Consider the following 71,816-nt stretch of genomic DNA (forward strand, 5'->3'; position numbering starts at 1 on the left):
TGTCTTTCTTTATTCTTTGTTTCTCCCCGTACGCTGTTTTCACGTCGCTGTCAGGAGGAGCTAGGGTACCATGCAAGAGCAGAGAACCCTCCAGAACAGTGAAGCTCTCTTCTAGCTCCTGTTACAGGTCTGCTGGGGTCAGCGGGGAGGGCTCTGCTCACCGCAGACACCTGGGGACTGGGCTGATGGGGCGCCACTTCCTAGGGGGTCAGCAGGTCCTCCTGCTTCTCAGTCATGGGGACAGGGAAGAATGGACAGGGAGAAATGAGCTCTGACCCTTAGATGCTACCTCCTGGAAGGTTCATTCCCCACCTCCATTCATGTTTCTTGGCCAAGGCAGGTCTCACGGGCACCCCGACATGCAGGCGATGGGGACGTGCGGTTCTCCTGCAGGGGGGCCCAGAAAGACAACTGGGTCTCAGCGAACCCCGGCCTTGTCCTCCACACACTGCACCCACAGATTTGGATGCTTCTCACCTGACACCCTGGTCCGACCAGTTTTCTGTCTCTTTTATATTCCTGGAAATAGTCATTTGACTGATGTTCCTACTATCCTCCCACTTTTGAAGTTTGAATGGTTCCATTCTTTCTTACTCTCGTAAATAACACTGCCGTGGATTTCTTCATTCTTCAATCTTCCTCTAAATGTCTATTTTGTTAAAAGAGATTCCTGTAAGATGTTGGGTAAAATAGCATGAAGTTTTAAGAATTGAAAATGGCTAATGTTTAGGGAGTGAATAATCCTCGAGTTCTGTTTGCTTGGCCTTCATGTGACCCCAGATCTGGAAGCTTCTCCAGCTCTGCGGGCTCCCACCCTGGCCCCACCACCATTGTGCTTGCTCCCTGCCTCTGCTCTGACCCTGTTCCCATCACTCTCTCCTCAGCAGCCAGGTGACCCCGTGAGACTCAGGGCAGAGTCATCCCTGTCCCGCTCCACGCCCAGACCCCTACGTCACTTGGCACAGTCCCCCCAGGGATCCTGAGGTCTCCTGCTCCCACCCCCCTGTCCATTCCCCACCCATCCCAAGCCGCACTCCTCTGCAGCCCCTCGGGCTCCTTCCTAGGCCTGGAGCCCTGTGCACGGTCAGCCTCGAGGCTCGCCTTTGCCCTTCCCTCCAGCGGCAGCCTCCTCTCCACGTCTGCCCCGCTCCCTGCAGGGATCTAAAGGTCTTTGCCCCAGTGTCATCTGCTCTGACTGGCCTTAGAGCCAAGGACAGACTGGCTCCACCCACCTCAGCAGGCTCAGCACCTGCCACCTTTCCCCCATTCAAGGTGGTCCAGTCACACGGCCTTTCTTCTGCCACCTGGACCTCTGAGCCTTTGCACATGTTGTTCCCTCTGCCTGGGGCATCCTCCAGGCCAGCTGACCCAACTGACTCTGCATAGAAGTGTCACTTCCTCTGGGAAGCTCCCTCCACAAGGTGGGGCCCCGTGGCCCTCATCACGTTGCAGCTGATGACAGTTATTGCGTTCACGTCAGCCTGTCTTATGACTGGAAACCCCGCAGGGTGCCTTAGTCATTGCACACCCCGGGATCTAGCTCTGGGCTTGGTACACGGCGGCTGCTTCACCATCCTGGGGACCCAGCCTGTCCAGGGCCCTGGGAGGGAGGAGGAGCCTGTGGGCCAAGGACGGGAAGGACAAGGGCCGGGGACATGGGCCCGCGTGTGCTGAGGGATGCGAACTGGGCTCCCTGCTCTGCTCACAGCTGCCTGGACCATCAGGATGGAGCCAGAAGGCCCAGCCCTCCGCGGACGAGGCCCGGCGAGCCCTGGGTAGTGGGCAGTGGTGAGTATTCAGGTCACAAGCCCTCCTTGCGGGCCCTGTGCCACGGGAGCCAGTGGGGCTGGTGCATGAGGAAGCGAACAGAGCTCATCTCTTAGTTAAAATAGAATTTGGTTAAATGACTTGCTCACATCATTTCCCTGTAATCACCCTCGGGCTCTGCAACTGCCTTTCTTCTCCGTTTTTCCTTCCCTTCATGATGGTTTATTGCTTTTCTTATTCTTCTCTTGGTTTAACTCTAAGACAGGAGGGAGCTGAGCTGACTGGGGAGCCCCTTTTGCAGGATCCGAAGAAACTATTTTGCAAATTGCAGGGACTGATTAGAAATGAGAATGGCAGTTCCATCAATTACAGCAGGAGGAGGAGAGAGGGGTGGTCTCGGGGCGGGGGGGGGGGGGACGGGGCGGGGCAGTGACGGGGGCAGGTGGGCAGGGGAGGTAGCACCGCCCACCCCGGGGCCTTACTGAGCCCCTGCAGGCTCCACCCAGAACCTCTGCGCATGAAGACAGGGGTGCAGACACGCACAGCGCACACACGGACAGACAGACGCACACAACACCCGTCATGAGCACCTGTGACTCACACACAAACATCCCCCCGTGCACACACAGGCCCACAGGCACACACTCATCCCACATGCACACACGCCACCCAATCCAGCCCATCCCCCTTCTTGGATTCCTCTCAAGTCACCTGTTTTGTTTGTGCCCCCCCCCCCCGCCATGACTCTGTGTGACCTCCGTCAGCTCCCCCCCGGATCCCTGCAGCGCCCCCTCGTCTGCACTATTACCCTTCCTCAGTCACGGATTCGGGTCTGTTGAGCCCCTTCGATGTGGCAGGTGCTGTCTGGGCACGTGCGAGGCGGCAGCGCCTGATGGAACCCACGGTCGCCACAGCCTGCTGTTCTCCCATCCTTGTTTCCCTTGGAGGGTAACCCTGCACCAAGAGGGCCTGGAACGGAGCAGATATTTAACTTATTCTGAAGGAAGGAAGGGAGGGAGGAGGGCAGGAAGGAAGGAGGGAATGGGTTCTGCACTGATACCAGAAATAGGCTCTGAGCTTCATTGTTGAAGGGTTCCTGTTCGGGGGCTTGGAGCACTTGCTAACTCCTGCACACTCGCATCCCCGTGGAGCCAGCGAGTACTTGAGCCGCCAGGGAATAACTGCTTCCTGCTACGGAGGGAGAAGCTGGGGCCCGATGCAGGCAGCAGAAAGCCCAGTGGCTTAAACTATCAAGCTGGAGGTAGACTGGGTCTCAGGCAAGGCTTGATCCAGCATCTCAGCTGTGCGACCAAGGACCCATGCTTTTCCATCCCTTGGCTGTGCCTCCCAGAGTTACCAACTTCACCTTCAGTCTGGCTTCTCATGTGGTTGCAGCATCAACGTGGGCCACGTGCTTCCTCTTTTCCATTTACTGGAAGACATTGGCTCTCCCCGTCCTGGAGGTAGAGGTGGGGTCAGGCCTGGAGTGGATGGTAGAGGGACACACATGGCGTCCCCTCTTCCCAGGGTACAGAAACTACCTGGCCCAGATGAGAAGCAGAGGTTGGTCTAGAACTGGGGTCTGAGGAGGAGGGCAAGCTGTGAGGCTGTTTGAGGGAGAAGGGAGTGTGTGTGTGTGTGTGTGTGTGTGTGTGTGTGTGTGATTTCCTCCTGCCCCCCGCCCCCCCCCCCATGCCTCTGCCTCAACTAATACTCCTTCTTTGGAGTGTTGGTTGTGACAGTCGACAGGACTGGAGACTGGGACACGCAAATCCAGGCTGGAGCTACTGCCTTCACCCTCTCTGGAGCTGACAATGGATTCTGCTCCCAGTGTAGGCGAGATCCTCACCCAGAGCCCCCTCTCCCCCCTCACCCCCCCACCACTAACAGCCCCTGTGACAGGCACAGACGCTGCCTCCTGGCTCCTCATCGGACGGGACAAGATATGTCCCCCAGGTCCCCGCAGCTCCGTGCTCTGGGCAACCGCACTTGCTGGAGACTCAGGGGCCGTCAGAGCTGAGTGCATGGGGAAACTGAGGCCTGCTTTCTCTCCCTAGAGCTGGGCTCCAGATCCTTGTTCTCAGACCTGGTTTTTCTGCGGCATCACACAGAGTCTCCCTCCCGTGAACTCCCCGAGTTAAAGCTGGAGGCCCACCCCCCACCCCCACCACCCCGCACCCCCTGTCTCCCCAATCCTCTTCCTGGCTTCCCTCACCCTCAGACGCGGAGGCCAGCCAGACTCTCCAGCCTCGTCCCCCCACCCTCACCTCCTCTCTCTCCGCCCCTCAGCCCTCAGTCACACTGAGCTCTGGAAAGTTAATAGTCATAATACATGGCGTTTATTGAGAATGTAGAATGTTCCAGGTGCTGAGCTGAGTAGTTTACATGCATTGTCTCTTTCATCTCTGCAACATATTTGTGATGTTTTCTATGTGCCACATGCTGTGCCAGATGCTTAGGAGATAATCATGAACAGAAACTCACTTCTTGGCCTCCTGGAAATTCCGGTTTCACCAGAGAAAACAGACATCAGCCAAAGAACAAAGAAAGAAAATCACAAAAGATTCCAGCTCCCGGTTCCAGGCCTTTGGAGAAGATTCTAAACTGAGCTGTAATGTGGTCTATAATCCCATTAAAAATATCATTAATTTATTCTTCCTTCATTCGTTGGGCACTCGCTGTTCCCTCCCATGGCCAAGGGCTGGAGCCAGAAAGCAAAGGAGGGGCTATTGAGCACCTGTCGCCTGCCAAACACTGTTGTCTCATTTTGTCCCCACAACGATGCCGCAGTGTAGACATTACTTTCCCTACTTTGCAGGCGAGGAAGCTGGGGCTCGTGGCTCAGGGCTGAGGTCACACAGCACCTGCTCTGGGTCTCTAGACCATCCAGTGAGGGTCAGACAGTCCACAGCATCTTTTCCCCATCTCTGTCTCCCCAGGAAGGGGCTCCCATTCTGCACAGAGCCTGTCCTATTATCATTATGATGACAGTGATAGCCCCGCCGGCAGCAGAAACAGTCACGGTCACCCTTCCTTGCAGAGCCCACCATGCGACTGTCGATGTGCAAAGCACGTTGCTTATATGATGTCATCTCATCCACATGACGAGCGGGCAAGGCAGGTAGCGGCCCCATTCACACACACGGTAGCGGCCTGGTGGGAATGAGGGACGAGCCCCAGGGCACTGGGGAGTCAGGGGCAGAACTGGAACCCAGAGCTGCTGGGGTCCTTGACCGAAAGGATGTGTCATTCATTCAAAGAGAGGAGGGAAGTCTATTCCTGACACAAGAGAAGAGAAGCCAAGGAGCAGCGGGAAGAAGGAAACATGCATCAAGAGAAATCGCCACGAGCGACCAGGAGCCCCAGAGAGAGGGGTATCAGGGCAGATGCCTGGGGTCCCATGGGGACTCCAGCTCCTGGTGCCAGGCCTGCGTCAGGCCCAGGTCCTCCCCAAGTTCCCAGAGATGCCCTTGGAGCCTGGTACTCTCCCCTCCCCATTTTTTTTGCCTAAATGACTCTGAGTGCTTTTCTGTTATTTGCAAAGAACCCCGACTCAGATGGCAAGGAAACCTGCTTATTAAAAAAAAAAGTGCTTAAAAAAGGGGAACAATTCCAACAATGAGTGTCTCTTGCTTAGAGAGCCTCATCAAATAAGAGGAATGAGGTTTTTGCAAACCTATATGGAAATTAAACCCACAATCTGGACACACACTTGTTTGACAAGTGATAATTAACTGCTGACAATATAATTTCAGTTTGGCTGCAGACGTGTTTTTCATTAAAAAGTAATCAAAGAGGTACTTGCATCTGGGAGTCCAGCCTCCAGTGGCAGGAGCTCGGCTCCTCTGCTGGCTTTCAGGGCTGGCACTGAGTGCCCACTGTCCTTGGCCAAGTGGGCATGGACCCCAAATGTGCCTGGAGCTGGCCGGCAGGGGCGAGGTGCCGACCCCAGCTTTGGGGATGGAGGGGGTGCTCTCTTCCCTCCAGCCTCTCCTATCCAGGTCCTGCAGGGGTCATAGCCCATCCCCTGTTATACAGAAGGGGAAACAGGCAGAGACACGTGGGCATCACCTGTTTCGGGTCACAGCTGGTGAAGAGCCAGCTGGAGATCTGAACTCTGGCTGGTCCGACTTCTAAATCTGTGCCACTCACCCCACCTTCCTCCTTTTCCTCAAATCAACTCAATGCTGCGCCTGTTTCTCATCTGTAAAAGGGGGTAATAATGGTACCCACCTCGTGAGCTTATTGTGAGCCTTAACTAAGTTCATACACAGAACAGTGTTTGGTACATAGAAATCCTTTAGTAGATATTAGCTATGAGACGCATTCACTAATTCACTAATCAGTGATGTCATTGTGCCACCTTCACCCTCATGCCTCCTTCCCGTGAGACCCACCAGCTCTACCCCTGCAATCATCTGAGTCCTGTCCGGGCTCTGTCCAGACCTCCCACATCCATTTGACAGGAGCCTCATTAGCAGCAGGTGCAGAACGAGGGTTTGCTGCCCGACTCCTCTGAGCACCAACGTCTCAGCTCCCGGGGACAGTTGTCACAGAGGCTCCACTTGCCTCCCCCAAGCTCAGTTTGAGCTGTGGGGTTGTTTTTATCTGCATTTTTATCCCCTAAATCTTCCCAGACGTCCATGGAATTTACAACCCGCACCCCCTTGTTCCTAAGAGCAAGAGCAACACAGAACCACTCGCTGCCCCTGGAACATTCTCTAACCTTTACTATCTCTAGCCTTTGCACATGCTGTATTCTCTGCCTGAAAAGGCTTTCCCTCCACTCACTTCCTGATTAGTGAAATCTGATCTTTGGAGACCTGATGACTCAAACATCATCTTCTTGATCACATCGTAAGCCTGAGTCTGTTCGACCTGACTCTGAACACGGAGAAGGGGCTGTTTATGTAGTATTAAGCCCCTACTATGTGCTTGACTTAGTACATCTAGATATGTGTCATGCCAGTTAATCCTAACCCTGTAAGGTGATCTACAGTATCCCCCTTTTTACGGATGAAGAAACCTAGGCTCAGAGAGGAGAAATGACTTGCTCCAAGTTACGTATCCAGTAACTGCCAGAGCCTGGGCTATTGACACAGCTCTAAGCTGTGTCTTTTTTTATCTTTAGCTTATATGAATCCATTCAGTTTCTCCTGTAAAGGCAGCAAGATGTCATGCCCCCTAAATTTACATTCATACTTGTCCCTGACCTAGACTTCAGATACAGAAGTACCCACTTCCACCCACACGAGCCCAGGCATGTGCAGGCAAAGGAACAAAACCTCAAGCACATCCACATGGGCATTTGCACTTTCCCAAAGATGTTAGTGAGCACACCCACTGTACTCCAAAACTGTCCGTGCCCCCAGTCCCGTGTGCTGCGCCCTGACCCATCCATCCAACTCCCTCCTGAACACCTGGCCCCGGATGACCCACGGATCCTCAGGCACAGGGTGGGTAGGGCAGAGGACAGACCCGACATGGGGATTGGGTTCTGACTTCTGCTCTGGAAAACCTTCCCTCTATGAACTCTAGAAACATTTGATCAAATATAGCCAAAGGGGAAGGGCCATCCCCTGGAGGTGAAGAGGGACTGGCAGCCAGCTGGCAAGTGTGTGGATGGGTGCGGCAGCTGCCATATTGCGGGTGGTGGTGGTAGACAGTCACCGGCTGAAGGATTAGGCTTTATGCCCTCCAGGGACAGAAAATGATGTTTGGAATGCAGGAAGCTGCATACAGCTGAGACCTTCAAAGGGCTGAACCTTAAAGATAGAGTATTCAAGGGCGCCTGGGGGGCTCGGTTGGTTGGGCGGCTGCCTTTGGCTCGGGTCGTGGTCCTGGAGTCCTGGGATCGAGTCCTCAGTCAGGCTCCCTGCTCGGCGGGGAGTCTGCTTCTCCCTCTGACCCTCCCCCCTCTTGTGCTCTCTCTGTCTCTCTCTCATTCTCTCTCTCAAATAAATAAATAAAATCTTTTAAAAAATAGAGTATACAAGAAAAACAATTCATTTCTAAGAAATAGGATACAGAAGGGAACTATGTCAGTTTCCACTTGGACTCTGAGAGAATTGACAACCTCTTTGGGTGATAGTGGCTACAAGCCTGTGCTGTGCTTGGGTTTGTGGCTTTAATTTATACTGTAGGCACTGTTCATAAACCCCCACATGGAGCAATTAACATACAGTTGGTCCCAGGCTGGTGATACTTCTGGGGCACCTGGCAGCAGCCCATGCAGAGTAGTTCAGGAGGGGCACACCTTTCCCTCCGGCTGCTCAGAATTCCCACGGATAAAGCCTCGCCGAAGATGAGCTAAAAACTCAAGTTATAAACAAATAAGAAAACAATTTACCATCTGTGAGAGTTAGTAACCATGTAGGCCAGGACAATAAAAACCCAAAGAACTTCAAATAATAGAGCAATTCTGATAGGAACTATAATATAAATGTATTTAGAGTGATTAAAAATACAAAAAAAAAGTTACAAAAGCACAAGAATAAGACACTATTCAAAAGGGAGCACCTGGGTGGCTCAGTTGGTTAAGCATCTGCCTTTGGCTCAGGTCATGATCCCAGGGTCCTGGGATGGAGTCCTGTGTTGGGCTCCCTGCTCAGTGGGGAGCCTGCTTCTCTCTGCTCCTCTCCACTGCTTGTGCGTGCTCTCTCTCTCTCTCTCAAATAAATAAATAAAATCTTAAAAAAAAAACCACAGTTGAAAAGAACAACTGACTAGAAAAAATAGAAAATCTAAAAATGAAATTGATAATCATTGCAATTTAAAAAATCCTCAAGGGTGGATTGGTTGGTGGATTAGGTAGAACCGGGGAAAGAATCAGTTATCTGGAATGTGGACAAGAGGAAATTACCCTGAATGCAGCACTGAAAGGAATGGAGAAGAAAAATATGGAGGAGAGATTCAGAGACATGCAGGAGAGAATGAGAAGTTCCATCAGACCTTTAGTAGGAGTTCCAGAACACAAGAAGAACTAGAAAAAGCAATACTCAAATCTACAAGGGCTGTGACTTGTACAGAACATACAAAAGACTCAAATTTATAGTTTCAAGAAATTGAATAGGTACAATACAAAGACATCCACAGGACTCCCTGTTTCAGCTCTGGCATGTTAAGAGCTTGGAAATTGTCACTTCCGTTCTTACAACAAGAGAAGTTGGACATACGGAAAATCAAAAACTGTTCTTGGCTCCTACAGAGAACTCCGGGTGCAAAGCAAACTGTCACCCTAAAGTTTAGAGAGACAGATGACGCCAGAGAGTTACTGCTGAGACCTGCCTGCTTGGAGCAGAAGCTGCTAGAGCCATGAAAGGTAGGAACACTTACATGATAATTCTGACAAATTGCTAGAGGCTGGATGTAGAGGTGAGAAACTCCTTCCATCATTGCATTTTCCAAGTGCCACAGTCTTCCATCAGAAGTCAGGAGAGAGAAGTCCTTTATCGGACAAAAAAACCCAAAAACAAACAAACAAACAAAAAACTGAAGGAATTTGTCACTTCTGGACCTACCCTGCAAGAAATGTTGAGATATTTTCCTGAGGCGGAAGGAAGGTGATACGGTCCAAGACTTGCAGTTACATAAAGAAAGGAAGAGCATTGGAGAAGAAATAAATGAAGGTAAACGTAAATATTTTTCTTATTCTTTTTTTTTTTTTTTTAAAGGAGATAGAAGTTTATTGAATACACAGCAAGGGAGCTCCAGGCAGGAGGAGAGACTGTTTGCCCTCTTTTTCTTCTTCTTAATCTAAAACTGTTTAAACCGTTTAAAGTAATAATAGTAACTTTGTATTGGGTGACCACAGCATAAGGATAAGTGAAATGAAGGCCCACATTGTTACAAGTGATAGAAGTAGGGTCTGGAACTGGGAATTACCCTAAGGTATCTGCACTAACGTGAAGTGAAATAGTGTTATTTGCAGGTAGACCTGGGTGAGTTGAATGTATATATAATCAACTCGAGGAAAGCCACTAAAATTTCTTTTAAAAAGAAGTATAATTGATACATTCAGAGACAAGATCAAATAGAATCACACAAAATGCTCTCTTAAAACTAGAGAAGGCAGGTAGATCTTAGAAGTTCTTGTCACAAGGAAAGAAAATTCTGTAACTCTATATGGTGATGGATGTTAACATTTATCATGGGGATCATCTTGCAAGACCTACAAATCTACTGTCTTTGCAATAATTCTGTAAATCTAAAACTGTTCTGAAATGAAAATCCTATTAAAAAATAAATGCACATCTAGACACCTCATAGTGAAAATGCAATAAATCAAAGAACAGGAGAAAGTCCAAAAATCCAATTAGGATACTCTAATTTATGACAAAGGTAATGCTGAAGTATTGTGGAAAGATAGTCTTTTAAATAAATGGAACCAGATCAATAGAATATCCATATACTAAATAGAAAAGGGATTTGACCTCTTACCTCGAACCACATACAGTCAACTGAGATGACTCATAGATTTAAATATGAAAGGTAAAACAATAAGGCTTCTAGATGACTCAATTTAGAGGAGTATCTCCAGGAACTTGGGGCAGGCAAAGATGTATTAAACAGGTGACAAAAAGTACTAACTATAATGGGAAAAATGATAAAGTACTAACTATAAAGGGAAAATCATTAAAAGTTAAGTATAAGGACAGCCACAGAGTGGAGAAACATATTTGCAGTACCTATATCCGGTGATGTGATGACATTGGCTCATTCCATCTTGTAAGAACTCATTGTTAAATATTCAAAAATTTTAGGAACTATTAGTTGTGAAACTGTCAGTAGCTTGAAATTGGCCATGGTGGGTGTTTTAACACCATGGAAATTGGCAAATGCAAAAAGGCTATCTTCCCCTTTCCCCAGAGTGCTGGTTTCCCAGCACACCATGGCAGATATTTGACAATGGGTTCATATGCAGAATAAATAAAAGTTCCTATAAAACAACAGTAAAGAGATAGACTACCCATAGAAAACTGGAAAATGACTTATTTTACAGAAGAGTTTATGCAGGGGCACCTGGGTGGCTCAGTCAGTTAATCATTTGCCTTTGGCTCAGGTCATGATCCCAGGGTCCTGGGATCAAGCCCCGCATCGGGCTCCCTGCTGGGCGGGGAGCCTGCTTCTCCCTCTCGCACTCCCCCTGCTTGTGTTCCCTCTCTCTCTGTGTCTCTCTCTGTCAAATAAATAAATAAAATCTTTTAAAAAAAGAGGTTATGCAAATGACCTATAAACACATGAGAAAGTTCACAATTATTAGTCACCAGGAAAATGTAAAACTACAATGTAATACCACGATACACTTACTAAGATGGCTAAAATGGGAATGAGAATATCAAGTCTTGGTGAAGAATGGAGCCACTGGGATTCACATTCACAGCTGGTGGGAAAATCAGCTGGTACAATGTTGGTGGAAACTTTGGTAGTCTCTACTAAAGTTCCATTTCACTTATCCTATGACGCGGCCACAGATTGTACTCCCACCCATGTAGGTCTGTTTACTAGTAGAGATATACAAGAATCTTCACAGCAACCCTCTTCACAATAGCTTCCAATTGGAAACTAAATGTCCATCACAGCAGAATGGATAAATAAAGTATAATACTGAACAACAATGAGAATGAATGAACCCAGACTACACGCAACATGGATGAATATCACACATATAATGTTGAGAGAAGAAACCAGACATAAAAGAGCACAGAGTACCTTATTCTGTTATACAAAGTTCAAAATAGACCAGAGTATTCTCTGCTGTTAGAAGTTAGGACAGTGGTTATGCCTGGTGGGGGTGCAGTGAAGGAGTTACAAGGGGGCTTCTTGGTTTGTTAGTAAGTTTTGTGTTCACTTTGTGAAAATTTATTAGACTCAATGCTTATGATTCAGACATTTTCTGCATGTATGTTATGCAGCGATACAAAGTTTGCATTAAACGAAGCAACCAGAGAAAGGCTTGATGATCTACCAAGGAGAGGTGATAAGTTTGACAACAGACTTCTCTGCAGAACAACAGAGATCAGGAAACAATGGAATAACACTTTCAGTGCCAAGGGCTGGGGCTATCAAATTCTGTAGTCAGCTAAACTATCACTTCACATTGAGGGACACCCTGGTTGAAGCAGGAGGCATTAAGACTCATCTGACCAGTTTTCTCTTAAAGCCATTTCCATGTTGACGATGGTGACGGGACTCAATTATATTTTTAAATTTCAGTCATTCCTGATAAATAACAAATCTGAAGAAATAAAAAATATCTGAAATACAAAACAAAATTTGAGGGAGAAAGAAAGGTATCTTCAGACAAAGTCTGAGGGATGTCACTCACAGGACCTTGCTGAGAGAACTGGCAAGTGACATATTTCAGGGAGGAGCCTGATATGAGGAGGAAGGAGTAAATCGCGCATACAACACTGAGTGGAGAAACAGGTCAATGTGCGTTGACCATATAACACCAGAGCAGTGACAACAATGATAGGGATGTAACTAATTGGGAGTGTAAAAGAGAGGGAGCCATCACACTAAGATGGGGGGGATGAGAATTGATGCATTCTAATATCTGATTGGAGGGAGGGGAGAGATATTGACTCACTTTAGACTGCATTGAGTGTGCTTATTAAAATGTAAAGATTAACCAATAAAGAAGATAAATAGAACGTATAATTTCCAAACCAGTAGAGAGGGAAAAAAAGAGGAATAAAAACTTGATTGATACTACAAAGAAGAAGGTAGAATCTTGACCCTGCCACTCACATCCATGTGTGACTTTGGGCAAAGGATTTAATGATGTCACCTCTCTGAGCCTCAGTTTCCCCATCTGCACAGCAGGGAGATGACATCTCCTTGCAGTCACCGCAGGGACTGGTCCTCGGTGCAGGGAGACACATGGAGGGGCTGGGGGCCGCCCCCGCCTCTTTGCAACCAGGGACCTTGGGTAAGAAATGGATTTTATGAACATTGCAGGATGAGCCTCTTCTTTTTTCTTTTCTTCTTTGGTGATAAAGCTTTCTGCAGTGGAGCTTTATTTTGTCAGAAGGATACGAGATTATCAAACTGGCTCAAGCCATCTATTGAGGAAATTTCCACAGGGACAAAGAGGCAAGAGGCATCTCTCCCAAGCCAACCTCTGCTTTATCTTTGCTCGTCACTTAGTTGATCACAGCAGCAAGCGGTTTGGGGAATGTCCACAGTGCCCCACGTTTTACCCGCGCTCTTCCGCTCATGCCCCTGAGAGAGACGCCGCCTCCCACTCCGGAAATGGGGAGTCGGAGGTTTGGGAGGTGAAGTGCAATCTGCCCATGGATGAGGCTGAGCTCAGACTCAAACCCAGGTCCGTCTGACAGTGAAGCCCCTGGTTCTTTGCTCCTTAAATTCCCAGAACCCCTACTCACTTAATTATTGAAGCATTGGCCCTAACCAGGGATTAGTGCATCATATGGAAAAGATATTTAAAAATTTTCATGTTTAATTATTGATCTTTTTCACAGGAGCTACCTCTGTCTATTTTTTTTTTCTCTTTTTATAACTTCTTCCTTTCTCTCTAAGAGTAATTTGTAATGATTAGGGACCATTTAAAGGATGCGGCAAACCAGAAGAGGACTTCTGGCCACCTGTCTGGTTGCTGGTGTCCTTGGGGCTGTCCTTGGCTGCCTTGGAAAGGTGAGCAGGGATCCCTTGACCCAGTTCCCAGTGAGCCTGCTAGGGCTGCCCCCTGTGAGGCTGGACTTGCTCCAGGAGAGCAGAGGGCGCCGAGGAGTCTGAGCCAGGATGGTCCTGCTGGGCAGAGCTGAGTGGGTGACCGGCTGGGATGGTTACTGGGTCTCTGTGCCCAACACCATCGGCTGAGACGGGAGACAGGAAGGTCCTAGAATTGGTGGAGGGTCCTACAGGCAAGATGTCCCAAGGCGATCTGTGACCACACTCCCTGGGGCTACGGATGGGCCACCTCCAAGGTTTGACCTCCCTGAGCACAGAGCAAAGGTCCTGCTCAGTAGAGCACCTGCCTGGCTGTGCAGAACCTGCTGTGGACTCTCTGCCTCAGGAAGCCATCTGCTCCTCGTGCAGAAGAGAGTCCCCACTCCTCAGCGTGGGCACCAGGGCCCTCTGTGACTGACTGGGACTCTCTCCTCTGCTTGTCTTCCTTTCCCCCCAACACACACACACACTCACACGCACTCACACTCTCACACACACACACACACACTCTTTCACATACACACACATTCTCACACACATACATGCACACTCACACACACTCTGACGTAGACACACGCACTCTCACACACATGCACATACTCTCTCACACATGCATACTCTCTTTCGCACACACTTTCACACACATGCACACTCTCCCTCACACACACGCACATTCTTTCACCCACTCTCTCCCACACTCACTGACATGCACACACTCATACGTACGCATGCACACTCTCACACTCCTCCACACACTCTCACACTCTCACTCACCCACCCACATGCACACGCTCATACATACACATGCACACACACACTCCTCCACACACACACACTCACCCACCCACATGCACACACTCATACATACACATATACACACACACACACGCTCCTCCACACACACACTCTCTCACATGCACACACTCTCTCACACATGTGCAGACACACGTTCTCACACACACGTATGCATACACACACGTGTGCACATACCCACACACCAGCTACATCCATTTACTACTTATAGTTGTCTAAACACCCCAATCTCTCACTCAGCTCCCCACTTTCTCACAAACACTCCCTTTTCCCAGAATGCCCCCCTTCCCCACCTGTCTGCCAGGTAAACTCCCATCCTCATCCTCCACGACTGAGCTCTTGTTCCCTCTGTGCTTCTGAACTCGATGTCAGCGTCCTTGAGCACCACGTGTTCACCCCATCAGGGCACCCACTGCCGGGGAGCACTTGGGGGGACAGCGGGTTGCTTGAGTGCACAGGGTAGGCACTGAACACATATTCGCTGACAGATCAAGGGTGAATGTGAGGACTCAGTCACACGTTCTTTCTGTATTAGTGACGGGGAGGGGAGCATTCACATCAGAACCCAGCCTGGGGCCTGGCACAGAAAGGACTCTCAACCAGTGTTTATCGAATTAATCAATAGATGTATACAAAGCTGCCCATGCCAGACCAGGCTTAGCTGGTAACCATCAGAATCACTGAGTAGCCCCATAAAAATGTTCCGAGTCTTCTCTAGACTGATCTTCTCCAGCCTCCTCCCCTGCCCTCCTCAAGGCCAATTCCATCAGGTGGGATTGGAGGAGGCTAACGCATCCAGAATGGAAGAAGTGGGCACAGGCCAGAGAAATGAGGCAATCAGGTGGGGTCCAACCCAGAGAAAAGGCTCATTAAGCCTGCAGGTGCGGGCCTATCGGGGCAGGATGCTCAGTCTCAGAGACAGAGAAGGCAGTCGGAGTGAGCTGGGCTATTTAGGAAAGCAGACTTCTGGAAGGAGGCAGACATTCCAGACTCCCAGGTGCAGACCCAGCACTCAGTCCGCACGGGGGACAGCAGGGATGCATCCCGTGTGCAGTCAGGGGCCAGCGTCCCTGTCCAGCTCTGCCAGACTCCCGTGGGGACTTGGCAGGTCCCAGACCCACAAGCTGACATCTGTCACTGGCGGGTCAGGGCAGTGGAGATAGGAGACGCGATATGCCCTGTGCGCGCTTCCTCAGAGCAGAGCCCCTGGGCCCCTGGTCAGAGACCTGGTGCTCACGTCCCGCACTCTCGTCCCTCAGGGTCCCTCCTTCTCAGGCCCCGGATGTTAGAGGGGGCACATGGGAGGTGGCAGCGGGGCCCAGACAGGCAGACGGCGGTGGAGGAAAGGGAATAAGTCACATTGGACGAGCGTCAGAGACGGGTGATGGTGACAGGCTCCATGAGGACCTCGGGGAGGGGCTGTCTGCTTATCAAACCTCGTTGTCCTGAAAGGGACTCAAGGCCACTTCTAAAGCCCGCATGACACAGTGGGATCCAGCCGGTCCTCCCACCACGTTTGCTGAACACCTGCTGAGTGCAGGCCCCGCGCTGGGTGCTGAGCACCCACTGAGGACAGACGGGTCCCAGCCTGGGTCTGGTGGGGGAGAAACGCGGGTCAGGAGGAGCCCCCCTTCCTGTGACAAGGATGGACCCTGCACTCGGGGGCCAGGGGACAGTGAGGAACTCTGCTAGAACAAGCCCCTGATTCTCCCATTCCCCAGGGAAGCTGGGAATTGGGGCATCCACCTGACTTTATGGGACAGGGGACTGAGCCCCGATGACTGAGTGACTTGTTTAGTGTCATATGGCAGTGGACGGGACATAGGACCCAGGCTCTGAGCTCCCAAACCTCCTCCCTGGGCCACATGGCCTCCTCACGGTCTCACCAGACCATCCCGGCGACCGCGCCAGCCCCTTTCCTCACTCCCGGGCCACTCCGCAAACTTCCCCACGCCAGTGGTAATACACCCGCCGGAGGCTGATTTGTAAGGAGACGGTGGAAGCAGTTATTTTAATAGTGATTATTAAAATCATGCTGGGGGTTTGCTACATAATGGGTAATTATCTGCAACCAAGTTGGGAAAACAATATAGTCGATTCTATTTAGCTCTTTCCACGGGACCCAGAGTTAATCCTGCGGAGCTGCCACCTGCAGCCCGAACTGTGTAATAATACTCTTACCTAATCCAAACAGAAGCCCCTTCAAACACCTTCCCGGGGAGGAGTGTGACCAGTTTGCCCAAACCTCGGCTCCAGGGGGTCCGGATGGATTTCCGCGGCGTGTGGCAGTGTCTCAGCCCACAGTCCGCCGTCCCCTGGGAGCTGGCGGGGTGGCCCTCAGCGCTCGGCCACTCCTGCACCTGTTCAGTCCCTCATTCACAGTCGGTCCTTCTGCTTTTATGTCCATCCTTTCATTCCCTCATTCACTTATTCATTCCCCTGCTCAAGCAGGCTTACGATCCATTTACCAATGGTTTCTCACACTCATTCTGTGTGAACTTAGTCCTTCCTTCCAATATTGTTCACTCATTTCTTCTTCCATTTGCTTGCACTTCGTTCATATGTTGTGTCCTCAGTGGTTCATTTGTGCATTTAGCAGCTCATTCAGTCCATCGCTTGTTTATCCGTGTATTTATTCATTCTGTGATCGGCTCATCCATTCATTTGTTTATGAAGGTATTCCTTCAGGTGGGACTTCATCCATTCACCGTTCCTTTGTTCATTCCTGGATTTGCTCATTCATTCTTTTTTTTTTTTTTTTTCATTCATCAAACATGTCCTGTGTGCTCATAACCACATCCGATGGATGTCTGGTCTGACATGACCCAGCCTTGCACATCCCTCCCGTGTTTTCTGGGCCTCCCATAGAAAATGCCCCTTGCTGTTTTCTTAGGTAAATTCTGTCTGAGTGTGACAGGGTGAGGTCCCATGCTTCGGTGACTGGGGGAGTTTTTCCAATCTTGGAGATTGAGCACACAGGGGGAGAAGCGAGTTGGGTGCAGAGGAGATAAACTCATTTTGGGGACAAGTTGCATTTGAAGGTGCTGACAGTACCCCCCCAGGAAGAGATGTCTGGCACTTAGAAGTGCAGAGATGGATGGAAAATGCCTGGGGTTGGAGCAGGAGAGCCAGGGCGACTCTCCCCTCTGTGGCCCTCTCGGAGTTGGGGGGCTGCAGTGAGCAGGACCCACCGCTCCCGTCCTTTCTGCCTCCCGCTGCACGGGGCGTAAGCAAGAAACTGTGAGGTCAGAAGCAATTGTCAATGATGTGTTCTCTTTTGAAATTGGTTTTGGGCTCCTAAGACGGTCAGGGTGAACTTCGCTGCCTGGCGGAGCTGCTTCAGACGCCACTGAGCACCTGCCGGGTGGAACACAGAGTTTGGGATGATGGGATCAGGCTCAAGTGGGTCATCGTGGGGAGGTTTGCAAGAGACAAACATCGAAGTTGAGCCTGCAGTGTTGCATGCCTCCCGTTCCTCCCCAGCCTGTGGCCCAGGGTCCCCCTTCTCTAGGCAGATACGGGTCCCTCTCTTGAGGCCCCTGCTCCCACAGCCGGAGGGATGTGGGCAGCCCAGGTGTCTGTGCTGAAACCCTGTTTCTGGGGCGGTGGGGGGTAGTGCTGTCAGGACCTAAAGGGTAGAGTAAGAAGCTCACTGCCCCAGCAGCTTTCTCCAGCCAAGTTCCAGCAGGTACGAAGCCCAGTGGATGACCCCATGGGATGAGGCTGCTTTCCTCTTTGGTCCTCCCGGGGGAGAGATGCCAGGTCTGCAAGCCCCACCACACACACTCTCGCCCTCAGCATTGGGCGTGGAGGCGTAGAGGTGCGACCAGCCGCAGGTCCGTCTTCCTCCCTGTGTTGAGAACTCAGGACTCAGGCATCTGGAGCAGGGGGAGGATGTGCGATTCAGAGCAGAGAACTGAAACGAGTTCTGGCAGGAGACTTGGATCCTCGTGGTTTTGGGCATGTCTTACCACCCCTCCGAGGCTCGGGCCCCACAGCCGCAGAATGGGATGGCAACACTCACCTCCTGCGACTACAGGATGCTTGAGCAAGACCATGGAGGTAAGGGCATTTAGCAGACTCTGCCACCTCATCCACCTGGGGTTGGCCCCGCACCGTCAGGGAGGACTGTGCTTTCCACACTTGGGTCCCACAGATCGAAGTCCCAAGTGCAGCAAGATACTATCCCTCCTGCCTCCCCTCCACTCCTTCCTCCTTTCTCTTCATTCATCTTTGATTTGTTTATAATTTTAGAACCTGGAAGGAAGGAATCTTAGAGATGAAATAATCTCTTGTTTTACGCATCAGGGAAACTGAGGCCCAGAGAGGTGGAACAGCAGGCTCCAGATCACCCTGCCAGCCTGCCACCCAGTCCCGACACGCCCCCTACCCCGAGAGCTCCAGCCCCATTTTCTTGCTCTGCTGGGCTCCACCTTCCCCCTCTCTGAGGTCACTCGGATGTTGCCTTGGCCTTCTCTCCAGATGGTTCATCATCCCAACAAACTGGATAGAGGTTTTTGAATGGCTGAATTGCTCCGGGTATTTTTTCTTTTTAAACTACACACACACACACACACACACACACACGCACGCACGCACGCACCCCCAAGCAGATTCTCTATTCTAACCTGGCTGTCAGCTTCACTCCAACAGAAATAAATGCATGCGATTGCCCGCCCGTGTGAATGGAGCATGGCTACTGCTGTAATTACATCTAGCTAAAATCCCACAGACAGAATATATTACTGGAGGGAAGGGTGCCATCTGGGAGAACTGAAGTCACCGCACACACATATCTATTTTACCTCTCAAACTTTTTTTAAACCAAGAAAGAGCAAATCATTTTTTAAAGGTTACCTTCCCCTTGAAAATATTCTGGATGTGCATCTTTAAGCACGTGTCGAATCTGTGAACGTTAGTGTTTTATCACTTATATAACCCAGCCCTGTCGTCTTTTCCACTGTTTCAAAGACCTCGGCAAGGGACTTCGCCCTCCCCATGTCACTGGTAATTTCTCTCTGCAGCCCAAGGATTTGTCCTTTGTAATCCCCTCTGAGACTCAAAACATAGTTACTGGGCCGCAGACAGAGGAGCGCAGGCGGCCGGGAGACTTTGTTGCGGATTCTCAGCACCTTCTGGCCACCACCTCTGAGGCCCTACTGTGTGCCAGGGGGTATGCCGGGCACCTAAACATGTCCCTCGTCTCTGCCCCTCACACCCCCTCTCTGATCCGAGCCACCATCACCCACAGCCCGGATTCTTCCTGCCAACCGCCTCCTCCTCGGTTCCACTCCTGTCCCCAGGGGTGTCTTCTCCACTGAGCACCATGAGAGAGCCTTGAAAAACACCAGTGTGGCTGCTTGTCTCCTGTGCTCACACCCTCCATGGCTCCCATCTTCCTGGGGGTAGAGCCAGAGTCCCCGCACAGGCCCCCTGAGCTCCCCCCACATCCCTCCCCAGCCACCGGGCCTCCTTGCTGTTCTTCCGGTGCCCCGGGCACACGGCCACCTCCCACCTCTGAGCCCGTGGTTCCTGCGGCCCGGGGTGCTCTCCCCAGGTACACGCACCCCACGGCCTTACGTCCTCGTGGTCTGTGCCCACGTGCATCCTTCCCGGTGAGGCCCTCCTGACCAGCCACGTAAAATTGTACCCCGACTCCCTGCACCCACTCCTCACGCCTCCTCCTGCCTAATTTCTCTGCCGATCACTACGCTATCTGACGTACTCTGTATATTATGAATTTACCTTGCTATCTGCCAGCTCCCCAGCTACAGTGCAAGCTCTGTGAAGGAAGGGGTGTTGGGCAATTTTGCTCACGGCTGAATCCCCAGCCCCTAGAACATTGCTTGGCACATAAATACTTATTGTGTGAATGAATGGAAGGATCTCATTTGGTGTGTGTGGAGTCAGGGACATTCAGACAATAAACAAGTTGAGAGATAAAAGTATAATTTGCAGACCGTGTGGAAGAGAGTGACACGGGGCTGCTTTGGGCTGGAGTCCAGGAAGGCCTCTTGGAGGAGGTGATGTTTGAGCTGAGATCTGGATTTTACAGACCAGGCAGCAGGCCTGGGAGGGAATGACTTGTCCAAGACCTTGACGGTGGTGAGTCATGGAGCAGGTTTGGAGGCCCCGGGGGAGGTGTGCTCAGGCTCCTGGGGAGCTCCCCTGCACACCCAGCCCGGACACAGTCCTGGGTCCTGCGGTGTCCTGTGCTGACCGGGCCCGGCCTTTGCCTCCGTGTTGGGGTCATGACTCCATGTGGTTTCTCCTTCCTCATGGGGCCAAGAGTGTCACTTGGTGAGATCAGTGGGGCCTCAGGCATCCTTTATCCCCAGGATCAGTCACGGGGCCTGGTGCACAGTGGGGCCTCTGCAGGTGGGTTTTGAATGACCCTCTGGTGAGGCAGATGAGGGTCTGTTGCAGAATGTCAGCTTCATGGACTATCGAGCTGTGGGTGCTGTGGGGGGGAAGGGGTTCATTTTATTTAAACAGGAGTTGAGACCCAGGGCAGAGTATGGATGTGCCTGGAGTCACCCTATGAGTGGGCATCAGCATTCAGTCTTGAACTCTGGTCTCCTGCTCCTGGTCCTTCCCATATCACTGCCTGAGAAAGGGAGGCTCAGGGAGCCCGGCCTCAGACACGGAAAGCCAGGTGACGGGGAGAGTTCGGGCTCCTGCCTCTCTGGGGAGCGCAGGAGGAATAAAGCGAGGCTCAGCAGATGAGGTCTCGGAACACGTCCAAATGGAAAAGTCCCTAGAGACTCGTGCCCTGGAGTCGGTGTCAGCTAGAGTCCCCTGGGGGGCAGAGGGGACTGAGTCTGCCTACGGCCAAGGTGACTTCTTACAGAGGAGGGGGACCCAGGGCCAGAGAGGGTGAGAGATCACCGGAGGTGAGACAGACAGACCCGGGAAGGGCCAAGGCACCCGCCAGCTTGCAGCCCAGCCCCGGCTGTTAAGGCAAGAGACTTTGAAAGCCCCAAACCTCAGTGCATTGTCCTGCTACCCTTCTGAGCTCCTGCCATCAGTCCCCTCCTATCCCCATGCAGCTGGTCTCTCAAAGCTGCTTGCTCTTTGGGCTTTTTTTTTTTTTTTTCTGGAAAGATTCTTAACGAGATATAGTGTGCAGAGAGAGCGGCAGTGTCCTGACGCAGTGTGGGGCACTGGTCCCCTGTGTGCTAAATCCAGAGGCGGCAGGGGATAGGAGCTGAGGTCCGGGTTCCAGCCATTGTCACGGGGCATGGTGTGGTCAGGCTGGGCAAGGGCTGGAATAGGGTTGGCTGGAGTTTAAGATGAAGGTTAGGTTACCGTCAAGAAGTCTTTGACCCCTGGCTGTGTGCCAGGCCCTGTATCATCCAGTGCAGCAATGTAACGAATTCCTCTGAATCGTTATCCCCATTTGAAGGATGAGAAAGTAGAGGCATAGTGGGGTGGCTTCCCTGGCTGGCAGCCGGGCTGGTCTAACGCCAGGCATAGCACCGTGCCTATTTCTGAGGCTCAGAAGTTAGGCTTTTGATTAGATGGATTAGGACCAGCTCAGGGGCAAAGTCAGGACCGGCCTCCTGGACTTAGGCTCTGTGTTCAGAAGGGGCGTTAGTGGGGGACAGAGGTGTGGGCTGAGTCAAGGGAAACCCTGAGCTTAAGGATAGGACCCAGGTGGCCCTCGCGTGAGGATATTTCTCACAGCATGAGTACTCCTCCAGGGATTTGCCCCACGAAGAAAACATTCTGAAGGCTGATGCCTTATCTTTAAAAGCCCTGTGAACTTTGCATGGTCGTATTTACTTTAGTACACTGTTGCCATCGGAATCTTTGAGTAATGTTTACACCCTGGGGAGGTGTCCCAGGGTGCCCCGGTGGTGGCACCTCACCAGTTGGAAAAGGAGGGATGTGGGGCCAGGGGATGGTTCGGGCGTGGCCTGGAGCTGCGGCCGAGTGACCAGCTGTCCTGGCTTGCCTGGCACCGGCGGCTCGCCCGGAATACGGCACCTGCTCCACCAGAACCGGGAAAGCGTCAGGTGGGGGCAGGACGAGTTAATGATTGCATCTAGAATGAGGAAACCAGAGTTAGCAAAACAGGCTCCTTGGAGGGGAGCACAGGGTGTTAAGAGCATGCGCTCTGCTGTGGGAGACAGCCAGTATTTTGTTCATCTTTCCCGCCAAGGATCCACCAGACCCGTTGAGCCTTGGTTCCTCCTCTGGCTGGTGAGCCAACAATGGTGTCCTTCTGCTCGAGCTCGGGCACTGTTTCCCACTCATCAGGTGCTGGTGGTAGCTTTAATCTCCTCAGAGCTGGTAGAAAGGAGGCAGGTGAATGGGGGACACATCCCAGGGCCAAGCGGGGAACGTCTTCCTGTTTATTCCCAGGAGAAAGAATAAGGTTAACTCAGATTAATTCAAGGCCAGCCCAAACTGAAGAGTAAAAACGAGCCAGCATTTTCATTTTCTTAGTCTGGGATTAATCTATTCATCAGCTTAGCGCTCAGGGAGAAAACATGCTTCTTCAATAGTTTTCAAACTGAAAATAATGCCGCATTAAGTTAGACATATGGACTTGAGGACCGTGTTGATGTCAGCCCGACTAATGAAGGTCATTACGGGAATGCGCGGCCGTCTGCAGAGGGGCCCCGCCAGCCACTCGGAGCTCTCTGCAGACGCGATCGGCTGCTGTGCTGGGGCTGGGGTCCTCCAGGGAGAGAGGGAGGTGGGGGGAGAGGACGGAGGGAGATAGAGGGAACGGGGGATGATCCTGCTGCCTTGGCCGTCCCTGTGGATGACGCTGCCTGGTTAATTCAGGCAGTTTGGGCCGCTTGAGAAGGGCATGAGAGTAAGGGAGGATCCTCGTGTGATGTTGTTTCCAAGACGAGAGAAGCTGGCTTTAGCCGCTGGACAAGGAGAGTTTCGGGGTTCAGGGCTCAGGCATCCAGCCCCAGATACGGCCAGCCTTTATTGAGCCAAACAACATGCTTTTACCTGTGTCGTGGGGCGCACCTATATATGGAACACACATATAGAACAACATATGTAGGGAAGCCTCGGGGACACCCAGGTGGGTGCTTTTGCCCAGCGAGGAACACAAGGCAACTCAAAAGCATGACATAGTGACGTACCCAAGGTCATCCAGTTTTAAGTGAGACAACTGAGATTTGAACCCAGCTCAGGGTGACTTGGGGTGGAGAGACCCCCTCACAGCTCACACTGACCCCCTCTCTTAGGTGGGTTGTCTGTAAGGCCCTCCTGGCTCCCATTCTCTTAGGGTCTGTAGACCCACCACTCGCCCTGTGTGGTGGAGAACCTATGTGACCACACAGCAGCTACAAGGTGGGGAGGAAATCCCCCGCACCTAGGAGCCCATCTGTCTCGGGAACTCACCTGCCTGTTGTGGGGCCTAAATGAGCTATTAAAGAAAAGCCCCTGGCTCACAGCGGGTGCTGGGGGCGGGTACTGGTCCCTCCCGCTCTGAGCCGGGCTTCCGGTCCATCCAGTCGGGATCTGGTGTCTGGCGAAGGGCCCCCGTGGGTGACTGTGGAGCTGCTGAGCTGCCCTCCTGACGTCCAGTTCCGGGCCCCGTGGTCCATGCACATTCCCTGAGCTGCCGGTGGGGGGCGGAACTCGGAGACGGCTCCCTGATCCCTGGGGGTCCACAGCCTAGAGGGGGACATGGGAAAATGGCAGAAAGAGATCCGGGCTGAGGGTGGGGCTGGGAAGAGAGGGGAGCATCTGGCCTCGAGGGGAAAACCCCTGGGAATGGCTCAGATCGAGGGGGCTGCCAGCTAGAGCCCTGGCTCAAGACTGGGGGAAGGGAAAAAAACGGACATTCGCATTCGCAGTCTCCAACATCCCACCCTCTCTCGGTCCCAACACGCTCTGTCTTCTACGAATTTATTCACGAGGGAGTGACCGTCTATTGAGCCCGTATCAGGACCCAAGTGTGTTCCTTTACTCTGTGAACTCATTTGATTCTCATACCCAAACGCCAACCCTGCGTGTTGGGGGTTGTTGTCTGCGCGTGTCTGGCGAGGAACTGGGCTCGCTGGTGCCCAGCAGCTGCACGAGGATTGTCACACCCAGAGGTGGCAGAGCGATGGCTCGCTCCCCCTGAATCTGGCCCTAACAGCCATGGTTTCCGCACAGTAGGTCCTGTTGGACAGTGTTCGTTCTCCCCATGGACTCCCTGTTCCTCCCTAGATCGGTTCCCAGTCAGGACATGTCCTGTGGGGGAGACACGAGGACTCACTGAGCCCTTCCTGTCTTGCCTGCAGGAGCCCCTGTGTGTCACACAGTCCTGAGGACCTTGGTGAGGTCCGGGAGCCACTCTTGTGATGCAGAGCTGACACTCCCCCCACCCTGCAAGCACCTGCTTTTTCATAAAGTGTGCTCTGTGCACCGAGGTAGCAACTTCATTTCAGGCTGGGGTATACTTCATGCAAACTCTGTGAAATGCTCTTTCTTTCCAATGTTATTCTGTTTGCAATTGTTTCTTTAGTGAGGCTATTCCCTGCATGCTCTACGATGACAGGGACCATGCGCCTGACACAAAGGGTAAGCACATAATCAATAGTTGTCGAATGACCAGATGAAGGAATGGCTGGAGGGAGACAAGCATTCTGACAACTGAATGTCTTTTCACTGTCTTTCTAGACATGGGAGAAATTCCTCTGGTCTTCAGGAGTAAAGGTGGTGATTGAGGGAGCGTTTGGAAGAGGGAAGGTACGAGCCGTGTTGAAAAATGTGAGTGTAACTGCTTTGGAATCAGAGGTATGGTGTATCAGTTAGCTCTTATTGTGGGTTGGGCTGGGGCTGGGCTGGGCTTATCAGCATCTCAGGATGGCTGGTATGGTGGCTGGAGGTTGGACGGTTTGGGACGGCCTCTACCGGGATGGCTTATCTCTGCTCCTTGTGTGTTCTCATCCTGCAGGAATGAGAGACTATCTCCAGAGTTGTTCTCATAGTGAGGGCAGGTAAGAGAAAAGAGAGCAGGAGTCCCCAGGGCCTCCTGGGGTTTAGGCTCAGAAATGGCACAATGTCACTTCCCCAGCATCATATTGGCCAAAACAAGTTATAAAGCCACCTCAGATTAAGAAGTGGGGAAGCAGATTTTACCCCTTGGTGGAAGGAATTGCAAAGTCATGTTGCAAAGGGCGTGAACATGGAGGTCTGCAAATGGGAGTCAGAGGGAGACGAGATAGTGAAATGTGTTGGCTTTGGCATCAGACAGACCTGGCCGTGATTTGCAGCTTGGGTGTTTGAGGGCAAGTCACATAGACTCCATGAGCCACAGTTTCCTCACCTGTGAAATGGGTGCAACAGTATTATTTATGGCATTGGCTAATTGGGAGGCTTAAATGAGATAATATGCGCAAAGCTCTAGCCTAGGGCTAGGCACACAGAAGCTCCCAGTGGCTGAGAGTCAATGGGAGTACTATGGTCCGTGTGGTATTTTTTTATTGAGGGCATTCTGACATGGAGTCCCTGGACACTTGTCCACTTGCAGAACTCAGAGTCTTTGGAAACCATGTCTCTATTAATGTGTTAGAATTGAGAGGCTGTCCCTGGTGTTCTCTCAGCCTCTAGAAATGGTCTCTGCTGGTCCAGAGTCCCTGCCTGGCCTCCCTTTCCTGATGGACTGTGGTGCTGGGGTGGCATTTCGGGTCTCCTCACTTCCCACTGCCCCCGCTCATGTGAGGATGCCCGGTGTCCAAACTGTGGGGGACTGTGGGAACCGGAGGCTGTTCCCCAACATTCATGGGGTTTTAAGAACAGAGACCCCTCTAGGGGTGACCTGTGAGGGGCCCCTCTGTCCCCACACGGGGCTGATTTGCTCTGAGTCTTCCTTAATCATCCTCTCCAGACTCTGAAAGGAAGTTTAATTTCAGCTGGAGGAAAGATAATTAAGACTTGTAAAGCCTTTTGTGGACAGTGCTCCAGGGCTCTGGGCACAGCGGCCCGTTTTTTATCATTTCTTGGTCATTGTCAAAGGCCCCCTCTGTGAGCGACTGGCCACTTAGCACTTGTTAATGGATCTAACTTTCACGGGCTCTAGGTGTTTCCGTGGAACTGATCTGCCCGTGAAAATTATGCTTTGGAGACATGAAATAACCATCAGAGAGCCTTGAACGAATTACACTTTATCAAGAGGGGAAACAATGTGCTTGAGACACACACTACAAGGAAATGGAGGGCTTCCCGGCTGGGGGGCGAGGAGGGGGCCTGTGTGCGGCTGTTCCCAGGGGAGCCTGATGTCCCGGGTCACTTTCTTTGTCATATGAGGCGGCATTTCCTACTCCGGTCCCCACCGGCTCTGGGAGAGGGGTGTCGGAGTCACTCCCCTCCCCTCTGGGGGTGCCGGCTTTGCCTGGAGAAGGGAGGTGGGGAGGGGTCCTGCTCTTTCCTCAATCCCCTCCCTCATCTGCTGGGGAATGACCTCTGGAGACACTGGGCAAATGGGGTGCAGGGACCCCAATCCTCTAGGAATGGGGTCCTGCGGAGACATCTCACCAGAGAGGGGAGCATTGAGATCAGCCCCCCTGCCACCCCCTCCCCGACAAAGGCCCGAGGAGGGGGCTCTGTTCACGTAGGAGCTCGGGTGGCAGGTGTCTGCCGAGGCCCAGCCTGGGCCCGGCTCTGTGTCTGGGCTGGAGATGCGGGCCCGACGAGCCCCAGTGCCCACCGCCAGTCTGCACGCAGTGGGGTCACGGCAGCCTCCAACCGGCACATGGTCACCTGCATCCCCTCACCCTGCTTTGTGTCCCCTTAGCGCGTGTCACCACCTGACTCTAGATCACAGCTGAGTCTGTTAATGTCTGTCACCCCACTAAACGTCAGCTCCAGGAGGATGGGGCTTTCTCTGTCCCTGTCAGAGCTGTGTTCCCGTGCCTGGAACAGCTCCTGGCACGTGGTGGGTGCCCTGTTTTGTGAATGCCGTTGGGCGCGCTCTAATGGAGGGAACAGGAGGCATGGAGAGCCACAGGGGTCCTCCATAGGCAGCCTCCCTTGGTGGGTGAGGGTGAGCACCTGGGGACATGGGCAGGGCACCCAGGGCTCTGCAACAATCACTAAGAGCATCCGGGGCACGGAGCACGCAGGGCTCAGAACGAGCCAACTCCACCCTCCCAGGACCGATGTCAGCGCAGGGCCCCCCCCCCCCCCCCCCCCAGCCAGAGACAGATGTGTCCTTGCACTGCGGCCGGGCCTCGAGGATCTGCATGGTCCCCACCAGCCTCAGCCCCAGCCCCCCCTCCCAGCACGTGGAGAGCGGACTGGCTGGGGCTTCTGTGCTGCATCATGGTCATCGGCCCTCTGCTCTCTGCTCAGCGTGGGCCTCAGTATTTTGGGCCCTTTGTGAGGCAGGCGGCAGAGGTGCTGGGAGGCTTGGTCTGGCCATCCCTGAGCCAAGCCTTTCAGAGAGAAGCTGCTTCCTTTTGAAACCTGGCGGAATGTTCAGATGGAAAGGTGGCTCTTCCCCGTGGGGGAGCTTTGATGAGCCTCCAGCTTTGAACCTCATCACTGACGGCACTGGAACACACGTGACGCCTGCTAATGGGGCCGAACAAGAGCAGCCAGAATTGCACTGCCGATCCCAGCAGGCACCTCGGGGAGCACAGATGCACCCCGGGCCCAGGGCCCAGGCCAGTTGCTATCTAGGGGGCCGATGTAGGCTTGAGCAGGTGCTGAGTCCTGGAGGGGGGTGGCTCAAGGCCACAGAGACAGAGGATTAGGGAGACTAAGCGGGGAGTCACTTCCATGTCTGGGCTCAACACGGGGTGGGAGAGAAGCCTGCGTCCGACCAGGGTGGGTGAAGGCAGCAAGGTCCTATCTGGAATCCAGGCTCAGCCGTCAAGAGTTGGATGTTGGACCATAAGGACCTGGGTTCAACTCCCAGCTCTGCCACCTGTGAGCCTAAAATCAACACCTTGGTTTCTTTGTCTGAAAAATAGGAATAATCAATCTTTTAATATATTTTTATTTTTAAAGAAGATTTATTTATTTATTTTAAAGAGAGAGAGAGAGAGAGAGAGTGCAAGAGGGGTGAGGGGCAGGGGGAGAGGGAGAGAGAGAATCCCAAGCAGACTCCATCTCATGACCCTGAGATCATGACCTGAGCCGAAACCAAGAGTCGGACACTTAACTGACTGAGCCACCCAGGCGCCCCTATAATCAACTTTTTAATTTTTAAATGAAGCAGCAATAAAGAGCCAGGGCCCTGGAGTCAGATTGCCTGGGTTCCAGTCCTGGTTCTGCCACTTACTAGCCATGTGACCTTGAACCCTCACCTCGCCGAGCCTTAATTTCTCATCTGTAATGAGTGGAGATAATAGGGCCTGCATCATAGGGTTGCCATGAGGATTACATGAATACATATTTAATGAGCTTAAAGGAGGGGCCTGGACTTTGTAAGCATGTAAAGTGATTGCTATTATTATGATGATTATACTTTATAACTGTTCATATCCATCCTCTGCTCAGAGCCCTCACTGGGTTCTCATCTTGTTTAGTGTAAAACTCAAGAGTCCTGGATGGTCTGATGGTACCTACTCCTCTGAGCTCGCCTCTCCTACTCTCCCTCCTCTCTAGTCACATGGTATACTCCTGCCTCAGGGCCTTTGCACTCACTCTTCCCTCTGCCTGGAATGCTCTCCAGCTGAGGCTCCTTCCCTGGCTTTCTTCAGGTCCCTATCAAATCCCCATCCCTGGCCACAGGACCCTCCCCCATGGCCCTCTATCCCCTAGCCTGCTTTGTTTCTCTTCATAGTGTTAATCTGACATTAAGCTATATATTTGTCTGTTTATTGTTGGTCTCTTACTGGAATAGGAGCTCCACAGGGCCAGGCAAATGAAGAGTTTTAACTGGCCAGACCACGGTCACATGGTCAAGCCCCGGGCCAGGATAGAGCCCTTCCCAGCCACAAGGAAGAAGAATGGATGGGGTAGATCCTGCCCCTCTCCCCCTTAGAAAAAAACCCAAATCAGGGGTCCATAATGGTAGAAGGGGACAGATGGGGCCGAGGTGATGGGAACCAAGCTGTTGACTGTAGAGGTGGCCAAGATCAGGGATCAGAAAATGAAGGAGGCGTGGAGCTCACAGCTCCACAGTGTCTGAGTGGGGCTGGGGAAGTTCATGGACACTGCAGTGGGGGCCACTCTCAGTTTATTAAAACCTCTCTGAACCTTCTGCATGGAGCTGACAGTCCCCATCTTGCAGAGCTGCCATGAGGATTGGATTCAATGTGTTCATTGATGCCTAGCACATGGGGGTTGATATCACCCAGACTCTGGGGGCACTTAGCACTGCAGAGGGAGTCAGGAGGCCTTGCTTTGGGTGTCTGTCCTGCCCTTGTTGGAACATGGCTTTGGGATGTCATGACCCCCCCACCTTTGTCCCCATGGGCTCTGTGAAGGGAAAGGGGCCTGGCTGGATGCATGAGGAGACTCAGCATCCTGGAGCTGGGGGAGACTTGGAGGTGATTCAGGCCCCCCACCTCCCGATGTCACAGGAGAGGAGACATACAACATTCTCCCCATCCTCGGGTGGTCTCCAGCCCCAGGGGTGACCAAGGAGCTGAGTGTGATGGTCTTGCATGGTTCCTAAGGGCCATTCAGACCCTTAACTTCTCATGTAACCACCAGGGCTCAGCCCCTTTGCCCGTGGAGGCAGCCTGGTGTCCTGTGAGGAAGCTGTTCTTCAGGCCCAGAAAACTGAGGTCAAGTGAGAATCCCCCAGGATGCTCCCCACACCCAAGTACACACAACTTGGCCCACTCTGAGGTGTGCTGAGCCCACTCTCTTTATACCTCGATTCTCTCCGGGCTCCACTCCCATTAGGTGACTTTTCCTGGCTGCTTCAGTCCCTTCGGGGTCCCGGAATCAGACTGGTCAGTGTGAACGCAGAAGGGGTCCTGCCAGGCTCCTTTGGCTGAACCCGATGTCCCAGATCCTGGCGCCTGGATGGGCCTTTGTTACCCAGCTCAGGGGGTACCCGAAGGGGACATCGGCCCAGGCAGGGAGGCGGGGGGTGGGGGCTGGGTAGCAAGAGTGCAGGCGGCAGCTCTGACATAGAGTCAGGTGGGCCAGCCTGGCAGCAAGGAAGGGGATACCTTCCCCATGGAAAGGGACAGCCGGTGGGGGGCACACAGGGAGGCACCAGGCTGGGGCTCCAGAAGGGGCCACAGGGTCAGGCAGGCACGGCGGGTGGGCAGCCGTTGTGTAGTGAGGACTGGGCCCCCCGCCTCCTGCCAGAGAAGGGCAGCTGGTTTCAGCTGGTGACCAGAGCCCCGGGCTCCCGCTGACAGGTGCGCTCCCAGCCTGGGCTGCAGAGTGCATTCCAGAGCCGGCCAGTGGCAGGGCACGAGCCGCTCCCGTACTTCCTGCGGTGGCCTGAGCCGGGACCAGAGAGGGAAGGAGACAGAGCCCCACTTACGGAGCGTCTCCTGGGAGCCGGTATGTTGGGTCCATGATCCCTTAATCTTCCTGACAGTCTCCAGGGAAAGGGGTGTAACTGCTGGTTTTCAGAGGGGAAGGCAGAGGCTCAGGGAGGTGACCTGATGAACGAGCATCACGGAGGGCGGCAGAGGAGGGGGGCCGAGGCTCCAGGGCTCCTGGGACTTGGATGCACCTGCCCTGAGGCCACGTGGGTGCAGCTGTAACCCCAGAGGGTGAGGGGTGTTGCCCTGAGCTGCTGCTTTTCTAGCAAGCCCCTGGGTGATGCGGCTGCTGCTGGTCCACGGAGAGCTCGCTGAGGACCCAGGGCGATCAGAGCTCATCTTGCTCATGCTTTCATGTTACAAGTGTTTACTGAGGGCCTGCGGCGTGCTGGGCACAGGGACATGGCAGGGAGCAAGATGGGCTCGGCCCTGCTCACATGCTGGCTGGAAACACAGATAGGGACGGGCCAATGGACATGGGCTTTATTTTGCAGTTGGGGGCAGGAGACTGAGGCCTACAGAGGGAAAAGGAGGTGTTTTTTCTCACTTTGAGGTGAGGAAGCTGGGATTCAGAGAGGTTAGCAACTTGCCCGAGTGACAAAAATGGTAAGTGTCCAAGCAGGATGCACACGCACCCCACTGTCCCCCCAGGGAACTGCCTATAGGGAACCTGAGGGGGGCCCAGACTCTCTTGTCTTTGCTGTCTGCTCCTACAGTGTCAGGGAGTTGGGGGAGTCCTGGTTGGCTCCGCTCTGCGGCTGACCATGGAGGTGGATCACGAGCCCTCAAAACTGCACCGATGGACACCTGGGAGCGGAGGGGCAGTGAGGGCCGTGGTCAGGGGCAAGGGTTGGTGTCAGTCACTCAGACCTGTGAAGACTGGGCAATTTATTACCTTTGCAGGGATTCCTTCAGCTGTAACATGGGGATACTGTTGGTCCTTTCCTTAGAAGGTGACCTTGAGAATTAAGGAAATGATGGCTCACGGTAAGCCCCTGAGCAATGGGAGCAGTGGTACGGTTGGTGCTCTTATGGTTATTATAATGATCATGGATTGAAGAGCCTGAGGTTCATTCCTGCTCCTGGTGTCCATCAGCCCTGAGCCCCTACATCTGTCAGCCTGGCCCTGTTCTGCTTCACCCTCTCTGCTCTAGGTACAACCCTAAATACATTTTCTTTCTTGGGAGCTGCCTAGGGGACGGAGGATGTGCTGAAAATGTCTGGAGTTTGAACTATATTTTCCCAAGGAAACATTGTTATTCATGGCTGTTAGTAGTAGAAGCCATTATAGCTTTTATCCTGACTAATTATAGTCTATGGTAGAGTTTTGTGAAACAATATATACTGACTTTCAAAAAACTTATGGAACACATTTCTAAGTTGTTAGAGAGAAAAACTAATATCCACCCTGTACCTATTGTATGTTAGGCATTGTGCTAAGTACACTGCATATGTTATTGTACTTAATTTTTGCAGCAACCCAATGATATTGATGGCCTTAATCCTGGTTTAGGAAAGAAGTGATGGATGCTCAGAGAGGCTAAGACATTTACCCAAATTTTCCAACTATTAAATGTTGGAGTCAGAGTCAAAACCTAGAACTTTCTGATACACTGGACCTGCAAATAAAATCGTTACCTTTTGATATAGTTCCACTGACAATACAGCTTTACAAAGAAAAAGGAAGTAGAGATTTACTGGTTTTTGAGACTGTTGACATATACCACCCCCTGATGGCAGCTACTGGAATTGCAGGCCAAGTGCTTTGTAAAAATACCTCCCTTTTCTGAGAGATTGCAGCCTCACCTAACAAATTAGTGTCTGACAGAAGGTTCTGGAAAGGTTTCAGGGAGGAGGTGAGGCTTGAATTCTGTCCTTGAGTTCAAGCATTGAGCAGGCAGTGGTGTGGAAGGGGAGCTCCAGGCCAGGTGATGTCACCTGAGAAGTTTGTGCAAAAGGTGGAGAGATTGGCCTGCTGGTTTCACAGGGCCAAACTATTGGATAGGGAAGGGAGGGGCCTGGGTTTCTAGCCTAACTGAACCAGACAGAAAAGCTGCAAACTTGAGGGCAAGAAAGTGGGGAAATCAGCATTTATTAGGCACCAACCTTGTTAAGACACATTTCATAAGGAACTTCATTTGACCCTCACTATCTGCCCATGAGGTCATGTCTTCATTAGGTTGTTTGATTGCATTTCTTACCCATTTATCAGCAGCACCACTTTTATGGGGGTCATCCCCTTCTCCACCTTCATTTCATGGGTGGGGATGCACCCCAGCTCAGAAGTGAGCCCCAGGCTCAAACAAATCCATTCAGACCATTCCTCTGGCTACAGTAATTGGCTCAGGGATAGGCATGTGACCCAACCAGAGCCACTGTTTTACCATGAACCTTTTACTGGGGCTTCTGAGAAATAGGCTCTTGCTCTTCTCATGAACTTGAACTAGATTCTTCCCACTGAACTTGAACCCAGAAGTTCATGGTCTAGAGTGGTTGCTACCACTTCAGGTGTAGCCTGACAATGAAGACAACATATGGAAGAGAAATAGAATTGTGGTCTTGATGCCATCACTGGGGACCCCAGCAAGTTGTTCCTGACTCAATTCTAACCCTGCAAGCTCCCAGTACACCACCAGTCATTGGATTAATCCTCTTTTTGCTTGAGCCAGAAATGAGTTCTAACTGGTTAACAAACCCATGGAAAGAAACTCAAGTAGAAATAGGGTTAGGATGCCTTGATCCCAACATAGAAGCCCACCAGGTATCCTGGGACCTGCGAGTCACCTGGCAGAGACCCTCTCTGACTCTTTGTGCCTTCTCTGCCTTTCTCCCTCACTGGGTCTGCAGGATGACTCATCTCTATTTCCCTTCACCTAGCTTTTAAATTTCCTAGTAGACTGGCTTCTCTGCTCACTGGGGACTCAAGATAATAATGGCCTCTACTGGCGGCTGACGGGATTGGTTCTCTGCAGATGTTTAACTTTGCCTCCATGTTCCAAACTGAAATTCCCAGGAGAGACAATCTGATTTTTCCAGCCTCGATGAAGTGTCCACTCCAGGCCTGCTAAACTGTGGGGCTTGGAGAGACCCTTGGCAGGCTTTGGGCTGATAAGAAGAGATGTGCAGGAGAAAAATATTTGGCATTTCTATATACATGGGAGTGGTAGTCCTGCTTTGCAGATACAGAAATGGGGACTCAAAGAGGTGAAGTGATGTGCGAAGATCTTGCAGCTGGCGAGTTGTAGACGTAGGATTCATATCTTATTCTGCTGGACCCTGAACTCCAAGTTCTTTCCACAATTGCCTGCCCCAGAGTTCCTTTGTGTGTTGCCCCCAACAGCTCCTCCAGCTGGCTCACTATGCCAGGTGACCAGAGCAGGAAGCAGGAAAGCTGACTTCCCTGAGAAGGGAGGTTACCACAGGGGCTGGTGAAGAGGGAGGGCCCATATTCACCCCATGCAGCATCTCCGACATTTAGAGTTTTCTGCTGGAGCGGGCAGGTCCTGGCTTCCCTTCCAGAGATAGCCCTGGACAATCGGTGCTGAATTATTTAACACAAATAAGAATTCAATTAAAATTTCATAGCAATCGTTGTGTTTTACCCAAAGAGCTAAGTGATGGCCTTGCATTTTTGCCCGAGTCCAGTAGTCCCACCACTGAGCTCTTGTGTGTGGAGCCTCCCAACCTCCACAAATCAGTTTTAATCACAAGCCCTCCCATGGTGGCTGCAAAGTCTGAGGTGGGGCAGCTTCCTGCAGACAGAGTGCACTGTGACTGTCAGCGACACAAGACTTCTCGGGAGCGGGGCTAGGCTTTCACGTGTGTCCACACGGTCCCGACCTCCGGTGCCAGAGATGATCTCAGACATTCACTTGGCAGGACCGACGTGCTGACTCCTGCAGGTGGTCAGTGTGGCCTGGACTCAGAGATTTCAAGGCATACTGGGGGCAGGGAGCTGCTTGGGCCTGCTCTAGAGAGAATTCAGACTCTATAGGGATATGGTGGTGGATAGTATTATATCTCAATAAAACCAAAAGACAAAACACAAAACCTCAAAAAGAAGAAGAATCTACAGGGAAAGGGGAAGCCTGGGGATCTGGGGCAGGAAACAGATCTAATCTTGGAGGAAGAACAACTGGATTCAGAGTCGGGAGACGGGTTCTGGGCCAGACTCTGCCTCTGGGTCAGTCTGGTGACTTCTAGGTCACCGTGGGCCTGGGCCCTGAACTTCACATCTGCAGGAGGAGAGGCTTTAGCCAGATGACCTTCATGTCCCCTGTCAGCTCAGCGTGATCCACGTTCTCCTGGCTCCCTCACTGGCCAGGGCTTTCCCAGCTAGAATCAGTCTCCTGTCAAAGGAAGGATGCGCTCTTGTGTTGGGAGAACCTGGGGAAGATCCATCAGGGATCCGGCCGTCTGTGAATGGTGCTCTCCGTGCCCCATCAAGGCCACCCGTGCACGAGCTTCTACCCCTTCCACGTGTGAAGGACATTGTTCCAGCAGCACTGCCCATCCTGAATCATCGGTGTTCCTCCTTCCATGGGTTCATCCCCATCAGGGCAAAACATGCCATTATGTCTCCCATAACTCACTCCTGCTACAGCCCCATCGCATGGCTTCGTTTTACTGTTACTTTGCTTGGCAGAGTTTTCTACTCTGGTTCCCCTATGCTCCCCGCTCCCCTGGGGAACTTGTGCTTGCTGAGCTGTACCTGAGGAGGCTCCTCTGCACCTGGACCTGCTTTAGATGGTGAGACCCCAGGCCTTGAGCCTGATGACACCCTTGATGAGCCTTTTGAGGGGGCTCTAGGGACAGGATGAGGCTGTTCTGCCTGTGTCTGCTGGCTGATGAGTCACCAAAGCTCAGCCCAGATCCAGAGGGAGGAACGTAGGACCCACCTCTCAGTGGGAGGGGTGTCAGCAAATTTGCAGACCTGTTTTAAAACTGCCATGGACCACGTATATCATTCTCATGCAAAGTTCTGTAGAGGTCTGAGTATCTTCCTGCTTCTTCATATTTCTATTGAGGATAGAAAAGTTCTGAGTGTCCTGGATGAGATAAGAGAGCTGTGAGGACGTGTGAACCCTCAGCCTGATTTCTGTCCTGCAGTCAGACCCCCTGCTTCGGGAACAGTTGTCCCCCAGTGATGGGAGTGACTCTGGGCTTTGGACCATGGGATAGATGGCAGCTCCCCAGACCGAGGGAGGGGATAGTGGGGTAATAGCTGCATATTGTGGGCACTGCTCCCCCTAGAGAACAGAGGGAGAAAGAAACTCTCTGGGCCAGATTCTGTGTCTTGGTTTCCCAAATTTTCTGTCTCATAATAAAAAAGTTATCAGGCTTTATCTGATCCTGAGTGGTTGAAATATTTCTGATCTGAGCAATTGCTAAATAAAACCCCCAATTTAATAGTGGGTGTCCTGGGTGGGTGGGACTGGAAAGACGATCCGTATAAAGTATCCACTAGATACTTTATGTAATATTTAATTATTCAATAATATTTATACATTAATATTATGCATTCAACATTAACACACATATACATATGCATACATATATAAATTCACAGTGTTACAAGTGAGGGGTATTTATGGTACAAAAGGATCCCACGCTTCTGCACTTTACAAAAGGATTTGCCAAAGGCTTTCTTGAAGTGCTGTGCTCTCCAGGGAGCAACAGAGAAGGACTTTGATTTTCAAACATTTTCTTTTCATGCTCCAATGCAACCTTAAAAGCACGTTCAATTTCTGTTTAACGTTCTTTTCGACGCAACCAGTGTTTCCTCAAGCTCCTATTAAGTACTGGACACTGTGCTCAGCACAGTGGGGGGACAGATGATTAAAACCCATATTAAAAGGTAAATGGATCCTAAATGCTCTCACAGAGGTGGCTCTTAAAGAACAATGTGCCCTGGAAGCTGGCATCAGGGCAATTCTGCAAAATCTTGAGCATTGTCCGCAAACATCACCAGCAGTTGAACCCGGAGAGGAGCCTGTGGTGTTCCTGGCTGGTGGGGAGGCCAGAAGGGTTTGCGGGACAGGGAGGAGAGAAGCCACACTTCCTCGGCTCTCTTCCCTTACCACCGGGCATACTTCGCAAAAGTGGCATTTTTTGATAAACAGGGCAAGATGTTGACACGATGGCTTTTGAAGCTACCACAAAAGCCACTAGGGAAAGCCAGTGACAAGTCCCAGGTTCACCCTGAGAAGGCAGGTGAGGAGTGATGGCACCTTTAGGGTTTTGTCCCCCAGTGAGCGGGTACTTTGCCCATAACAAATCCCATGTCCAGGGCCATCCACCCTATTTCAAACCTGTTTATGCCTCTGATGTGGAGTGTATGTGTGTGTGTGTGTGTGTGTGTGTGTGTGTGAATCCCTGGGAGAAGTACAGTTATTTCTCCCTTTGTCCTATTTTTTTTTTTTTTCATTTTGGAGAGTGGCTTCTTTCACTTAGTGATAGGCATTTAAAGTTCCTCTATGTCTTTAAAGCCCATTTTTCCTTAGTGCTGAATATTATTCCACTATCTGGACGTATCACAGTTTATTTACCCATTTATCTACTGAAGGACATCTTGGTTGCTTCTAAGTTTCGGAAATTAAGAATAAAGCTGCTACAAACATCCATGTGCAGGTGTTGGGATCTTTTATTTCCTTTTCTTGCCTAATTGCTCTGGCTAAGACGTCTGGTACTATGTTGAATATAAATGGCAAGAGTGGGCAACCTTGCCTTTTTCCTGATCTTAGCGGAAAAGCTTTCAGTCTTTTACCTTTGAGTATGATGTTTCCTGTGGGCTTTTCGTATATGGATTTTATTATGTTAAGATACTTTTTTTTTATTCCTAGTTTGTTAAGTGTTTTTATCATGAAGAGGTTTGGGTGGAACTGGCTTGTCGCTCTCAGCACTTCTTAGGCTTTATTAAAGTCTTGGAGCAACACCTTGTGTGGGGTTAGTTTGCCAGCACAAAGTCTGTTCAGCCCGTAGCCTTAGGTTTTTTCTTTGCACCACTCTTCAGAGAGTCTTTTTGCATGCTCTTGTTGGTCTTTCAGTCCATCCCTTTGCCTCTAGGCAGGAAAGCAGTGTTTCATTTTATAGATAAATCAGAGAGGTCATCCTCTCTGTTCAAAGTCACACGGTCAACACCTGCCAAGAACCCTAATTTCCAGCACAACAGCCACCACCAGCCACAGTAACAGGAGCAGCCTGGCAGCGACACGCCTCGTGTGCCCAGCATGTGCCCATCGGTGGGCTGTGGATGTCCCAAGTCCCACCTGGTTCAACTCTGCTGCAGACTGATGAGGTGTGGACTCCCACCTTCAATTTATGTCTTCATGGTGCTTTATTTTGTCGGTCCAACCAAGCACAATGACAATATATGCTTGTTTAAAAAGATTTCAAGCAATAAAGTGAGAGTCCCCCTCATCCCATACCCTTAGTCCCTTTTAACAGTTGAGGAAACTGAGGTGCTTTCTACATAATGCAGTCTTATTCCTCATGAATGCAAAACTGGGATCTCATGTGCCTGGTTTAACACTAGCAGTTCAGTGACTCATGGGGAAACTGAGGCCCCACGGAGGTCTCAGGCAGTTGGAAATAATTCGTTCCCTTGAATGGAGTGTTTTTTTACCCTGGGTCATTGTTGGTAAATCAGTATTCAGTTGTGCCCCTCAGTATGGTGCCTGCCTCCCTGATCAGGGATGAGAGAGAAAAACAGTCTTGATAAAATCTAAATAGGGGTGTTCTGTGAACCCTGGATAGAGACATGTGCAGGCAACTCATGAGGAGTTCATTAATTTGAGGCTGATGAATTACCTGGGCAGGTGCCTCTGCCACGGGCATCCTGACTCAGGGCAGAGAAATTACTTCCCTGGCGCTGGTTATCTGGAGCAACTGATCCATTTTTCTCTTTTATTGCCATTACATTTCAGGAAAGTGTCTGCTGAAGTCCCCCATCCCACCCCTCTATTTTCTAAATGTTGGATTTATTTGATGATTCCACTAGGCTGGTGCTGAGGGCCCAGTGTGCCCTGCAGTATGGAGGACTCGGTCCCTGAGCTGCCTGCCAGGTTCTCCCCATGGGTGTGACAGGTGGTGGCGGGACAGCCAGCCGTTCATAACCGTCATCCCCATCAGTAGTGCCAGAAATTCTCCTTCCTTCCCTTGCTCTTTGGATGGCAGAGTCCAAATCTGAGGCAGCTGTGAATGGGCTGAGGTGTGGAATCTTTGGGGTGTGTGGGAGGGGGCATCTCCAAAGGAGACCCCAAATTCCTTTGGGGTGAATATTTGACGTTTGCCCTGTGAGACTCCTGACTGGAGGAGGACATGCCGGGGCTCCGAATCCTTAACACTAATGATAACATGGTTGGTGCTCCCCTTGTCCCAGGCTGGCTGTCATGTGCTTCACCCAAGTTACCACCCCCTACTCCTCCTGACAGCCGCACTTTACAGACGAAGTACCAAGGCACAGTAAGGTGGAGCTCCTTGCCCAAGGGCACAGAGACTGGAAGTGGCTGGAGCTCCAGCTCAGGCAGAGGACCCCACACACCTTTGCAGGAGAGTAGAGGAACAAATGTATGAAGGGAAGTTCCTGAGCATTGGTCCACACAGCCCATTGTCTGTGTCCACAGTGCGGGAGGCATTCATTCATGCATTTGTTCGTTCATGCATGCATTCATTCACGCATTCATTCATTCACTCGCAAGCCTGTACTGAGCACCCGCTGTAAGTCTGGCTCTGGGTGAGGCGCTGGTGAGACCGTGGTAGAGGAAACAATGAGTCTGTCTTGATGGAGCTCAGAGTCAAGCAGGAAAGACAGAACACTGGAGAAGTCAGGATAGTAGCAGCAAGGGGACTGGAGGCCGCCCTGAGGGTGTGTGTAGCTCCTCCCACCAGAAGGTGGAGTCTCTTCCCCACCCCTGGACTTGCTGTGGCCAATAGGATGCAGTGGAAACCGTGACGTCAGTGCCCACGTGCCCTCTGTTCACCTGGTCAGAACCCCTGCCTCCACTCTGAGAAGGAGCCCGGGCTAATCCACCCACTGAGGCTGAGGAACCATGGTGCCCCGCTGTCCCCTCAGGCAGCCGCCCAGACCCTGGCCAACCCGCAGAAGGAGATAACTGCCCCGCTGAGCCTAGCCCGAATCGCCGACCCTCGGAAACGTGAATTAAATCAAAGATTGTTGTTTAAACCGTGACATTTTGTGGTAGTTTATGTTGCAGGAAGAGGACACTGGTACCCGGGACCTTGGCATAGCTTTTCTTGAGCGAGCTCAGCCATTGTGCAACGCTGCGCAGTGCCGTGATCAACATGTTATGATATTGTTAATAAAGCCCAATGCATCAATAGTTAAGACAGAAGTGTATTCTTAGTAAATTCCTGGTGTTAACTATCAGGGGCTCATGTGATGGGCCTCCACTCCGCTGGGGACAAAGCTCCTTCAGTTTTGTTGCTTTGCCCTTTCAAAGGGGTTAAGCTCATCTGATGATCAGATATGCTTCACCTCCACGTCCACATTTCAGTGAAAGGAAGGGAGGAAGGACAGGACACGGCGGGCCCTTCCCTTCATGGATACAACCTAGAAGTTCCATGTGCACAAGTGCACGCATGCACGCCCTTGACTTCTGCTTACATGCCATTGGCAGAACTTAGTCACGTGACCTTACCTTGCTGCAGGGAAAGCTGGGAAATGTAGTCTTTTATTATTTGAAGCCATGTAACCAGCTAACACTTGAGGTTCTGTTATCAAAAAAGACAAACATATATTGAGGGGTATTAGCTGGGCTCTGCCATAGTGTTTCTGGGAATAGAAGTGGGGGGTGGCGGGAGGGGGAAGAAGATGGATCCATTTCATCTTACTTTTCTTGCCTCCTTCTCCAGGGACCTCCTTTCTGCTCCCATGAACTTTCTCAGCCTTGACATTGATGTGATTCTTTTCTTGCTTTAATTTGGCTCTCTGCTTATAAACATTAGCTCTGGGATGCTCTAAGCTAGTGAGACCAGCCTGCAAATTTAGACAGCTTCGATCCTGAGGGTGCCATATCCACACTGATGGAGTTTTCTCCATCTCTGATAAAGAGTCCTGAAACTCTTGGAACCAGTAGAATCAGGAAATTCAGGGACCAGTAGAATCATCAAAATCATTTAGATATGGTCCATGTCGACCTTCAACTACAATAATAAAAGCCAGTGTTTACTGGGTGCTCACTGCCCACCAGGTGTTATATGCAGAGGGACTCATGGGTCATCTCAGTGAGCCTCTTAACAACTTGGGAGGTAGAGGCTGCACATGAGGAAGGTGAGGTTCACAGTGGCAAAGGCGTTTCCCATGGTCACCTAGCATTTGAGCGACTGACCCATAACCAGCAGTCGGTGCTGCCCTCCTCTTCTCCGCCCTCCCTGGAGTGACAGATCCCTTTATAGCCTCTGTCCTATTGCTCCTGGGGTTCCAGCCTGATTCTGGGTCAGCCAGCCAGCCTGTCACAGCCCAGGAATAGGCGAGGACAAGTGATTGTTGGACCAACACACTCCCTCCCTGATGCCTGGCTCACTCAGGGAATCAAAGCACGGAGCCCATGGATTCGAGCAAATAGAGGTGGTGTCCTGTAGCAGCATTTGGATCACATGAGGCTGTCCGATGAATCCCTTTTGCCCTCCTGGGAGATATCTGCCCAGGAAACCAGACTTGCTGCCCCATCAAAACCCTGACGCCCCAACACCACTCATGCAATGTTGGGATGAACTGACAGAGTCGACGCCTGACACAGACTCATTGTTTTTGACAAAATGGTGACCCCCACGGGGACCCCGGGTCTCATCCCCTCCAACCATTACACTGCTATACGTCACAGCTCCTGGCTCTCATTTGCTCCTGTAGATTACATTTGAGCCAGGCTGACTTCCTGATGAGAAGTGGCTGTCACTGGGACTCCTGGGTCTGGAGCTTGGGAAGCAGCACAACAGGCACGCAGAGGTGAATGAGGCAGAGCTGCTGCCCTCAAGGGGCATGAAGGCTGGAGGGGAGATGCCTGCTCCTAAGGAGCTCCAGGGCTGGGCTGAACCAGGCGCCAGCTTTGGAGCCAGGAGGTGGGGGTTGGAGCCCTGCATCCTCATGCTCCTGCCGTGCGACTTGGGCACATCTCTTGCCCTCCCCAGAAAACTGCCCTCAGTTTTCTTATCTGCAAAATGCGGACAGTGTGGGTTTGCTGGGAGGGATAGAAGAGCGACCCACGTGGAGAAATGGCAGGTGATCCTGCAGAACCGTGAGTCTGCTGCCCCACATCGTCCCCACTGTACCACCGAACAACCCCACAGACTCGCCTTTGTCCTGTGTAGGGATCATCAGCTCCTGAGAGGCGAGAAGGGGCCGCCCTGGGCCCTGGGTCACCACCTGGCGGGAGGCTGCCTGCTGGGGGGCAATGTCAGAGGTGAGCCCTGGGGCCTGGGGCCTCCCGTGGGGTGGGGGGCTCAGTGCGCTTGTAGCTGACGCCTGTGGAGGTGAAGCAGTCAGCCGCCTCCAGGTGCTTGCCGCGTCACTAAATCCCGGTGCCCCTTCTCCTCTGCACCGCCCGTGGCCGCCCCGTGGCCCTTTACCTTCTGCCCCGGGGAGGGGTGGAGGTCGGGCCTGACCGTGGCTGCTGGAGGCGGGTGAGGAGGGAGGCTCAGAGTCCTTGAGTGGCGTCCCCAGGGTCACTCGGCAAGTCAGTGCCAGTCGGCTCCTCCCAGGCTCCCTGCGGTCACCATGAGACCCTCTCCCCTGGGCGGTGTCCCCAGCAGCCGGGACTCATGGCGACTGCCACATCGGCCCCATCACTGCTGGCATCTTTCCACCCGGGAGCCCGGCTCCCTCACCTGCACGTCTCAGCATCGGGGCTGCTGGGTGAGGGGACTTCCTTCTGGGAGCGATGCAAACCACGTCTTTACAGACCCACAGGCTCTGTTCTTTCCCTCATCACCTGTCCTAATGCCTTCTCCTCTCCGTGGAGTCTTTCTGCTTGTTTTTGAATCAAATTTCAAAGCCTGCAGTGTGGAAGGCCAGCTGGACAGGCCGTATTTTGAGCCCATGTGCTTCCTCGGCGGCTTCCTGCCCCCTCCCCCCAGGGGGCCGGATCCCCCCCCCTCCGACAGCCGCTCCCACTAAGTGAAGGGTCACTGGGGCCCAGGCCCCGCGCTGACCACTGTCTAGCAGGTGCCGTGACAGAGCCTCATGGCAGCCCTGTGAGCTGGGCCTCAGGACCCCCACTTACAGACGCACAGCCTGAGGCTTGGGGGATGGGACTTGCCCAGTCCACACAGCTGCCAAGGGGCGGGGCCGGGATTTGAACCGACATCTGCCTGGACTGCTCACCACCCTCCCCCAACTCCAGGACCTCACAGCAACGTGACGAGGTGACGAGGTGATGATGGTGGTGAATGTGGCGGTGGTGTCGCTGGGCATGTGGGGATGATGATGCTGATGACAGGTGGTGGGGAGTGAGAGGGGCGGCAGAGGTTGTGGGGGGACGGTGGGTGGGATGACATTTCCCAGCCCCCCCTTGCATCCAGGCGGGGCCACGTGACCAGCTCTCAGCAGCATGTTGGGAGAAGTGATGTGTCGCCTCCTGGCCGAGGGGATTAAGAAGCAGGTGTGCTTTCCCCCTGTCCCCTCTGCAGCTGGAAGACGCCGTCTGATCTGAGGCCCTGGGGTGGGGGGAGTCATGGGATGGGAGGAGCCCAGGGCCCCCTCACCGCAGGGACACCGCCGCCTGCTGGGCAGTGTCAGAGCTGAGCACTGGGGCAGTGTGTGAGTGCTCCATGGGGGTCTAACCCACCCGGGGGTCCACAAAGCTGTCCCGGAAGGGTTGATGCCTGTGCTGTGTGTTGAGACGCTAGGAGGTGAGCAGGAAGAAGAGGAGGAGATGCTTTAGGCCAAGGGCCTGATTTGCTCTGGAACCTCAGGGGTTCAATGGAGAGAGCGGACAGAGGCAAGATCTGGGTCTGGCGGAGGGAGTGGGATCCGAATGGTAGCAGTCCCTGGGCCCCATGGGGGAACTTGTGGATTATTGCTAGCACACTGGTGTCTGGTAAGGAATCCTAACCATAAACTCAAATCTGAATTAGGATGAATCCTCTGGCCCCGGAGAGGGAGAGGTTGGAGCCAGGAAACCAGGAGGGGGCAGGCCCAGCTCACCAGGAAGTGGTGGGGGACACCTCCAGGGCAGAGGGGAGGGCGCCTTTAGGGGAACTCAGGCTTCACAGTTAACAGGCCTTCGTGATTGATTTCAATGCAGGGAGGAGTGAAGGTGACCCTAGGTTGTGGGCCTGGGGGTCTAGGTAGGTGGTGTGTGGTGGAGCCATCACTGAAATGGGGACCAGCGGAGGAGCAGGTTCAGAAGGGAAGGGGAGGAGCCCTGGCGGGCTCACCGGGTCCTTTGTGGGTGCAGCTGGACCATGAACCCCGCGAGGCTGGCCTTGGTCTGTCTTGTTCATGTGTTCCTCAGGGAGCAGCACAATGTGGGGCTCGCTCAGTGTTTGCAGGAGGGAGGGAGGGAGGAAGGAAGGAAGGAAGGAAGGAAGGAAGGAAGGAAGGAAGGAAGGAGGCTCACAGAGCAGCACTCCGTCCCTAACAAGGCAGCTCACTGGCGTCAGTGGCTGGGCAGGGGCCAGAGGGGGCAGGACCGCGCAGGTTCACAGCCCAGGTCAGCGGTGGGGCTGCGCATCTGTGGCAGCCGTGAGTCCAGCCCTGGGTGGTGAAGGCACAGGTGGCAGATGGGAGCCACCGCAGGCTTTGGGTCTGAGGAGATGGGATAAGACAATCAAGGCTGGCAGTGAGGCTGAGTCCCTCTGAGATGAAAGAAAGGGACATCTTGGCAAGTGGCCCCGGGGCTGTGAGATTCCAGGAGCTCCTGGTGCACAGTAATGAGAAAGAAGGACAGCCTGATGCTCTGGTGCTGCCATTCGCACCACCACGCCCTGTCCCCTCTCCTCCCTCCAGGCAGCAGGAGATGGATGACTTCCAGGGCTAGTTTCCATCTGCCCAAAGTAAGGGGGATGAGCTGGAAAACGGAGCAAACCCGGAGGCGCCTTCGGAGCGGCAGGACCTGTGCCGTCAGTCATCCACGAGCCCCGCCCCGCACCTGCGCCAGCCTCTTGCTCCCCGGCCTTGCGCCCCGGTGCAGGCCATCTCACTTGGGGCCCGCCCCCCACCCCTCCACTGTCCTGCAGAGTCAGGTGCTCCCTGGCTCCTGCCTGGACCCTGCCCAGTCCTCCCCCTCCATCAGCCCCCACGCTGCCGCAGAGCGTTTCTAAAGTCCAGCTCTGAAGGTGGCATGTCTGCGCCATTTGACGGCTTCTCATTTCCTACTTGGGGAAGCCACTCAGCATCCCTGGCCCCGGATCAGGATCCGGAGTCCAAATCCAGCGTCTACCACCTACTACTAGCTGTGTGACCCTGGGCATGTTACTTAACATCTCTGAACCTTATTTTCCTCATCTACAAACTGGAAATAATAACATCCACCCAAAGGGTTGTTGTGAGGATAAATGAGATCAGACACGGAGAATGCTTAGAACAACGTCTGATGCTTGCAAGCTCTAGGTACGTGCTGACTCAGGAATATATTTTTCTTTTTGTCTGTTCAGCATTTTTTTTTCTTTGGAGTCAGGCTCTGTTCCCATCCCTGCCTGTCCATCTTCACAGCCCAGAGCCAGTGCATTTCCTTTTAAGCTCAGCTGCAATGAGTGGGGTTCAGCCAAATAGCCCTGACCCACACCAGCCTGGTCTGCCTCTGCGGCTGAGCTGGTCCCTTCCTGCTCTTGAACCTGAACTTTCCACTGCAGCCCCACTGACCGGTCCCTTGAACACATGCTGTTCCTAACCTTATGCCTATTTTTCCTCGAAGTTGCCTCTCTCTGGGACGGCCCCCTTCCAAATTCTTGTTCTGCCCAAATGCTGCACCTCCTTCAGGGCCCAGTAAGTTCACAGACCTTGAGTCTTAGGTCGGGGTTTCTCAGACTCAGCCCTATTAACATTCAGGCTAGATTATTCTTCTTTGGGGACCAGCAGTCCTATGCATTATAGGATGCTTTGCAGCATTCCTAGCCTCTATTTCCTACACATTAAGAGCATCCCTGAGTCACAACAATTGAAACTATCTCAAGAATTTGCCAAATGTCCTCTGGGTGGGGGGTGGGGGGGGCAGAAGCCCCCCTGGTTGAGAGCCACTGTTAGAGGGGATATAAATCTTTGTCCCTGTTCCACCCCTTACTTGCTGTGTGGCCACACACTTATTTCTGAACTTCTCAGAGACTTGACTTATTCATCAGGCTGGTGCAGATGGTAGCATCCATTTCACAACGTTCGGAAACGCACTACATTGATCATTCATGAGAAGTCCTGGTGCCGAGTAGATGCTCAGTAAATATCAGACGTTGTGATGGGCTCACAAAAGCCAGTGTCACCATGGGGCTTCACCTCCAGAAGGGCAGGCCTCAGCCCCGGCGAAACCTCAGCCTGCAGCCTTGCTCTGGGCAAGAGATATAGACAGTATTCTAATTCCAAAGTGCAAATGGCAGAGGCTTGGGAAGATTTCTGGAAATAAACACTGCACAGTAGAGAGGAAAGGAAGGTGGGAGAGAAAGGAGGGGGTGGAAGCAGGCCCCATGTTTAAAAATTGGGATCTCACCCATAAAAATCAGATTTCCTTTTCTCCTAAAAAAATTGGGAGATCTGACCCCCCAGGGTATGAGGAGACAGTGGGCTGCAGCTCCCTCCACACGGACCTCCCTTGGGCTCTTCGCTTAAACCCCACCACTCCCGATAGCCCCTCGGCTCTGCGGCTGAGTGCAGCATCATGTCTGCCCTGCTGTGCTCCTGTCACCTGAAAATGTCACCCCCTGACCTTGGGAGGATTCCAGGTGGTGAAGCTGGGCTGGAGAATCAACCTTGAGATCTGTCACTGTCTCAGCTCAAATGTCACCTCTTCTGCTCTTCATCCCACTGCTCCTCCGGGACGTGGCCACAGGGGATGGGCTGGCTGCCACTGTGTCAGGCTTCGTGGGAGCGGAGTGGCTGCTGGAGGACTGTCCCCACACTCAGGGCAGAAAAGGATTCATTCCTAGCCAAAGGCCGGCCACACAGCACAGAAATCAAGATACTGCTTCCTACCTCTCTGGAAGCTGGTCTTACAAAACCCTCTGACTGATAATGCATTGAGCCCACAGGCTTTAGCTTTTTTGGCTAAAATACGCAGAATCCAGACATCCCCACAAATCACATTCTGTTGTCTTTTAAACACACTAGGGCCAGACCACGGGCTCCAGCGGGCTGGGGGTCACACAGAACCGGGAGGACTGGCAGCTGGCATCATCCATCCACATTTTAGTTACGACCTGATGGTGCTCGAAGGATGATCACCACTACCTCTGTATCACTTCCAGAGAAAAATAAATGAGCTCACAGGAATCCAGTTTGGGTGGGCTCGACTCCCGAAGGGCAAAAAGGAACAAGAGAATTCCTCAGGCTGTCCCTTAATGGTTCAGAAAAAGAGACTCAGGTTCTTGAAGAGGCAGGAAGCAGGGGCTTAGGAAAAGCAAGGAGGAAGTAGGTTTTAATTTTCTGGAATGTAAAGAAAATATTTATGTAATTTTCTGGACTGTAAAGAAAATATTCAAATTCTTGAAAACAAAAGACAGGGCATTGAGTGACTTTAAACTTTCTCTTCAAGCTGATAAGAGAATCCAAGCCAAAAGTTTAAAAAACTTCTGTTAAATTTCTTATTACAAGTCATACCCCAAATTTCAAACAGTTTATGGATTATTTTTCCCCACCCCAGTCCTGCAGGGAGGATCATTTCCCATTCAGAATCCAAGTGCCCTTTATGAACCATGGACTTCTGTTCATTATTTTTTAAATTTTCACTGTCAACAGTCTATAGTCTTTTTTTTTAAAAAGTAATTTCTGCTTTGGTTTATTCTAGCTTGAGTTCCACCTACCGCACTCTTCAAGAAAACAAACAAAAAACCCCAAATCCTCCCTTCCCCCACAAATTACTAGTTCAACCTCCATAGGTAAACCCAGTATAGAAAAGTGGGAAGATAAAAAAAAATCTTATCACTTAGAAACTACCAAGACTAACACCACGATGTGTTTTCTTCTCTAAAAATCCAGAAGAATAAAAACCAAACAAGATAGGGATAAAACACAGACAGTTCAGTGTGCAATCTTTTAAAGAAACTATGTTTTTTTTTTTTAAAGATTATAAGTGACAGGAAAATTGGTCATTATATATGTTAAGCCAAAATTCTGGGTAGGAAACCTCTCCTGCGGGAAAGCATGTAAACAGACTGTATAAAAACACACCAAATACCCAGAGCGATTATCTCTGGGTACAAACCACGTCATACTCCGTACTGTTCACCTTCAACAACAAATAGGCTCTATTTTAAGGATCAGGAAGAAAATAATGCCTCTTGGAAGACAGACAATGGGAACCTTTTATTTCCAATTAAAGGGGCTCAGGGGCTCTCAACAAGTTCTAGATGTTTTGTTTCCAAAGCCAAGTAATGGGCAGGAGGGGGTGGGGGAGCGGAGCGCCTGCCGCAGGGAGCATCTGGGGCGGGAGCGCAGGGGGCATTGTGATGCGCCTGGGCGCGTAAGGCCCTGGCCAGTGGGGCGGGGAGCGCGGGGGCGGGGTCGGCATTGACATTGCGATGCTTGCTGGCGCTGGCGTATCCTGGCCCATCAACGAGGGGGGCATTGTGACGCTCCCTGGTATGTAAGGTCCTGCTGGGACTGCCCTTGCCACTTTGCCTGCCCCCGCCTGGAGCTCACGGTTCTTCATTCCCCGGAGCACAGAGCGCGACAGAGGGACCATGGGAAGAGGGATGTTGATCAGGCTTCAGCTGGGGCTGCTGTTTCTGGCGCTGCTCCTGTCGCAGGAGATTTTTGTCCTAGCCACCTCATCCGCCAGCACCACCGGGGCGCCCACCACTGCCACCGCGTCCGGCGTCTGCGCCCTCCAGTCTACTGTGAGTGTGCTCATGGTTTCGCTCTTCCTTCTTCTACGTCTTCGCTGTTGAGAAACTCAGGCCGAAAAACATTTTCACTTTCCCAACTCATCTTTTAAAACCCAATCCCAATGGCTCCTGCATATCTTGTATGGTAAGGAAAGTAACAGGCCCTCGTGAAATCTACGAATTCCACTCCTTATTTTCCTGGCGCAATGTTGAGAATTGTCATTTTCCCTTTGATGAACATCTGAGGAAGTTGACTCGCTATTCAATCTGTGGACCTTTGTGTACAAGACTGAAAGGATCGCTAACAGCCAAAATTAGTGAACAACCTTGTGAGTGGGGGCTTAAGGAATATGGACTCTTAAAACTCTACTATGAAAATAAGAATTTCACCTTGATCTAGAAAAAAAAAGGGATGAAGTGTGGAGTGAAGATGTTTCATTTCGATTCACCGAATCTGTAAGGCCATTAAAACAATTTGGTAATACCAAAAGCTTCTGTGATTCTTTTTATGAATTTTGCAAGGGGCCTCCGGATGTTACTGGAAATTAGTGCTAATTTGATGCTGTAAAGTTTTACATTGTTAAGCGTTCACTGTTTCCTTGGGAACTGAACTCTTTCCTGTGTGGTTTTGGATTTAACATTACATCTGACTTCGTGTGAGCGATTGCCATGTGTCAGAGCAATGATGGATTGGAATCGACCCCAAATCCAAGCATTATGAGTACATCTTGCTAAGGCCCTTATAAGATTTTTTTTTTTTAATTTACTTATTTGAGAGAGAGAGAGCACGAGCAGGGAGGGGGGTGGGGGGGCAGAAAGAGAGAGAATCTCAAGCAGACTCCCCACTGAGTGTGGAACCCAATGCGGGGCTCGATCCCAGGACCCCAGAATCATGACCTGAGCCGAAGGCAGATACTTAACTGACTGAGCCGCCCAGACGCCCCGCTAAGGTCCTTATAAAGGCAAATGGTAGACACATGCCATCATACAGTTCCATCCAACAAGAGTGTCAGATTCATTTAACTACCATATTTAACCTGGTTCTAAAGACTAGAAGTACATTGACTTTCACTAATCTTAACATGCTGCTTTTCATGAATAGATAGACAGGGCCCTGCTTTCTCTGAGCCATGCTAACAAGAGTCATACATCGTGGAGGTAGGTGGTGGTTTTTTTCATTTCTCGGGAGAAGTGACACTTATTCCAAACACCATCTCTAGTCACAGGGTTTGACCTGCAGTGTTTGTTCTGCTGAGCAAAGGCCTGGATGAGAGTCCAGAGGGGCCACGAAGCGGGCACTAGGCAGTAACCAGACAAACAAAACATCAGTACAAAATTGTGGGTTCCTCCCCCTCCATTCATGAAGCTGTAACCTCACATGCTGCTCATAAGCCTTCTGTGACCACATCACCAGACCCATGGTCTTTCAACAACCCTTTCGTGAGGGTTTTTCTATTTGTTCTGCTTTTTTGGATGTAGTTTTTAGAGGTTCCTCTATGGTTTACAATATGGGACTTTAACATAGTATGGTCTGTGACCACCTCACAGGTCATGGAAGAACCTTGTAGCAGTACGCCTGCCCTTCTGCCATTCCTCCCGCCCCTCATGTTCCTGCCTTTACTTTGTCATGTTCTAGATCCTGCAATACGCTGTTACCACTTTTGGCTTTTAAGGGTTACCTTTTCAGGAAATTCTAAAAATGAGAAAAATATCTTTTATATTTATTCACATATTTACCATTTCCAGTGTTCTTCCTTCATTTGGTAAATCTCAGATTTCATTTGTCGGCATTTTCCTTCCTCATCTATGTCCAGTCTGCGGAAAAGCCCACCAGAGGCATCTCATTTCAGTGTTTTTGATCTCTAGCATTTCCTTTTGGTCCTCTCTCAGGATTTTTCTCTCTCTGCTTTATACTGACCACCTGCTCTTGTGTGTTGTCTAATTTTCCGTTAGAGCCCTTAGCATAGTCCTCAGAGCTGTTTTCAATTCCTGGTCAGATAATTCCAACATCCCTGCCATGTCTTGTTCTGACGTAGGTTCGGTCTCTTTAAATTGTTGCTTTTGCTTTTTAGCATACATTGTGTTTTGGTCTTGACAGTCCAGTGTGATGTACTGGATAAAAGGAACTGCTGTAAACAGGTCTTTAGTAAAGTGGTGGTGAGGGGTGGGCAGAGGGGAAGGTTCTGTTGTCCCATGGTTAGGGCTCAGTCTGTTAGTGAGCCTGTGCCTCTGGACCATGAACTTTGTAAGTATTTCTGAGTTTTTCTTTCCCCTCATGGGTGGGACAAGAAGGCTAGAGCTAGAATGGAGGGAGCTGGGTGTTTCCATTCCCCTATGCCAGGCTCTGATAGTACCTGCTGGGGCAGGTGAAGCTCTGGTTAGTTTTTTGGGAGGGTGGGCTTTGTTAACAGAGTTCCCCAGTGTCTTTCAGGATGGCTCCATTTTCCCCTCCCCCTGCCAGAGGCATGAGGGGATTTTTGTCTAGTATTCACTGTGAAAACCCAGACTGAGCACCTGGAGGTAAGACTCATGAAAGTGTGGATGCTCTCTTATGGCAGGGTTCCCCTGTAGCTTTTAATTCTCTGAGTTGTCCACACTCAGCTGCCAGCAATTCATTACAGTTCAGCTTTTCCTACTCAGGCACTGTTTCCATAGGGGTGCCCACCCATGAGTCCCTGCCTGGGAAGCTGTGATCACCTCTAATCCCTCTCTGTCTCTCCAATCTCGGGGACAGTGGTTTGCCCTATATCCTCTTCTCTTTTATGTCTAAGAAAAATTGTTGATTTTTCAGTCTGTTCACCTTTTTTGGGGGGGATTTTGAGATGGAATAGGGACATCTAGTCTCCTTACATGTGGAGCTGGAAGTCCCAACGTTTTCCTTCAACCTAAAGAACTTTTTTTTTTTTTAAGAGAGTTTATTTATTTATTTGAGGGAGAGAGAGAGAGAGTGAGAGAGAGAGAGAGCACGAGCCGGCGGGGAGAGGCAGAAGCAGATTCCCCCCTGAGCAGGGAGCCCACTGTGATACAGGGCTCGATCCCAGTACCCTGGGATTATGACCTAAGCCGAAGGCAGACGCTTAACCGACTGGGCCACCCAGGTGCCTCAACCTAAAGAACTTTTATTAACAGTTCCTGTAGGGCAGGTCTGGTTGCAAACCATTCTTTGGCTTTCGTTTGTCTGAAAGAGTTTTTATTTTGCCTTCATGCATGAAGGATATTTTCTCTGAAGATGGAATTCTAAGTTCCTATGTTATGTATTTATTTTTTTGGCACGGCAAAGATGTCATTCCGCCTTTGTTTATTTTTTTTTGGCTTCTGTTGTTTCTGACACAAAGTCTGTGGTCATTCTTAAACTAGTTCCCTGCATATAAGGTATCTTACTGCTCTGTCTGCTTAAAGTTTTTCTTTGTCGCTGTTTTTTCAGCAATTTATAATGTGTGTTAGTGTTGTTTTCTTTGTATTTACCCTGTTTGGGGTTTTTGAGATCTTTGGGTCTGTGCATTTATAATTTTCATAAAATCATATTTTATTAGACAAAATTCAGCCCTTAAGTACTTCTTCTATACTTTTCTCCCCTTTCTGGAGCTCCAGTTTCACAGATGGTAGACCTCTGATTCTGTCCCACAGGTTACTGATGCTCCATTCCTTTTTTTCTTTTAAGTTGTCTTCTCTAGGTGCTTCGGTTTGCATAGCTTTTATTGCTCTATCTTCATATACGTTCGTTCGACTTTTCTTCTGCAGTGTCTATTCGGCTGCTATTCCCATCTAGTGAGATTTTCATTTTGCTTCCATTGGTCCCTTTTTAATAGGCTTCATTTTTTCTTCATTGTGTACATATCTTACTTTAGGGCCGTGAACTTATTTATATGTAGTTTTTTCCCCTCCACCCTTAGTTTTTAATTTTTTTTTCCTTCTCCCTTATGTGGGAAAACCCTTTCTGTAGTTCTGATGTAATACTGTATGTGACAATTATTTTAAAATCCTAGGCTGCCAATTCTATCATATTTGCTATTTCTTAGTTGGTTTCTATTGGCAACTTTTTTCTTCTGGTGGTTTTGGGTCACACTTTTGTGTCTCTTCATATGTCTGGTAACTTATGATTGTATGCTTGACATTTGAATGTTTTGTTTTTGACTTTCTGGATTTTGTTGTCTTCCTTTAAGGAGTATTGAAATTGTTTTGGCAAGTAGTTCAGTTACTTGAAAATCATTGTGATTTATTGGGCTTATTTTGTAGCTTTGTTATGATGGGCTAGAGTAGCTTTTATGTGAGGGTTAATTTAGCCTCACTTTTTAAAAAAAGATTTATTTATTTGAGAGAAAGAGAGAGAGAGAGAGAGAACAAGTAAGTGAGGGAGCAGCCGAGGGAGAGGATCCTAAGCAGACTCCACACTGAGTGCAGAGCCCGATGTGGGGCTCAATCTCACAACCCTGAGATGACCTGAGTCAAAATCAAAGAGTCGGATGCTTAACCAACTGAGTCACCCAGGTGCCCCTAGCCTCATTTCTAAGGCATTGTCCTTAAAAGTCTTTACTTATTATCCCAAATATTCAGTGAGGTCTCTCTTTACCCCAGATGGTCAGACTCAAGTGCTGCACAGCCCTGTGAACACAGATTTGTGTTCTGAAGTTATTCTCTGCTTGATTGTATGGACTTTCCTCCTGTGCCTGCCCAGCTTGGTGTTCAGAAACAAACTCAAGAGGCCATCTCTGCAGGTTTCTGGAATCCTTTCTCTGTGTAGTTCCCTCTTCTCTGCTACTGTCCCTGCAGATTCTAGCCATCTCTGTCTCCCCAAACTCAGATCTGCCTCTTTGACTCAGTGAAACTACCCCTTTCTAGAAAGCTCTGTTACCCCTTCCTGGGCTGTGGCCTGAAAAGTGTCTATAGGCTGGAAGCTGGTGTGCTTTTAGGACTCATCTCATTTGTTTTCCTTCTCTTAGAGATCACAGTTCTTCACTGCTTGTTGTCCAATATCTGGCATAGCTGTTTCAACGTGTCTTGTCCACTTCTTCATTTATTTGTAGGGACGATGGTAAGGTATGTACAGTAATCTATCATGACCAAAGCAAAAGTCAAAAGCGTAGGTTTTTAGCATCTAACACACTTGAGCTGATTCTGACTCTACCAGTTACTTGCTGTGTGACCTTGGGCATATCACTTGGCTTCTCAACTTGTATTTTCTTGTATGTTAAATAGTCTCTGCCTCTCAGTATTATTGTAGAGATGAAATGACATGTCAAGGGCATCACATGTCTGGTGCATAGTAGGGAAGTGTTCAAGAGATGAAAAGCATTATTGTGCATAAGAATGGTCCTCAGGTTTCTGCAAGATGCTACGATAGTTAAATCCTGCTAATGAAGCTACCAGAAGACCAGCATTTCTCTGCAGCCCTAACTGGACACTCAAGTGATGGATTGTACTTTTAAATATTTAAGCGGGCTTGGCTGCTCTGCATTAAAAGTTAATAAGTTTCTATTGAGCTCCTGTCAGCTGATTTTAACATCTTGCCACTGACCCATTCAAAGTGTGGGGTCTTCTCGGGTGGCTCCAAGGGGCCCATGTAAATTCCAAGGTGTTGCTAAAAGCTGTCACTGGACTCTCATTCCAAGACATGGAGGGCCTCCCTGCTCTTCCCACCAGCCTCCTCCCTCCAATTTTCCAGGAAATCAGAGCCTTTCATGGTAACTCGCTTCTGATCACAGTTGATGTGGGAAGTAGAGTTCTGGAAGGCAGGTCCCAGAGGAGACATTAATCCTCCCTGCGTTGGGAGCTGCGAGGGCAACCTTTGAGGGGGTGGGAAGGAGGATCAGGAGGGAGAAGTGAGATGAAGTGAGGCCTCTAAGCAAGTCTGTTTACTCCCCTTTGCTCTGGGTTATCTTTAAATGGAATAAAAATATCTCCTAATCCTCTTTATCTTAGTTCAGTGCTTCTAGAAAAGAGATACTTGACATTTAAGATTGTAGGAGAAGGGAAAATAGTACCAGTATGAGAGAACCATAATATTCAGTAGAAACTATAGAATGGCGAAATTTCAGGGAACTCACATTAGGAGCCTCCTTAATGTCTCGAGAAAAAAACTGATGAGGAGAGAAAGCGAGCCCAACCAGGAGCCTTCCTGTTGGGACAAGTTGTCAGGACACCTGACATGCAGACCTGCTCTGGAGAGAAGGCAGCAGTTCTGCCCTTGGTCCTCACACTGGGCGTCCCCTGTTAGCACTGAGGTGCCACGTCCCCTAAGATTTTTTTTGCCTTGTTAGCCCTGCGAAACTCCTCCTTTTGTTATCCATCGCCTGTCTGCAAAACTGTGGCTCCTGCCACCGCCTTCCTCCCCCATCTGTGTGTCAGTTTCCCAGAAATAGTGAGAGGTGTGTTGTGCACGCGAGAGGCTAGGTGGGGAGCTGAGCTGACTGTTGAGCAAGCGTGCAGGATGCCACATCACCCCGAGGCTGAACACTGGGGAGCTGACCGCACTGGGATCCAGGAGAAGGGTCTTGGGTACTGACCCCGAGAGAGACAAGATTCTCAGTGTCTTTAAATGCTCTGTCTCAGAACAGGAGGCAAACCACGTGTGTGACGCTTACATCAGTGGAACCAGGGGCAGGTGTCGACTGGTTGGTGGAGACAGATCATGCCTGGTCTGGGTTCTTAGAAACACAGCGTCATTCATTTTAAATATGTTGTCCCTGCATCATAGTCCTTTTGTTAGGAGAATTTCCGGGAAGCACATGCATCAAGTCAAATGCTTTCAAAGCGTATTGCCAGACTGTCCGGCTCAAATCTTGGCTTCACCATCTGTAAACTATTTGTGAGCAAAACACTTCACCTCCCTGGCCATCCGTTTCCTCATCTGTAAAATGGGGAAATTAACAGTATCCACCTTCTAGGGTTGTCCTGAGGATTTAAAGCATTCACCACTATTATTTTTAAAATTGTTATTATTGTTGGGCGCCTGGGTGGCTCAGTTGGTTAAGCGACTGCCTTCGGCTCAGGCCATGATCCTGGAGTCCCTGGATCGAGTCCCGCATCGGGCTCCCTGCTCAGCAAGGAGCCTGCTTCTCCCTCTGACCCTCCCCCATCTCATGTGCTCTCTCTCTCTCATTCTCTCTGTCTCAAATAAATAAATAAAATCTTAAAAAAAAAAAATTTGTTATTATTGTTGTAATGAGAATGCCTTCAAGAGAAGTGCTGGTTTATGTGCCCATGAGCAGATCATGAGAGCATCTTTTGACTGTTGCAGATGACCGTGATGAGGCAGGAGAGCTGGGTTGTTGTCCCGGGTCTGTCTCTGACTCAGTGTATAATCTTGCGGGGGTCTTTTCTCTCATTCTCCATTTTCTCATCTGTTAAAGGGGACCATGGTCCTATGTGACCACTGAAGCCCCCTCCAGGCCAAAGAATTTGTGAATAGAAATGTCCAGAAAATAATGTAATTTTTTAAACAGGACAAACATCTTACTGACTCTTCCAAATAGTTCAGCGGGGTGAAAGAATTCTCAAGCAGACTCCCCACCAAGCATGGAGCCTGACATGGGGCTCGATCTCACGACCCTGAGATCATGACCTGAGCCGAAATCAAGAGTTGGATGCTCAACCATCTGAGCCACCCGGGTGCCCCGAAAGGAGGTAGGTTTTTTTTTCTTTTAAAGATTTTATTTATTTATTTGAGCAAGAGAATGAGAGAGAGAGATCGATCATGAGTGGGGGGTGGGGCGTGTAGAGGGAGAAGCAGACTCCCTGCTGAGCAGGGAGCCCAATGTGGGGCTTGATCCCAGGACCCTGGGATCATGACCTGAGCCGAAGGCAGATGCTTAACCGGCTGAGCCACCCAGGCGCTCCAGGAGGTGGGTTTTAAAAGATTTTTACGCTGGTGAATGAATTGGTTAGCTCTGTAATGGGGGGTGGCACTGGAGACTAAAAGAGTGTGCCATGGGCTGCAACCTTCTGGAATTGAATCCCAGCTCAGCTGGTGTGTGATCAGGAGCAAGTTACTTGACCTCTCTGTGCCTCGGGGGCTAATCTGTAAAATGAGGCTTATAGCAGAATCACAGTCTTGTAGTTACGGCTAAAGTGGTGATCCATGTTCAGTGCCTAGCTTAATTCCTAGCACACAGTGCAGCAAAAATGTTGGCTATTATTAGATTTCCGAGGGCTCACCTGAATATAGGTAACAAGGGGCAAGAGCAGAGAGTGGAGACCAAGTAGATGATGGCTGAGGTCCTTCCAGGCTGGCAAATTTCTGAATAAAAGGCTTGAAAACTATTTGCTTGCTTAAGCAGGGTAGATATTCATACTTCCTGTCTTGTTTACATTATTAAGACGTTTATGTAGCAAAACACTTTTTCTAAGTAATGCAAAGGTGCCCAGAGTTCTGACTAATTTGAATTAATGGAATTTTATTGTAACTTTAAAGACCAATCTCTCCATATTTACCCATGAAAATATAAAAATGTAATTTCAATATTTAGAAACTCCTCTTGAGTTTTAGAAGAATCTTACTATAGGGTGTTAGGAAAAATGGTGATTTCAGCAAAATCCTCCTTCCATCCACCTAGAACCTTCTCACACCCCAAACGCCTGGGGTTCAAATCCCAGCTCTGTCTCTCACTACAGGGCATTGAACAGGTCACCTAAAGCTACTCATCCCATTTTTCTCTTCTGCAAGTTGTGGACAATCATAGAATCTATGCTTTATGGGTTGTAGAGAGAATTAAATGAATAAACATCCAAATCTTAGAAGAGTACCTGGCCCATCATAAGTGCTCAGGAAATGCTGGTCACTAATGGTTAACCTGCATCGTGGACTCCCATTCGCTGTCTCTGTGGACCTCTGGGACTCTGGCCCACATCAGCTGCTTCAGATCCCTAAGAGCTGGCCGAAGAGTTTGTGACCTGAACCCTGGGATGTACGCGCCTGCCAGACCATGCCCTGGGCCTCACTGGATCCCTGGCCCTGGCCCGCCAGGGGTTTGTCTAGCAACCCCCTGGTGATGTGATCCCAAGTCCCTCACATAGCCGAGACCTCACTGGTTATAACATAAACATTTGCAGCGATACCGGACTCCAGGGAGAGCATAATTCTGCAGGTGCGGAGGGCAGTAGTCATATTATCGTTTGTTTTTCTAAACACCTGGGTACCAGCTTCATTTAAAATAATGTCAAAGGAATTGGAGGCAACACCAATATTTCTGTGACAGGCTGTTTGGCTTTGTAAGTTAGGAAAGCATGGAGCCAACCCCAGTACCGGGCTTCATCTGCTCTGAGATGGGCATGGGGACCTCTGCCTCCACTTCCTCCAGCCTCCAGGCTCAGGGACCCCAAGGAGGGTGGGCCGGAGGGTGGGCCTCCCTTGGGGACTGAAGAAAGGGGGACGTGGGGAACATCAGTGTCCCTACGTGGGGCCGAGGTGAGTGATAGGGGAGCCAGGGAGGTGTAATGACTTCTCTTCATCCTTATGATGAAATGGTGAGGAAAGCTGTTTTATCCTCCTCTTTGTATAGATGGGAAGCTGAGGCTCGGGGAGACCCCTGGCTAGGGTCGCCGGCCAGAAGATCACTGCAGCGACTCTGACCGGTTGCCTCTGTTCCAGGCGCTTTCCCAAGGGCATCAGTTAACCCTCCGGAATTCCTATAGCATCGCAGATGGAGAAACTGAGGACCAGAAGGACAGGGCATTTTAACCCTGTATCTCTAAGCCATACAATGGACGCTCCATCTGTCCTGCCTTGGTACCGACTTAATGGGGCCACGGCCAGATCTGTCGTGACAACGAGAAGGAAGTCTCAGCCCTTGGAGCCCGGGACAGCCAGAGCGCGGTGTGGGCTGCCCGGCCCCCTCTGGTCCGGACCTGCACGGGCCCAGGTCGTCAGAGAGGTGCTCAACAGGGGGTGGGGGGAAGGCCTAGACACTCTTCCCTGCTGCTCTCTTTGGGCGCAGCACCCCGAGGATCCATAGTGGGCTTCTGAGGGTGACCGCCACCACCACTGCCACAGCCATCGTGGTGGGCACCTTAGAGCACGCACACGTGTCCCCTCCTCCCCCAACTCGCCCCCTAAGCTGCAAGACCCGAACAAGCCGGTGCAGGGGATGCCTCCCCCTCCAGAGCTGCCCCCCTCCATCCTCGCCTCCCGCGCTCGGCCCCACCGAGTCCACCTGCCCTGCCCGCCCCTTGGCCCGAGTCCCAACCGCCCTTCCCCTCGACAGGGCTCTGCCTGGAGCGCAGCCCAGGAACCTGATCGAATCCTCTAAAAACACATTTTGCCTGTGGGTCAATCCTTCCCCTCTCTGGCGCTACTCCCTGAGCAGCTTCCAGCAGAGAAAAGGGGAGAGAAAAAGGCCCAGACTTACATTTACTGAAATAAATATTGGGAACCTGGGAGGCCAAATGTTAAAGATGCATCTGCTTCTGCTGCCGAGGTGTGGATGCCGCCCAGTGAGAGCCTTTCCGTGTTCTCCAGGGGGCAGCCGTGTGGAGGGAGGGGCTTCACTCTCCCCCTGCAGGCTGGCTGCAGGCTGTAGGACAGGCCCGACCCTTGTCCACCCCAGGTCGCAGTGAGTCCTTGCACACCAGCTGTCGCCACCTTTCAGAGTCTGCAGCTGGGTGCCCTTGATTCTCCCTGGTTCTCTGAAGCAGGAAGGCTGACGGGGTGCGGTAGCACCTGCTGAGAGCCTCCTGCAGTTGGTCCCTTTGCTGGAATATCCCTCAGCATCACCACAGCCACCCTGCGGGGGAGGAGCTGGGGTGGGGAGGGCCCACTCACTCATCCCTGGATCTGTCCACCGTCTGCTGGGCATCTCTGTGTCCTGGACACTGGACTGGCCTGGGGCATGTGACTGTGACCCAGTAGTCAGTCCCCGCACTTAGAAGCCAAAAGGGGGAGCAGCTGATGACAAGAGGGAAACCCTGGGGTCTGTACCAAACCCAGGCCAGGAGCTTCCTGGGAGGTTCCAAAGGGAGTGCCTGGCAGTTAGCCAGGTGAAGAAAGGTGGGAAGAGAGTGCCAGGCAGAGGGAACAGCATTGCTAAGGCCTGGAGCCAGAAGATCAAAAGGCTCAGGATACAGAAAACAGGTGAGGCGGGGCCTTACCCAAGGTCACAGAGCCGGTTAGAAGGGCAAAGCCAGATCCTGACCCAGGCTGCGCTGCTGCAACCCCGGGGCTCACCCCAACCCATTGTAGTGGGCGGGTCATCTTCACAGCAATCTGAGAAGAGAGGAGACTCCCTGAGGTCCAGGGGCCCTGGGAGTGGTTAGGAAGCCAGTCACAGGGATATGGCCAAGGGCAGGGTCACTGGCTGCAGCCTCAGATCCTTACCAAGTGAAGCATCCTTGTGTGGCTGGGAGGAGGCTGAATTGGGCTGGGCTCCGCATAGCTCCCTCACCCCAGAGGCGGCTGTGGGGGAGCCCGGAACCCTGATGTCAGGATGCATTTGGTTGTGAGCAGAATTTGTGGACATCATATCAGCCATAAAGGCGGGCCCATTTCCAAGGCCGTGCTGATGTGAGGGAGCAATACTGCCTTTGTGGGTGTTAAAAGCTCCCAAATACTGAGAAGTTACCATATGCCAAGCTCTATGCTCGGGACTGGACATGGGTTATTTCTCTGATGGGCACACACTGTATTCCCTGGTACAGATGAGAAATCTGGGGTTCAGAGAGAGAAGGGACTGACCTAGGGTTATACAACATGCATCCGACTCCACTGCCCCTGCTTGTAATGTGCTCACTCTTCTGCCTCCCATAATAGGGGGCAGCCTGTCTTTGAGTCCCCAGGGGCATTTTCCCAATGTGACTGTTACCACCCACAGAAAAGTCAGCTCTGGAAACAGGGCCCAGGGACAACAAGTGCATTCACATCCACTCATGCCACAGAGCTTTGTGGAGCACCAACTATGTGCTGGGGTCCCGTGCAGGGCCATGGGGACCCAGCTGTGGATAAGATGCAGCCCTGGCGCTCAGGGCCCACACCCATCTGCCATGTCCCAGGAAGGGGTAAGTTGTCTCTGTGAGGTGTGACAATCTGGTCACTAGAGAGGGTTCTTTGCTCCACTCAACACCAATTCATTGAGCACCTACTATGCACCACGCTGTGTGTGTGTGTATTCTGCGGGAATGCCGCAGTGGAGAGGAGAGACTATCTCCGCTCTCACGAGAAAGCAAACATGAAACCATCACAGAAAATAATCAAGGCAAGTTCGGATTGTGACGAATGTTATGAAGACAGCAAAGGGGGGTGCTGGGTGGGTGGGGGGTGCTCCACTGGCCACAGGACAGCTTAGAGGAGGAGCTCTGGCTTTCTCCAAGACACTTGGAGGGAGACGTGGAAGCTGAGTGGAATTGGGGCTTCTTTTCTGTCAGTTGGGTCCTGGGGGGTCTCACATCCCTGCAACTTGCAGGGGGGTCACGGGGGTCAGGGTGGCCCCCAGGGAGCCCACAGCCAGCCAACCTCAGCTCCATGGTTCCGATCCCCTGGCCAGGGCTTCTGCTCCGCATCCCCTTGCAGGCAGTGACTGTCCTCCCCCAACGCTCCCCAGCAGGATCTCCCAGGGGCCCCACGCTGCCGTCCTCTTGAAGCCTCATCATTTTCCAGCCTTCCAGGCTATTCCACCAAGTGCCTCTCCTCCAACCTTCCCAGGGCCTGATGTTGCCTCTGTGAAGTCCTTCTCTGGAAGTGGCTTTGCAGACATTTGGGGGTCTCCACACTCGCCACCCAGCCCTCAGGGCATACAGGACCTCACTGTGCCTTTGTACCCTGATGCACCTGTGGCCCAGATGCTAGGACTTCTCTCTGGCTCCTGGAATCTGGGACACTTCCAGCTCAGCACGAAATGTAAGAACTGTAAGAAATGTTCGGCACCAGGAAGTCTCAGATCTTCCCAGGCACGGACTAATTTGTTCCTGATTAAGCAAATGCCATAGGTCACCGTGTGACCGTTTTTAATGTTGAAGTTTTTCTGATGACCTCACTCTCACCCCCTGCTCATTTCCGACTGGCTTCTCTCTCTGCCCGCACTTCTACTGCTGCCTCTGAAGCAAGGCCCCTTTGTTCCCCTCTTCCTCCTCCCAGCCAGGATTCCTGAGAATGTTCTGGGTCCAGGAAAGCATCCAGAGCTTCCTGCCTTGAGGGAGGATGACAGAAGGAGATTGAGAGGTGACTCTGCCTGTCCTCCAGAGTCTGGCTCCCTCCTGAGACCCCAGAGGGATGAGGGGTGGCCCAGGAATTGGCACTGACAATCCAAGGACACTCCCAGTGGCATATGGAAGAAAAATGGAGGGCAACCAGCCCTTAGAATCAGGGAGGACTTCCTGGAGAATAAGACATCTGAGTTGAGTCTTAACAGACATGTGCCAGGGGACTTTTATCATGTCTAGGGGACTTACCTCCAAGGTCATAGTTCTTGTATAAATGAATGAATGAATCTAATCCAGACCCTCTGTTTGGCCACAGAGCTGGGTCTCATGCCTCCAGGTTCTGTCAGAGCCTAGTAAGCCCATCCCTCGGTCCCAACAGCCTCTCTGTCTTCCTGGGAGAAAAAGTCCCTTACCCCTGCTGCCAGAGGCTTCAGACCACCTGACATAGATACACAGGAACCTCTTTGCCTCTCGGGGCTGTCCTGAGCTCTCCATACTGAAAGCCCAAGGGCCTGGGTTTCTCTGTCTGTAGGTTTGCTCACAGCTTCTAAGAGGCAACAGAGTCCTAGAGAAGGGTACAGACCTGGCTCAAACCTCACCTCTGTCCCTTCATAAGCATGTGACCTCCAGCAAGTCACTGTACTCTCTGAGCCTCAGTGGGGCGTAATGGTAATAGTGCCTTGCGGGAGGCTGGTTGTTAAAGGACTCTGAGTCTCTCACTGGAGCAGACTTCTAAAAGTTCCAATTTTGTGCTCCACTGCTTTATCACTTGCCGGTAGCGGCTGATGGAGGCTCCCTCCCCCGCCATCTATCTATGTATGGGAATACATCACCTCGCATTCACTTCTCTGCACCTCCTAATTTGCAGAAGGTGGTCGCTTTTCTATTCGTAGAGTTGCAGCTATTCTTTTCTTAGATCTCCAGGTGAGTTCGCAGGTGTTCAGAGTGATTTGATAGCTATCTAGCTGAATTCCTGGGACTAGATGAAATTAAGGTCTCCTACTCCTCTGCCATCTTGGACACCTCAATAGATGCAGAAAAAGCATTTGACAAAGTACTGCATCCTTTCTTGATTAAAACTCTTCAGAGTATAGGGATAGAGGGTACACACCTCAATATCATAAAAGCCATCTATGAAAAACCCACAGCGAATATCATTCTCAATGGGGAAAAACTGAGAGCTTTCCCCCTAAGGTCAGGAACACGGCAGGGATGTGCACTATCACCACTGCTATTCAACATAGTATTAGAAGTCCTAGCCTCAGCAATCAGACAACAAAAAGAAATAAAAGGCATCCGAATTGGCAGAGAAGGAGTCAAACTCTCACTCTTTGCAGATGATATGATACTTTATGTGGAAAACCCAAAAGACTCCACCCGAAAACTGCTAGAACTCATACAGGAATTCAGTAAAGTGGCAGGATATAAAATCGATGCACAGAAATCAGTGGCATTCCTATACACTAACGAGACCCAAGAAAGAGAAATTAAGGAGTCAATCCCATTTTCAATTGCACCCAAAATCATAAGATACATAGGAATAAATCTAACCAAAGAGGCAAAGAATCTGTACTCAGAAAACTACAGAATACTCATGAAAGAAATTGAGGAAGACAAAAGAAATGGAAAAACGTTCCATGCTCATGGATTAGAAGAACAAATATTGTGAAAATGTCTATGCTACCTAGAGCAATCTACACATTTAATGCAATCCCTATCAAAATACCATCCACTTTTTCAAAGAAATGGAACAAATAATCCTAAAATTTGTATGGAACCAGAAACACCCTAAATAGCCAATGGAATGTTAGAAAAGAAAACCAAAACTGGTGGCATCACAATTCCAGACTTCAAGCTCTATTACAAAGCGGTAATCATCACAACAGACACAGAGATCCATGGAACAGAATAGAGAGCCCAGAAATGGACCCTTAACTCTATGGTCAACTAATCTTTGACAAAGCAAGAAAGAATGTCCAATGGAAAAAAGACAGTCTCTTCAACAAATGGTGTTGGGAAAATTGGACAGCCACATGCAGAAGAATGAAACTGGACCATTTCCTTACACCATACACAAAAATAGACTCAAAATGGATGAAAGACCTAAATGTGAGATAGGAATCCATCAAAATCCTAGAGAAGAACACAGGCAGCAACCTCTGGGACCTCGGCCGCAGCAACTTCTTACTAGACATGTCTCCAAAGGCAAGGGGAAATAAAGGCGAAAATGAACTATTGGGACTTCATCAAGATAAAAAGCTTTTGCACAGCAAAGGAAACAGTCGACAAAATCAAAAGACAACCGACAGAATGGGAGAAGATATTTGCAAATGACATATCAGATAAAGGGCTAGTATCCAAAATCTATAAGGAACTTATCAAACGCAACACCCAAAGAACAAATAATCCAATCAAGAAATGAGCAGAAGACATGAACAGACACTTCTCCAAAGAAGACATACAAATGGCCAACAGACACATGAAAAAATGCTCCACATCACTCAACATCAGGGAAATACAAATCAAAACCACAATGAAATACTACCTCACACCAGTCAGAATGGCTAAAATTAACAAGTCAGGAAACAGATGTTGGCAAGGATGCGGAGAATTCCCCTGTTGGTGGGAATGCAAGCTGGTACAGCCACTCTGGAAAACAGAATGGAGGTTCCTCAAAAAGTTGAAAATAGAGCTACACTATGACCCAGCAATTGCACTACTGGGTGTTTACCCCAAAGATACAAATGTAGTGATCCGAAGGGGCACCTGCACTGCAATGTTTATAGCAGCAATGTCCACAATAGCCAAACTATGGAAAGAGCCCAGATGTCCATTGACAGATGAATGGATAAAGAAAATGTGGTGTGTGTGTGTGTGTGTGTGTGTGTGTGTAATAGAATATCACACAGCCATCAAAAATGAAATCTTGCCACTTGCAACAATGTGGTGGAACTAGAGGGTATTATGCTAAGCAAAATAAGTCAATCAGAGAAAGACAATTATCATATGATCTCACTGATATGTGGAATTTAAGAAACAAATCAGAGGATCATAGGGGAAGAGAAGAAAAAATAAAACAAGACGAAACCAGGGAGGCAGACAAACCATAAGACTCTTTATCATAGGAAACAAACTGAGGGTTGCTGGAGGGGAGGGGGGTAGGGGGCTGGGGTAACTGGGTGATGGACATTAAGGAGGGCATGTGATGTAATGAGTACTGGGTATTATATAAGACTGATGAATCACAGGCCTGTACGTCTGAAACCAATAATACATTATATGTTAATTCATCGAATTTAAATAAAAAATGTTAAAAAAAAAAGGACCCCGAGTCTCTACTCCTAGTGTCTATGTCCCTTGCCATATTAATTTCAGCTCTTCCCATCCAGAGATGGGGTCTCTTGTCCACCCTTAGGATGTGGGCTGGACTGTGGCTTATTCTGGCCAATGGAATATGGTGGAAGTGACATGGAAGCCCAGGCCTCCAAAGGCTTGAGCTTCTATTGGCTGTCTTGGATCTCTGTTGTCTCCAGGAGGACCAGCTTGGGCCAATGTGCCAGAAGACAAGATCCCACTTATTTCTGCCAAGATCAGCAAAACCTACCTATTGCCAACTTCTGGGCTGACTGCAGGTGTGTGGGCAAGCCAGCCAAATTCAGAATCAAACTGCTCAGCAGACCCATGGGCGTGTAAGATAAGTGAATCCTTTTTGTTTTAAAGCATTTTTTGGTATTGTTTGTTACACAGCACTATATTGGCTGATACATCTTCAGGGGTTTTTGTAAAGATGAAATAAACTAGTAGATATAAAGTGCTTTCTATCTTTACTGTGGACACACAGGAAACCCTCAATGGACATTCAACTATAGGAATCACCATGGGGCTGCCTGGCCCTCAGGGGTACTTGTCTTTGTCATCAGAGTGGAGATAAGGGTGGGCAATGCCCTCTGATCACAATGACTCCTCCTCATGCCTTTGCCAGGCTGGGCACTGGGGTGTTGTCACTTAGGAGCTGTGTGATCTTGGGCAAGTGACATTACCTCTCTGAGCTTCAGGGTGGGGATGAAGATGTCTGCCTTGCCGAGTTGCAGGGAGCCTCCTTTTGCAGCTGGGACCACCAGGCTGAGCTGTGCAGGGTCCTGCTCCTGCAGATAGGGGATCTTGCTGGTGGGCAGCCCAGCGAGAAGGACACCATCTGGGAGTGGTCAAGATGGATCACATTCCAGCAAAGACCATGGGACCCCCTCAGGGAGTGTGTGTGTGGGGAGAATGAGCCCGATGACTCTCCAGGTCCCATAAGGCCCGGTTCAGCCTCGACTGATCCCCCAACAGCTACTCATGCCCTTTCACTGAACCCCTCAGACCTGTGCTCACACGAAGAGTTTTTAGCTTGCATGGGGCCCTCCCTGGCTGAGACAGGAGGCCCATCTTTTCTTTTTCACCAGATTAAAGAGGCCACTGATTATCACAGATTCCTGGTGTTCGTGATAGAACCGGACCTCCTTGAGGCCTCAGAGAAGGGTCTGCTCCTTCTGCCCCCACCGGAATGTAGTTCTCCACAAGGCCAGTGACTCAGTTGTTGTGGTGTGTCATCGGGGCCCTTGTGCCAAGCATAGTAGGTGCTCAGCAAATCTGGGTTGAATGACCCCATGGACATCAGGCCCACGTGGATGCTTATTCTTGTCTCTGGTTCCTCCGAAGCCATTCTTCTCCCTTTAAGCCAAGGTGGTCGCTCCCCCGTCAGGTTTCACTGTCTCCACACCTGCCTCTATCACAGTTCACCTCACTTGGCCTTGGGATTGTTCTGGAAACACAACTACTGCCCTACCAATTCCTCTCCCTGACCTCTGGACTTCACTTACCACACTTCAGTGGGATCCTGCTATTCTTGGGACACAACCCCAAATCCCTTATGTGGCATTGGACGCTCCACACAGTCTGGCCCTCGCCTCCCCAACATGAGACTCATTTCACCCACCCTCTGCCCTCCAGTCATACAGGCTTAGGAGTTCTCCATGGTTGCCAACAGCTGTCCACCCACAGGGCCTTTGCACATGCTGCTCCTGTGCCCAAATGCTGTCCCTCATCCCCAAACACACCTGATAACTCCCATTCTTCATATCCCAGCTCTGCCGCTCTGGTTTGCAGGGAACGCTCTGTGGTACGCTGACCCAGCCCTGAGCAACCTAGAGTATACTTCTGACCTTAGGCTTTGTGTGATTGATTAATCTCTGTGTCCCCCTCTAGACTGCGAGCTCAATGGGGCAGGGACTGTGGCAGTTTTATTTCCCCTGAGGCAGTGGCTGTCAAACAGCAGGTGCTCAAAAATGTCCTGAAGAAATAAATGCACGTTGTCACCGCAGGGTCTCCCTCTGTTAGTGAACTTCTCTCCGCCAGACGGGGATGCTGGTCTCAGTCGTGCCCACTGCCTGCTGCACCCCAGGGTCTGCCCCTAACTGGCATCAATAAACATCTTTTGAAGGAAGGGAGGGAGGAAGGGCGGGCAGGAGGGGGCAGGGAGTTGAGATTGAAAGAATCGCTGGCTCAGCCTCCCGCCCCCTCTGGAAAGCGGGCCTGTGCAGGGAAGGGTCGCAGCTCCCACCCGCACAGGCCTCTGCTCCCCAGATAGTCCCTGCTCCTCCACTCCTCCGGCTCCGCTCCCCGAGGACCCCCCACGGAGCCGCGCAGATGCGTAGTTTCCTGCCCGCGGGCGGCGTCGCCCTTCTGGGCGCTCCGTACCAGGAAAGGGGCGTCCGCGGCCGAGCAGGGAGGGTGGCCGACTGTGGACGTAACGGGGGTTCTTACCTTCCGGGGCGCTGCTCACTCGGGGGATTTGCAGGGAATCTCCGGCGAGGAGACACTTCGGGGCACGGGGTCTGCCGCGTGTGTGGGGCTCACTGGCTGATAGGATGTGGGCTGATGGCCGCATCGCGACGCCTGTGAGACCGCGGTCCCCTCACAGCAGACGGGCAAGGACACTGCTATCCTCGCGGCCATTCAGGAGCGCCTGGGACAGAAGCCAAGGGAACAGAAGTGCCCAGAAGCTCCTGCTCGCCTTGCCCACCTCCCCCTACCTGGGAGCCGCCTCCACCCTGGGGCAGGACACAGCTCCCCCTGCTCTGGGGAGAGGGTCCCAGGGCCCCTGCCCTAGGAAGACCCTGAACCTCCTCATGGAGAATTCCAGACCCAGAGGCCTAAAGAACTGGGGGCAGCACACTAGGAGCTGCTCCATCCCCCTGCATGCTCTTCTCCTCTAGTCTGTCCTTCAGGGCTCAGCCTGGGCTCCCCCTCCTCTCAGAAGTCCTCCCTGATGCTTCCAGCCCATGCTAACCTCTTCCTTTCCTAACTCGTCCCCCCTTCTCTGTGGGGCAAGGTGGGGTGGTGGAAGGATCCTGGGCCTTAGTGGTGGATGCCTGGGGTTTGGACCTGGTCTGCCATCCTGAGCTGTGTGACCTTGGGTGAATCACTAGACTTCTCTGGGACCCTATCTTCTCCCTGTAAAACAGGGGCAGTGATTATAGAGACAACGACCATGCTGTTCCCCCTTTGTTTCCAGGTCAGCCTCCTTCATGGGATGAAGGCTTTCCACAGTGGGGACTGAGTCTGACCTTTTCTGCATTCCCTGGGTCAACAGATGAATAAATGGATATAAACATAATTGTGAATGCACAGTGTTCAAGGGGAAGGTGGGAGATGACTTTCTGGCCACTGTGCACCCAGTTCCCGTGCTGGGACCTGCCCTCAGTGTGCTCTGCAGAGTGCCCAGCCCTTCTGGGCATCCCCGGATGCACTTGGTCCCTGGCAGAACATGGGAGACACCGCAGCCCTCCTCTGCTGGGAGATGGTGGGCAGTCCCTTGTCACCCTCCTCCTGAGAGTCTAAGACACAGTGTGTGGAGTGCTGAGCAGGGAGTCAGAAAGCCCTGGTCCCAGACCTTGTTCTTCCTAGCTCGCCACCACCCTCTGGGGAGGTCACATGCCCATGAGCATGCTCTGTGTCCTCTAGCTTGGGGCTAGTAATAGTAGTAGCTGCCCAAGGTCACACAAGTGGCCAGTGGCAGATTTCAGACGGGAGTTTTAGGTCAGGCCTGGTGGGCTCCACAGCCCAACCCTCTCGGTGGGGCTCATTGTCCATACATTGTAAAGTGTTGGGGACACGTGCAGAACTAATGTTGCTATCCTTTTACTCCGGTATCTTCTGGCCCAGGAGAGTCGAGTCTGGTCCCAGACCAACAACCTTGAGCCCATTTCCGATCTCGGCCTGGGTGCTGCTCCCATGCAGAAAACGCAGGCCACTTCCGTGAGCCCGGCCGTCCTCCTCCAAAGGGCAAATGAGCAGACACAGGTGCTGCGGTGGGGAGATGCAGAGTTGCTTTGTAAGTCTTCCTTTCATGGGGTAGTTAGGCCCTTTGCAGCTCCGGAGCTCCTGGGGAGGGGGAGAGAGCTGCGGGTGGGAGTCAGGAGGGAGAGATTTCTGGGTCCATTCCTTTTGCTCCTCGCAGATGTGTACCTGGTTCCTGCATGTCCCGGGCACCGTGTTTTCCCCGGTGATAGCGCAGGGGAGAGCACGATTAGGACTCCAGTGTTGTGGGAGCTGGGAACAAAATCACACTGGCTGGGACAGATGGCAAATAGGCAAAAGATGCTCAATCTTCTTAGTCATTAGGGAAATATGAATTAAAACCCCAAGGAGACACCATCGCACTCCTGTTAGAGGGGCGGAGACCCTAAAGACTGAGCACAGCAGCTGGTGGTAATGACGGGAGGAAACGGAGCGCTCCAGCACTGCGGGGACGATGTGGCACGACCCCCGGGAGCACAGGCGGACGGCTGCTTAAAAACACACCCCTCGTCTGCTGTAGCAAGTCCCGTCCGAGGAGATTACTCGAGACAAATGAAAGCATATGTCTATACAAAAGACTCAAACATGAACGTCCCTAGCAGGTTTGTTTGCAATGACCCCAAACTGGAAATGATCCAGATGTGCATCGACACGAGTGGCGAGGCCGTGCCTTGTCCCTGATAGATCCCTCCCTGAATGTGCACCACTGGCCGGGTATTGGTGTGAGCACTTGACACATTTTACCCTCTTTAACCCTTACACAGACCTCTGGCTCTTCCTCCTCTTTCTTCATCATCAGAATTTGGCGCTCAGTGGTTAAGACGATGGGTTAATTAATTTGTTTTTGTGGCCTGGGGCAACCTGAGTGGGCAGCTTCAGCGTCCCTCCGTGTAGGGGGCCCCTTGATCCCGGTGCCTCTCAGACCAGCCCGCTCACCTAGGCAGAGCATCATTTGCACCCAGCGGGCTCCAACCCAGTTGGGGAAGTTGGCGGTGGAAGGGGCTTCTGTCCACCCAGCATCTGTTCCATGTTCTGTTCTTTTTTTTTTTTTTTCCATGTTCTGTTCTTGATAGTGTCCTGGTTTTCTGTTGACCGAATCCACTGACTCCCATGGCAGGAGCTCTCGAAGGGGCTGGCGTGGGAGGTGGCCCCGCTTGTCCACCAGCCAGGGACTGGCCCGGACTCTTGCCCAGATGCTCTCCCTGCCCTGGAGGGCAAGGAGGGCAGGCAGTGGTGGGGAGAAGCCCATCCCAGCCCGGATCCCACAAAAACTGGGCACTGGTTCCTCCTAGACCCAGGAGCTGCCCTGGCTGTTCCCTCCTGGGGCCTGAATTGTCCCCCTTTCTTCAGTTCTAGGACCAGCCAGTCATCCAATGCCTATCTTTTTGGTCTCTTTTTCTTACAGAATCTAGAATTCAGTTGTGCTGCTGCAACCAGGCCCAAGGCGAGGGACAGTAGCTCACCCCCAGGCCCCCTGCCTATCCGCGGGGCTGAGCAAATCCAGCCGGGAGAACGCCAGGCTCAGCAAATGGGGAAGGATCTGTGAGGGAGCGCCCAGCAATGTGCCAGGTGACAGTCCCTGCCCCAACCCCACCTCTAGTCCTGAAGCATTGACCCTCCTGATCTGGGCCATGTGCCAGAATGTGTCAGGTGACAGGTGGGACGCCGATGACCCCCACCTCGACCCTGACACTATTGGCAGGCAGCTGGGCCCTTGTCCTTGGTTGTTTGATCTACGGGGGACAGTGAGGGCTATGCTGGTGTCAGCTTGTCATCAGAACAAGCAGGACAAGCTCAGGCTGGGGCTCAGTCCTATCATAATCATTTTAGAGTCGCTCACAAGCTTGGTGGCTTTGGGTGAGTAATGTCACCTCCGGAAACCTGTTCTCACCTGGACAGCGGAGGTGGTGAGAACACTGCCTTCCTCACGGGCTGTTAGGAGGTCAAGTGAGTCATTCCACAGTCAGCCCTCAGGACAGAGGCCGGCTGCTTTTTCTGTCAGTTGTCATGGTGACAACGATGCTGATGCTGATGCTCGATACCCGTCCCCTCTCCTGTCGTCAGATGTCACATCCCCAAGGGTATCATCAAGGAGGAGCTTCGTTCCTTCTCATGTGCTTCCCTGGTCCTGAGACCCACATCTTGGAGGAGGGGCAAAGTCTATATGGTCTCTGGGCCCCGTCTTGCCCATCACGGCATCGTAGCCCCTGCGGGAACTAAAACATCCCTGTGGTCAGTCAGGCCAGCAGTGAGCAGCATGGCGCTCTGACTTTTGCTTTCTGTAATTCCCTGTCATGCTCAGGCTGACGGTTTTTCCCTCCTCTTGCCTCCTGGAGAGAGCTGACCGTCAGCGGGAACAGTGCCAAGCTGGGCGAGACCTCACGAGCCGGCATGGGGAGCATGCTGGGAGAGCAGACGGTCCAACCTGCTCGCGGGGAAGGGAATCCCAGGTAGAAGGGACAACGGGAGCAGTTGGGGAAACTGAGGCCCAGAGTGGGTCACATTGGTGAGTGGGTGACAGAACAGAGATCAGGATTTGAACTCCTGACCCAGGGCTGATGCTCTGTCTGCCTGAGCCACTTGGATCTCAAGCCTGCGGCTGGCTGGGCCTGAATCCCAAGCCTGGGGCAGATGAGGGAGGGCGAGTTTGGGCCAGAGGTGTGGACT

Source organism: Halichoerus grypus, chromosome 5 (assembly GCF_964656455.1).
Source record: "Halichoerus grypus chromosome 5, mHalGry1.hap1.1, whole genome shotgun sequence".
Taxonomy (NCBI): Eukaryota; Metazoa; Chordata; class Mammalia; order Carnivora; family Phocidae; genus Halichoerus; species Halichoerus grypus.